Source organism: Ipomoea nil, unplaced genomic scaffold, assembly GCF_001879475.1.
Source record: "Ipomoea nil cultivar Tokyo-kokei standard unplaced genomic scaffold, Asagao_1.1 scaffold0418, whole genome shotgun sequence".
Taxonomy (NCBI): Eukaryota; Viridiplantae; Streptophyta; class Magnoliopsida; order Solanales; family Convolvulaceae; genus Ipomoea; species Ipomoea nil.
The window spans coordinates 261,883-333,971 of record NW_017616846.1 but is presented as its reverse complement, the minus strand read 5'-3'; the positions used below and the strand labels follow the sequence as shown (position 1 = coordinate 333,971).

The 72,089-nt window shown below is 33.7% G+C and overlaps 8 protein-coding genes across 8 annotated transcripts; 4 read left to right on the top strand and 4 right to left on the bottom strand.

Annotated features, from left to right (window-relative positions):
• The first annotated feature begins 7,755 nt into the window (after positions 1–7,755).
• Positions 7,756–8,636, top strand: LOC109172455 (RING-H2 finger protein ATL78-like). The gene has a single exon (XM_019321612.1). It carries the CDS (start codon positions 7,850–7,852, stop codon positions 8,519–8,521), a length of 672 nt encoding a protein of 223 aa, XP_019177157.1. The 5' UTR covers positions 7,756–7,849; the 3' UTR covers positions 8,522–8,636.
• Positions 8,637–30,414: 21,778 nt separating this feature from the next.
• Positions 30,415–32,591, top strand: LOC109172511 (nodulation-signaling pathway 2 protein-like). Its single transcript, XM_019321666.1, has one exon. It carries the CDS (start codon positions 30,629–30,631, stop codon positions 32,306–32,308), a length of 1,680 nt encoding a protein of 559 aa, XP_019177211.1. The 5' UTR covers positions 30,415–30,628; the 3' UTR covers positions 32,309–32,591.
• Positions 32,592–34,993: 2,402 nt separating this feature from the next.
• LOC109172544 (acetylglutamate kinase, chloroplastic-like) lies at positions 34,994–37,597 on the top strand. Its single transcript, XM_019321712.1, has 2 exons — positions 34,994–35,243; positions 36,193–37,597. Exon 2 carries the CDS (start codon positions 36,276–36,278, stop codon positions 37,317–37,319), a length of 1,044 nt encoding a protein of 347 aa, XP_019177257.1. The 5' UTR covers positions 34,994–35,243; positions 36,193–36,275; the 3' UTR covers positions 37,320–37,597.
• Positions 37,598–39,292: 1,695 nt separating this feature from the next.
• On the bottom strand, positions 39,293–41,910 carry LOC109172543 (G-type lectin S-receptor-like serine/threonine-protein kinase LECRK2). Its single transcript, XM_019321711.1, has one exon. The coding sequence runs from the start codon at positions 41,805–41,807 to the stop codon at positions 39,447–39,449; it is 2,361 nt and encodes a 786-aa protein (XP_019177256.1). The 5' UTR covers positions 41,808–41,910; the 3' UTR covers positions 39,293–39,446.
• A 588-nt stretch (positions 41,911–42,498) lies between these two features.
• LOC109172541 (G-type lectin S-receptor-like serine/threonine-protein kinase LECRK1) lies at positions 42,499–45,414 on the bottom strand. The gene has a single exon (XM_019321709.1). It carries the CDS (start codon positions 45,064–45,066, stop codon positions 42,676–42,678), a length of 2,391 nt encoding a protein of 796 aa, XP_019177254.1. The 5' UTR covers positions 45,067–45,414; the 3' UTR covers positions 42,499–42,675.
• Positions 45,415–46,986: 1,572 nt separating this feature from the next.
• LOC109172542 (G-type lectin S-receptor-like serine/threonine-protein kinase LECRK2) lies at positions 46,987–49,592 on the bottom strand. Its single transcript, XM_019321710.1, has one exon. The coding sequence runs from the start codon at positions 49,516–49,518 to the stop codon at positions 47,155–47,157; it is 2,364 nt and encodes a 787-aa protein (XP_019177255.1). The 5' UTR covers positions 49,519–49,592; the 3' UTR covers positions 46,987–47,154.
• Positions 49,593–50,649: 1,057 nt separating this feature from the next.
• LOC109172540 (G-type lectin S-receptor-like serine/threonine-protein kinase LECRK2) lies at positions 50,650–53,577 on the bottom strand. Its single transcript, XM_019321707.1, has one exon. The coding sequence runs from the start codon at positions 53,322–53,324 to the stop codon at positions 50,808–50,810; it is 2,517 nt and encodes an 838-aa protein (XP_019177252.1). The 5' UTR covers positions 53,325–53,577; the 3' UTR covers positions 50,650–50,807.
• Positions 53,578–55,722: 2,145 nt separating this feature from the next.
• Positions 55,723–58,271, top strand: LOC109172546 (UPF0235 protein C15orf40 homolog). The gene is made up of 3 exons (XM_019321714.1): positions 55,723–56,120; positions 56,217–56,305; positions 57,859–58,271. Exons 1-3 carry the CDS (start codon positions 55,952–55,954, stop codon positions 57,988–57,990), a joined length of 390 nt encoding a protein of 129 aa, XP_019177259.1. The 5' UTR covers positions 55,723–55,951; the 3' UTR covers positions 57,991–58,271.
• The last annotated feature ends 13,818 nt before the right edge of the window (positions 58,272–72,089 follow it).

The following is a 72,089-nucleotide window of genomic DNA, read 5'->3' as shown; positions in this document are numbered from 1 at the left end:
GGTACGACCAACTGTGACACTAAAATGGAATATGTTATAAAGGATATGCTTCTTATAACTTTCATAATGTTGCATTGAAAAATAAAACTCCTAAATTTGAGAGTTTGAAAGAATTGGTTAGAATACTTTTAATGTAACTGAGAGATCAGAGATTTGAATATTGTAAAGGTATGTAAATATAATAATGTATCTAATATTAAGGTCACTCCCACACTTATTAGTGTGGCATTTGCAATTTAGAACCATTATGGCCTGAACATATTGACAATTTTGGCTAGAAAATGTATAGCTACATTTTTTTTTACTAAATCATGCTAGAGACCCCTACGTACAATTAGATACGAGTATTCATTATTAACTTATGGTGTAGTCAATTAATTTATCAATAATCCATGAATGTAAATAATCTTCTATATCTTCTATGTTGGATAATTCAATAACATTGAGATTTGAACTTGAGACTTCTCATCTAAGAGGTCACAATTATATCACCCAACCGCAAGGCTTTTGACATGTATTTATGAATATTATTCTTAAAAGAATGTAAAAAGGATGTTAACCACGGAGTATATATTTTAAGCAATGTTGTGGTGATGTGGCAACCTCAACTTGTGGTAATTAGCTGTCTAAGGAAAAATTAAGTGCTAAATGATGGATAGTGTTGAAAGTTGTCTTGCAAAACGGATAAGCTTTGAGAAGTTGTACCAATCTCTTTGCAAGGCTAAAAAAGGGAGGATATGAGGAATATCAGCCGACAATAGATTGTGTTGAACTAATGGTGATGCCAAACAAAGTGAAATTCCGTTTTTAGCCCCCATCCCACCAACCGTTTTATATACTAGGGGTTCGTTTGGTTCGCGGAAAATATTTTAAGGGAAGTAGAATTGAAATTTCATGAAAAAATAATTACTAAGCAGATGAATTTCATTGTTTGGTTGGTGGAAAAAGAATTACTAGGAATATAATATTAATTATATTGTTTGGTTAAATTTGGAATTGTAAGGAATAACGAGTATAAAGACCTATATACCCTACAAATTAATAAGAATAATATAATTAAAAAAGAAAACAAGGGTAAAATAGGCAATTCATATCATTTTTTCTTCTCATCTTCCATGGAAAACAAAATCCTTGATCCAAACAAAACAAGGATTTTGTTTTCCTCAAATTTGAGAAATTCATTTTCCATTGGAAAATGAATTCTATGAACCAAACACCAAAAAACAACATTTTCCATGAACCAAACATCCCTAAACTAGTGTAACTAAGCAAATTCTTAAATACAATATTTTCCCAATTCTAATAAGATTTGGAAACTCCCATTACAAATAGGAGGCAAAACCATAAGGGTGAGGGTGTACAACAAGATGTGCTATATTTCAACTACTTAGTTCAAATTTTCAGTCACTTAATTTAGCCGGATAGATTAAAATTGAAAAAAATTGAATAATTATGAATTCAAATTGACAGTTTTAAAACCTGTGGACTCTAATTAATAATACCTCGATAGTTATAAGATCTAAATGAAATTTTCTTTGATTCATTATTAGTTTATTTATTTTCCTTGTACTAAAAAATAAATCTAAAATTGTTATTAAAAAAAAAAAAAGTGAAATGCGGAGAATATCATGCGCAAATTAAGATGTGGTACGAACCCAATCCAATCTACTGTGTTTGTATATGCAGGTGATGAATGGAAGAGATGAACTTTTAATTTGTTGGGGATAATGGAATTGGGGCACAAACCATAAAGCTATATTCAAAAAAAAAAAAAAAAAAAAAAAAAAAAAAAAAAAAAAAACCATAAAGCTATAGCTTTATTTCAATCAGATTTGTTGCTACTGGTAGGGTGGTAGTAGGTGGTATTTATATATGGTTATTGATTGCCCTTATCAAATTCTTGATTTTCCTTTTTGCCATCTGTTAACCTACTATTAATATTGGGGATATATACATTTAAGCTATAATATAGTTCATTAATTAATATTTATGATATTTTCAAGTGCAATTTAAAGATGAACTGAAAAAGATTGACACGTGGTGTTTACTTTAAGGAATAAGGGTCAAATAGGCCATCGAATTGCACACAATAATGCATTTAGGCCACTGAACTTAAAAAAACAACAATTGGGTCCCTAAACTAACTATTTTCATACAATTAAGCCAATTTACAGGTTTTACAAGTTAGTAACATGTCACCCAAGTTTTAAAATATATTTTGTAAATTATTATTTAAAAATAATATAAAAAAAAAAAAGTTTAACCGTCTCCGACAGAGCGAGGAAACATTTTTTTTAATTTATTATTTTTTAAAATAATAATTTTTTTAAAAAATTTTAAATTTTTTGGGTGACCTGTTACTAACCTATAAAACCTGTAAATTAGACTAATTGAATGAAATTTGTTAGTTTAGTGGTCTAATTGTTGTTTTTTAAGATTCAGTGGCCTAATTGCATTATTGTGTGCAGTTCAATGGCCTATTTGACCCTTATTCCTTACTTTAATTATGTAGTTTGTAATTCTTAGATTTTTTTTTTTTTTAAATAAAGTTTCTAATTCTTCATTCATGTATCCAATTAAATTGTTGAAATGTACCAAAAATGTACTTTTCTTTATCTAAAAAATGAAAAAAAATTTCACCATCCACCTCCACCCCAAACCCATACGTATTAAGTGAATTTTTTAAAATTCATCAGGTGCAGATATCCACTGAAAGTACGTACCGACCATTTATTATTATTATTATTATTATTATTATTATTATTATTATTAAAAATAAATTTAAATTTATTAGTTTAGAGCTAAAAATAGTAAAAAGTTAATAAAATTATATAAACTTTTTTTAACTAACTATATACTTATTTTACTATTATATATATATATATATGATTCGGCTCCCATGATAATCATGTTCTAGGTGAGAACCTCTGAATGAATCCAATTAAATCATTACTTTAGTAGATCTAATAATTGAAAAAAAAAAAGTCGAATACATTGTGCTCAGATGGCATGTAGTGACATTTTTCATGTGGAAGGTCATGAGATAGAGGCATTGTTGACCCTTTGTGTTTCATACTACAATGTAATAGAGTCAGTAGTATTAAAAAAATGATGTGGTCATTTACATAAATATTACAAATTTAATTTTTTTTAATGTTTATGAAAATGACCTTGCTCTTTTTTTTTTTCTTTTTTTTTTTGATTTTTTATTCATTAGATGTTACATATCAATGGTTTACATTTGTCCACATGTTTTTACTTGAGAGTGTTTCTCATATTAACCAAATTATATATATAGACACACACACTGGCACACATAGTAGGTCGAGTGAAGTTCTAGATTGGTGTTGTACATAAAACTCAAATCCAACTCGACTCACTGCGAGTTCAATTTTCAGGACCCACCCCGACTGACCACAGACTATCACCCTAAAAACATGACACATGCGTGGTGAATTCGGTGGATATCTAGGGGCAGATCGAAATTGTCATCCCTATTTATATCTAAATGTCATGAGTTCAATTTTTATCGAACACATTCTCAGTCGAGTCAGCCACACATAATTTTTCTAGTGCGATTTATATCTCCTATACAATTTGTGATATATTATACAGGAATAGAGTTTACTCAATACACATTCTTAATTAGATAATAAGATACAATTTTCTATCGTCCCCCAAATATTCATCAATTAGAATTAAATTATATTAAATTTTTAAAAGTTTTCAAAAAAAATATTAAATTTTTAAAAGTTTCAATAATGCAAGTTTGACTAAACACAAACTAGGAGTGGCTAGCTAGATAGCTTCACTACAGTTTTTATTTTAATGGTGTGAGCATTATGTTTATTCCTGACCATATTATATAATGATAATAATAAGCCAATTATCAAGCATGCTTTATATATCTTGTTTTTGGCATAATATATAATTACAATTGTTGAATTCCCACCTTATCCAAATTCTTTGGTTAGCTGTTTTATTGGAACCGTCTCATCTGTGTGCCTCACCTGACCTCCCTCCCAAAACCGACCTGCAGTCCACAGATTAAAAAAAAAATAAAAATTAATTAATAGATAAGTAAATAACAAATTGAGGGTGGATGGCGTGGATCTTTATCCCATCCCCTACCAACGCATTAGCTCTTTCCACTTCAACTAATAAGAGCACTTCAACTAATAAGAGATAGGCGCGTGCAATGCACCATACTGTTTTGTTTGGGAAAAATGACTGAAATGTGTAAGTAACTCGGCACATGCATTTCTTAAAATATGACGTTGCTAGGGATTGGATGAAAATATGAAAAACACATTTGGGAAATGCATTTGATCACATCTCTCTTCTTTTTTTTTTCTTTTTTTTTTTTCTTGTCTTATCCGGCGAAGGAGAAGGCAACCAATGTCAGAAGGGCGCCAAAACTGGAGCTTAGAACGGCGGGGAAAGACTGGGTGGCCGGAAGCGCGGTGGAAGATTTAGATTGGGTTTGGGAGAAGCAACGCTGGGTATTGATTGCGAGGAGTGAACGGTCGCTTTCAGGGTCATTGAATTCGGATCTTTTGCCTGTGAACGCTGTCGTTGTAGGCGTAATTGACGCTGCTGCGGTTGTGGCAGTGGCAGCGGGTGGTGGGGGTGGGGGAGAACTGGTACTATTAGGCGGTGACGTTTTTGTAGTATTATTATTTCCACAGTTGGGACTGCCCTGAATTTTATCTCCATCTTCTTCTTGTGCTTCTTGCTGGTCCTTCGCCAAAGAAGACAAGGGAAAAAAAAAAACGTAAGTGAGATTTGCGTTTCTCGAGAAACACAAGTCTTACTTGCCTTTCATGTTTGATCGGAAATGTGATAAAACGCATTTTCCAAACGTGTTTTTCATATTTTTGTCCAATCTCAGCAGCGTCATATTTTTAGAAATACATGTGTCTACTTGTGCATTTCAGTCATTTTTCCTTTTGTTCGAAATCGGGTTCCATTGTTTGACAAGGGGAATAGTGTTATCCTTATTCATTTCATGTTTTGGGATTTGTTACTCGCCCATTTTATATGTCAGGATATGCATGTTTTAGAGTTTAACTCTTTAATTTGTATAAAGAATATAATGCTATATACATTCCTCCTAAAAACTTTTATGGTAATTATGTGAGTCAACTAATTCATAATATTCAATGAATATAAGACACATCATGTGAAAAGATATTAAGAAAAATTTATGAGCGATAAATAACATTTTTCTTGTAGTTTAAATTGTTTATTGATTTTCTTGATTTAAGTAAGTCAGTTAGTTAAAATTTCTTGTGCCCTCCATCTAGATGGAAATAATTTAAATTGGTTCTTTGAAATTAACTAATCCAAAATAACAAACATCCTTTTAGTACAAAGATTAAGCGTTTTAAAGGAAGGATAATGTCGTGTTTTCAACTAAATCATAGATCATATAACACCCGAGTGCACAAAGGCAAAAGGGGCCATGCATGAAAGTTCAGAACCACTTGAATATTGAGAAGGGAGATCTTCATATATATATATATATATATATATATATATATATATATAAAATCTTGATATCATATATAAATGACTCTTGTTCATACCATATATATATATATATATATACACACACACACACACAAGCTTCCTCCATCAACTTATCCACAGCCTGACAACTTTATATTTAAAAAAAAAAAAAAAAATTACTTTACATATAAGCTAGCTAGCTGTCTGCAACATAACTGAAAGCAACCTTTTATGTCTATTAGCCTATTAGGTTAATAATTTGTATCATTATGTGGTGTTTTTAACACTTTACTGGTGTTTAAATATAAGTTTCAGTAGCAGAAAAGCTTCTTAAAAGATCTTAAAAGCAGATCAGATCATGAAGCTTTAGTTAACAAATTGCCAAAAGATCGAGGTGTTAATCACAGTCATTATATTTGGGTTAGATTAGATTGTAATCAGGCTACTTGCACCCTGTGGGGCCGCCAAGTAGTACGATGTTAAGTTAATAAAGACAAGGATTAAGGATCTTAAAGGGGACAATTTTCTCACAGAATCTTGTTCCTCAGAGGTGGATTATCAAGGAGATCTAGTAACACCTCAGCAAATAGATTCGGTTGTGCACCACCTAGGACGGACTATTAATAACAAAATAATGAGTTCCTAAGTTCGACTCTCAACTGGAGTGACATATTAACATTCTTGGTATGAGCTGATCAGCTATAGACAATTTAGACTGATTTGTCTCATTGAGATCCTTTACCTGCTAGGGCCACAAGGTTAGGTTTACCCAGTTCATACTTTCACATAGTAATTACGGGTTCCTTTCATCATCCAAAAAATAATGAGTTTTCCAGTGCATATATAGTACACAGAGGCTAATGTAAATTAATGCAAATGGGTGCTTAACTGTAGTGTTTATATATATATATATTAGTAAAACATGCAAATTGCAATATATGGATAAGATGCTTTAGATTTCATAGACATGTATCGAGGTTTCCTGGCCGCAGGTTGTTTAAATTAGTATGGCATTATATACATATGGCATTATTAGCCTATGTTTGATAACCCACTCCTCGTACTAGTTACTCATTTCATTTCTTTTTCGTATTGCATTAGTATCTGCATCCCGTACAGATAATAAAAATAAATTCGTCAAATATTCAATCCGAAGCAATCCTTTTAAGAACGTTACTTTTACATTCATATAAATTCGAACTTTTGACATTATACTTAATCACATTTTACTTCTTAAGAAATTAGTATAAGTGAATGCAATTAGTTTAACCAAAGCTAGATTAAGAAAAAACACAATATAAAAATAGACGATGAACTTCATGCATTGTATTAGGGTCAAACTAACTAAGCGCTTACTATATATTACACCAAAAGTTATAAATAACAGCGAAAACGTGATTTTATTTCCTTATATCATCATCATATTTTCAAATAGTAGAGTGTTGAACTTGACCTTTCAGACCACTATCCAATCATCACATAATCATCAATCCTTCATGGGTGTTCACCAAACATATAGACTAAGGGGTGAGGATCGGAGTTTTCTCCACTAATCCCACTACAGACCCTGGGGGTTGATTGGGCTCAACCTTTTTAAAAGTAGATTAAAAAACCTGGACGCCGCAGAACGGGAAACTTCGTTCTGGGTTCCTAGGTCCTGGGACCCAAGTCGCAATTGGTTTTGAGGATGTCGTGGTTCTGTCCAATCAAGACATCCCAACTCCAAGTGGACCCCACCCATTATATTTGATAAGATAAACACCAATTAACAACGTGTGCCGAAAGCGGAAAGCCTCAGTGGAGGAAGGAACCTGTGCATTTTGTTGCCTCACAAATTATTATGAATTATAATAAAAAGTACATTTTTAATATATTAAAAATATGTTATTTGTGTATTAATTGTATACTATATTTTTTATTAAATAATATATTTTTAGTATTTGAATAATATATATTTTATAAATACAATGTACATTTTTAATATATTAAAAGTATATTATTTATATATTGAATGCATATTATTTGATAATATAGTCCACATAATTATATAGACTATGGTTTATATAATAATAATAATTGATTTTGCCTAGATCCAATTTTTCTTTTTAAAATTTGGGGTTTAAGAAAATTATTTGTCGCAATACCTATTTACTGTAACAATGTAAAAAAACATTTTTTTTTCTAATTGCCTGGCCCACACTTTATTGCTTTTCCCTTGTTATAAATTCTCCCTCTATTCCCTAGTTCTATTCATCTTCCAACAGAGAATTGAACAAGCTTTTGTATACTAACGAACGGAGATTAAAAAAAAAACAAAACAAAAAACCCAGTATTAATCATGGCTTCTGATCTTCTTGGTCAAGATTTCTTGGAAACTTTCCGGTCTCGGAAGTTGCTGTTATCGGCCCCGGCGCCGGCAAACAGCAGCTTCGACACGGTGGCGGCCAGCAGTACGACGACATTTGACGCGAACGTTGTGATGGTCCTGTCGGTGTTGCTGTGCGCTTTGATCTGCTCGCTGGGGGTGAACTCCATCATAAAGTGCGCGTTGCGGTGTTCGAGCATTGCCGCCGGGAGGACGGCGGCGGCGGAGAGATCAAGTTCCGGCGGCAGCTCGGCTGCGGCGAGGCAGGCGAATACGGGGATCAAGAAGAAGGCGCTCAAGACGTTCCCGGTGATCAGCTACGCCGCCGACGCCAAGATGCCGGGGCTGGACACCGACTGCGCCATTTGCCTGTCGGAGTTCGCCGCCGGCGACCGCGTCAGGCTGCTGCCGAAATGCAACCACGGCTTCCACGTCCGCTGCATAGACAAGTGGCTCAGCTCTCACTCCTCCTGCCCCACTTGCCGCCACTGCCTCATCCAAACCTGCCAGAAAATTGTCGGCTGCACCGCCGCCGCCGCCACCCAACCGCCTACTCCCGCCACGCCCCCGCCGGTTCCGGCCACCGTCGTCCTCCAGATCGAACCCCTCCACCGGGAAGGTCTCATACCAAACTATCATAATTAGGTTAACTTTTTCTTTAATTTAGTTAATTGAGCGAAAAATTTGTAACCCCCAAGATTTCCAATTGTACATTTATTTAACTTCTATTTTGTTTAAAGGAAAAAAGAGTTTAATTTCATGCCACAATCTACAAACCAACTGAATTTGCGTACTTATTTCTTACTAGTACGAATGTCACAAAGTAATTTTAACTCAAGAACAAGCTAAGTATCAAATAATTAGATCAACTTATCGTTTTTGTGTAATTGGGTCACTGACCATATAAAATACGCAATTGAATTATCAAACAAACAAAATATGGCCATGCTTGATAAATGACTGTTAGCTGATAGCTGATTGGGTTGATTATAAGGTATAATTAGTTGATAATATTAGTTGATTGTAGAAAAGTATTTGGTAAATTAATTGTTAGCTGATAGTTGTCTGGTATAATTTGTTTTCTCGAAAAAACTAATTGGAAAAATTGTTTTGAACAGTTTTTTTTTGAATTTTAACATTTTGGAGTTACAAAAAGCTAATTAATTAACCACTTATATTAATTTTTTAACCAAGTCAAACAATTAATAGTGGTCAAATAAGTTACAATAGGATTTTTTATTATTTATTATTATTATTATTTTTTTTTTTTGGAGATATAAGTTACAATTGGTTGATAAACTAACTATTTTACCAAACAGGGCCTATGTGTATTTTTCAAATAAGATATTTTATGATTTATTTTAACACAATTTAAGTTGAAAACATTTCAATCTTTCCTCCCAACTAGTATGACAGAGGACATGACGATTATATTCTAAGTACATACCATATAAGTTATATGATTAGGTTTTATTTGAAGAAATTAGAAAAATGTTCCAATTGTACATATTTAATTTGTTTTATGGTTTAATTACATTTTTTTTTCAATTTCAATGACACAGTTGCACACAAAAGCAATAAGCTCAGTGGTCTATTTAACATTTTTTAATATATTATCAACGACAACATATGTCACAAGATGAACTAGTTTAATTTTAAATAAATACAATATATTGTATAACATTTTCCTTCTAATGATTCATTTGCACTTTAATGGAGATTATGGTACGACGATAATGCGGATTAGTAAAATAAGAATCTTGAAACACTGTCTACACGGATTTAGTTAACCAATTCAGTAGACAATATTTGGGAAGAGAAGAATCTTGAAATATTAGTCATATAGTAATTAATATGCTATGTTACCATATATAAAGTGTATAATACACAACAAAACATGTGTATGGATGAAATTATATTGATGTGTTGTAATCATGCAATCCATACAAGTGGTGCCCCAACATAACAATAATTTCAGTACAATTCATCAACACTACAACATTAGCATTGTACTAGGTATGATTGATTGATTAATTGAGTAAAAGTAATTTTCATGGGTTCGGAAATGGATGAAAGTGAAAAGACAATAGATAGTAACGTAAATACGGAAACGCCAAAAAGTATGCTTGTTGAGTCGACAAATCACGATTGCAAAACACAATTTGTCACGTTAATTAAAAGGCATAGAAACACAATTCCACTGATCTGATAGCTTAGCCAATCTTAGGGAAACAATTTTCTACTAATCTCAGCAGTTGATCAGAAAATTTTGGGTAAAAAAAATTGAGTTACTTAAATGATTCCAGATTTTTCACCGCGTGTACTTTTACGCACAAGTGGTTTCCAAACCCCACCTTGTTGACCTTGTCGCTACACTAAAGTGCGTTCTAGGTAGTCTGATCTGCTTCGTGACCTAACCAGTAAAAGACCACAAGAAGGTAAACTAGTGTCACAGACTGTTTTTTGTGACCGTATTAAGACCCAATAAGGAATGAATCGGCCAACTGGTTAACATGCTAAATGGGTAAAAGGGGTGTCAATAGGGTTAAGGGTTGTTCTGCCTTAGACGCTAAGGTTTGATCGAGTTAGGCATGCCAACCCGATTATGTTTGGAAAACTTGTCTATACTTGACTATGAATGAAGGGGACCAATGCGATTCGAGGGACACAACTGGTCAGGAGCTATTGCCGCTTCCCTAATGAGCACATGACAGGGTGAAACCAGTATGACACGTATGAGGGTAAGGCTGGTCCGCCGGGTATGAGGGGCCCAGGACGTCGGATGGACGTTGTATGCTGCGCCAGACTCTATGCCCCTGACACTAGTCTTGGTTGTCTATAGTTGACCGACTAGATTCAATAAAGTCAATAGACGATTTTTACATGAGTCAAACTTAAAATCTTGTGGTTATCAAGTTAATTGCGTCAGACCATGTAATTTGAGCTACCTAGCAAGACATTTTTTGCATTTTTATATGATCGAATTGGCGTAAATGACAAAGCTAAGCAAAAACGTGCAGGTTCCAGGTGATGGAGGATGAAGATTAAAGGGATTGAAAAGAAATAAAAGGGCGTATAGTAATGAATGGGCCACCAAATTAAATGTGTATGGAAGCTGAAGAGGACTGCACAAACTCTGATCTTTCATATATCAATCACGTTTTATACTTAGTATGTGCAGTCCCACAAAATCAAATCTGGTTTAATACTTTATTTTTTTCCTGTGAGTTATCCGAGGAAGGTATGTATATATGGTGACAAATTATATTGTGGAATATTGATAAATGTTATTTTTATGATATTGAAAGTTTATCTTTAATGTACAATACATTAAAGCTCTGTTTACAAACTTAGCTGAAAAGTTATAAGCTAAGAGTTGAAAGCTGAAAAATTATAAGCTCAGAGCTGAGAATTGAAGAGCTGTTAAGCTAGCTGTTATGATTGAAAGTGTTTGATAAAATTAGCTTTTTGATAAGCTGATAAATGTAAAAAGATTAAAAAGGACATCTTCATAAAATTTAAATTAGTTTGTTTACATATTAAAATTTAACATTTTTCTTTAAAAAAATTAACATTTTGAAATAAAATTATTAGCATAATCATGATTTAGCATCTCATAATGAAGTAGCAATATTGTTGCAAATAATAATAATAATAATAATAATAATAATAATAATAATAATAATAATAATAATAATAAGAAGGGAAAATTATAAAAAATGTCCCTCTATAATATGCCAATTCAATGTCACCCCTGAATTATGAGTGGTGTAAATGTTGCCCCTCAATTATCAAAATGGTGCACATATAGCCCCTCCCGTAACGGACATGTGGTTCCCCACCGCTGTCCATCGCTGGTACTTCGAATCGAGGGAGGGAAAAAACAACTAAATTACATGTTTACTCCGACTTAACGGTGTCGTACACTAATGGGGAATCACATGTCCGTTACGGGAGGGGCTATATGTGCACCGTTTTGATAATTGAGGGGCAACATTTTCACCACTCATAGTTCAGGGGTGATATTGATAATTGGCATATTATAGAGGGTCATTTTTTACAATTTTCCCTAATAATAATAATAATAATAATAATAATAATAATAATAATAATAATAATAATAATAATAATAATAATAATAATAATATTATTATTATTATTATTATTATTATTATTATTATTATTATTATTATTATTATTATTTGCAGTGAAAGTTGCGGATAAAGGAGAAGAGAAATGAGTTTTAATTGGGAAGGGTAATTATGTAATTTCTTTAAAATAATAAGGATAAAGATGGAAAAAAAAAGTTAGGAAGCTAGGAGCTTATTTTGAAACGCAACCTAAAGTAGCGTTCCAAAATAAGCTCTTATTTTAAGCTAGGAGCTTATTTTGGGAACATTACCAAACAGAGCTTATAGCTTATTAGTAGCTTAAAATAAGCTATAAGCTCCTAAATAAACTTTGTCAAACAGCGCATAAGAATGAACATGTAATACATTAAAACTATATCTCTAATACGTAAATTAAAAATGATTTTTTTTTTAAATACTACTGAATCTATTACAATGTAGTATCTGTACACAAATAGTCAACATCGCCTCCACTGAGGCTCAAACCCACAATTTCCCATATAAGGAAGCAACTTGATGCCATTGGACCACAAAGTCACAATATAATGACTGATATATGCTTTTCTTATGGTCAGGCTACTAGGCCTAAGACCACGACCTTGATTGGCCTACAAGCCTCCAAACGCTTGTACATAGGCTATTAGGCCCGAGACTATGGCCTCAACTAGTCGTCAGTCCTCTAAATGCTTGTAAACTAGTGATGCAATTGCTAGGCCTAAGACTAAGATTTCAATTGGCTTAGAGCATCCTCAATAGTGAGGTTTTGGGGGTAATTTTTGATGTGCAAAGTACGAGAGAGAAGAGGGAAAGAGAAGAAGAAGAAGAAGAAGAAAAAGAAAAAACAGGTTTTGACGCAAAATAAAAAAGAAAACCAAACACAATGACACGCAAGATGTGCAACCCTGCGCGTTCTCCTTCTCTTGGTCTGTGCCGTGGGACTTGCAAAAAACCCACTCCTTGCAGGAGGAGCTCACATTTTTTCTTTCTTCCACTTCTCTCCCCCACATCACATTTGTTAATCTCAAAAACTGTGCAAAATGCACTAAGAGCATTCAGTTATTTTTTCCACAATTTTTAGAAGCCATTTAGGAGAGAGGGGAAGGAAAGAGAAAAAAAAAAATTTAAAAAAAAGCTGAAGTCTGACGTCAAAGGAAAAAAGGCGCCCAGCAATTTACGCGTCAGGCTAGCCGCGGTCAATGCACACAACACGCTCCTCTGCACATTTTCTGAAATTTTTCTCTCTCTTTGGGTCCATAAAAAACCCTTCACTTGCATGAAGATAAAATCCATTCTCTTTCACTATTCTCTTTCATCCACATCATCTTGCACTGTTCTAAAAATCACAAAAAAAAATGGATTAATGTGGTTGCTCTAATGGGGATGGCCTTACAAGACTCCAAATGCATGTACATTAGTGTTCACAACAAAGTCAAATCTATACCTCCCATTTTTAATCATTGGTAGGATTCGAACCTTACATCCTGTATGGTTGCTAGCAAAACAAAACTTATAATAAATTTATTTTGAATTGATTGATTAGTTAAGCTGTGGCTTGAAGACATATTATTATATAGATTTAATGAGTGTAAAAATTACTCAATTGTTATACCATGGACAAAGGTCCACCTTGCATTATTGTGAATCTTGATACAAAAATTATGTGTCTTCGTTTAATAAATTATGTTGCTATAAATAAATTGAACGCATTTAATATGTTAATTATAAGCACATAACATGTTAATTGCATATTATGTGCCTTCAATTTGTTTATAAATAAATAATCGATTAACTATAGTTACAAAATATATTAATTATAGACATATAATCTGAATCTTATTTTGGATAAGGCTCCACAATACAAGGTGGCCTGATCCATGGTATAATTTGCCAATTGCTATATACCATGTAAGGTGGACCTTAGTCCTAAATTGTGTACTTTTAGTATTGGAATTGTGAACATCTAGAATATAAATTGTGTTTTTAAAATTTGAGAATTTGTGAATACAATACAAGATTATTACAAATTGTGAATTTTTAAAGGTAAAATGTAAATATTTAGTAATGAATGGGCCACCAAACGTATATGGAAGTTGAAGAGGACTGCACAAACTCTTTCATATATCAATCACGTTAAAAGCTGGTCCCCATCGCGTAATTGCCTTGCATGATAGATTTCAATTTCACATAATCACATCTTAATGACAGATTTAATTAGTATGTGCAGTCCCACAAATTAAAAGGTGGTTTATTTTTTTCTTATGAGTTATCCGAGCAAGGTATGTATGCTTCCAAATTATATTTGTGGAAAATTGATAAATGTTACAGTATTTTTTAAGATATTGAAAGTTTATTTGTAATGTATTATAAAGTTTAGTACATTAAAAATAACATATCGAATACACTAAAAATAAATATGTAATAATTAAAAATGAATTTTTACTATACTAAATACAAATATATATATGTCAGTGATTCACCTTACAATGTAAACCTTGATCAACAATATAATGATTGATATATGTTTTTTTCATATGGTGCGGCTGCTACGTCAAAGACCGCAACCTCAATTGGCTTACAGGCCTCCATATGTTCGTACATAGATTGCTGGGGCTGCCACTGTGACCTCAACTAGTCTGCAGGCCTCCAAATGCTTGTATACTAGTGACGCGGTTGCGAGGCCTAAGACCAAGGCCTCAACTGACTTACATGGCTTCAAATACTTGTACACTAGTACCTACAACAAAGTCAATTTATACCTCTCAATTAAAATATAATAATTTGTTAGTAGGGTTCGAACCTTGCACACTGTGCGCTTGCTAACAAACAAAATTTATAAATTTATTTTAGATTGATTGATTAGTTAATTAAGCTGTGGCCCGAAGACATTATTATATCGATTTAGTGAGTGTAAAAATTGCTCAATTGTTATACCCTGGATTAGTGTTTACTTTGCATTGTGGATTTTGGTAAAAAAATCATGTGTTTACAGTTATCATATTATGTGCCTTCAATTAATAAATTTTGTACTTGTAAATAAACTGAAAGCATATAATATATGTTAACAACATACATAAAATATATTAATTGGATATTATGTAGTTCAGTGGTTGTAGTTAACATATTATGTGCTTTTAATTTATTAACAAGAACATAATCTATTAATTATATATACAAAATATATTAATTATAGACATATAATATAAATGTTATTTTAAATTTTAAATTAGATTCCACAATGCAAAGTGGGACAAATCTTGTGGTCCATGGTATTATTTGCCAAAATTGCTTAGTGAATGTCATAGTGTCACACTAGGCATCATAGTATTTCGTTAATATGGGCTTTGGACAAAGCCCATACACTTAGACTGACTTGATTCATGATCTTCTTCCAATTCATATACTGTGGACTAGGGTTCACAATATATTATGCATTTTGATGCATGTGTATGTGTTTTATGTTATGTATTTTTGTATCTTGTGTTATAAAATTTTGTATTTTAGAAATATGAATTATGTACTTGGAACAAATTAATTATTGTGTTTTATGTTATGAATTTTTGTGTCTTGTGTTGTGAAATTCTGTATCTATAAACACAAACTTTGTACTTAAATGATTTGAAAATAAGTAAATATATAACATCTTTATATGTCTTATGTTGCGATTTTTTTTTTTTTTTTTTTTTTTTGTCTTTTGTGTTATGAAATTCTATACTTTACGAATATGAATTTTATATCACGTGTAAATATATAACATGATTTTTTTTACGTAGACACTTGTATTGACACCCACACAAAAAAGTAGTTTATTAGTGCTTGCCACATTATGCTCCAAAATTCTTAATGATGGCGGACTATCTGTTCGAACTATGACTAATCCTCTATGTTTAAGCTGAAAGAGACCCGTACCAGTATATCCCACTGAGATCGAGTCTCAGTGGATGCGTTGTTGACTCTTTCTGCTTCATTATGTTGAAAAAGTATGTTTGAACAGATACTACAATGTAATAGAGTTAGTAGTATTTTTTTTTTTAAAAAAAAAGATTAAAATTTTTATATGCTTTAAAATTAAAATTTTCATTGACTCTTTGGGCTGAAAAAATTGAGCAAGTATATCTTCGGTAATATGTAATATTTTGTAAAGAATCATGATTGATTTAATTTTTAAATACTATATTTGAGGGCTAGATATAAAATTAATTCATTTAATATATATTTTCAACTTAGTGTGCATGCAAAATTATGTTTTTACCCTTAGTATTAATTACCTTTACATAGAAATTGCAATAGATGACTAAATGTAAAAAATGACATGATAGCTCCGTGTATAGTTTGATCAAATTGATAACATATATATGGTTAATTAAGGGTAAAAAATATCATATATAATAGTTGAGAACTTAAAACTAAAATTAATTCTTTTGAAAAACAAAAAAAAAAAAAGTTAATGTTGGTGCTCACAAATCACAATGCCCAACCCATACCACAAAAATAAAATGAAATGAGTGGGGGTGGGGGATTCTTAAACACACACACACACAAATAAATAAATAAATACATAAATAAATAAATAAATACATAAATAAATATATATATATATATATATATATATATATATATATATATATATATATATATATATATATATATATATTGTATTCTTGATTTTAATTCTTTCGTCAAGACTACATTTGACAACTAAAAAAATGGTAGGATTATATTGAATTTTGTAATTTTTTTAAAAAAAATTAAGAATATAATGTGATCAAATTAAAATCATAAAATTAAACATGAAAGTACCACCATAATTTGAAGATTAAAATTGGTATTAACCCATATCTTAAAATATTACTAACAATATTTTGCAATGTAATAGCATCTTCTTCCCGGGTGAAATTATTTAAGCAAATTTTTTTTTTTTTGAAAAAGTGAATAGTAATGAGAACTCAACTTTAGAAGGGGCAAAAGAAATACTTGCAATTAAAAGGAAAATTCAGAGAGTGGATCTTAGTACTATACCCTACTGAATAATGGAAAGAAGCAACTCAAGAGACTATGACTTTGCGGTTTCACTTAACATGAATATAATTAGTTTCGGTGTGACGGGAATAACAGAATACACTGACTAAGAAAATCTGTGATCAGACAAAAAAAAAAAAAAAAAGAAGCAACTCATACGAGTGTGAATGAGGCGGCATATATGTGTCTCTCCCAACTTTGCGGTCTTACTCACCTTGAATGAAATTAGTTTCGGTGTGTGGAGCGTCTGAGGATACCCTGATTAAGAAAACTTTTGATTAGACAAAAAAAAAGAAAAGAAGAGAAGGAGTAGAGTGAAGTTTTTGCAGAAATGATGATAATGTGGGAGAATGCAAAGCTTGAGGAAAGTGGGTATGTATCCCTACTACACTTCTCTTCTTCTCCACCATAATTTGATGACACTACAATGATGTCTTAAAGGATTAAGACAAATTAACATAATTCAAATATTTAACTAGTGAGAAAAAAGACTTGTGGACAACCTAAGAAGTTGAAGATTCCAAAAAGGCACTTGTTGTCTTATTAGAACATCACTGATAACAATTGAAAGTGAAATAGAAGTATTACTTATAATTTTGAAGTATATATTCTATCTCGTAACACAGTTTCTATAAATTAAGCAAGAAAAAAAATTGTTATTTAAAATAAATAAATAAATAAATAGAATTTTATTAATTAAGAGTTCCATCATCCACGTAATTGTACGCCAACAATTTGACTTTTTGTTTGTCCGCAAATTAACGAGTTTAGGAATCAATCATTAACATGATGTCTTACGTATGTACTTGATGCATACAGTGCACTAAATGAAACCTACAATTTTTATTGGATTTTTAAATGTTTATTCAATAAAAAGAAAAGTTAAAATATTACTAAATATTATAATCAAAATTTAAAAATTAATAATTTGGTATCAAAATTATAAATATTGGTCCAATTTTAGCCAATATTTTAATTAGCTTAATTCGAAAACGTCTGATCAAAGCTTGTCTTAACTTGTAATTTTGTAAAAGAATTAATCATATTTATAAAAGGCTTCGTTTGACTTTCAATGAAATTAATACTATTTTATATTTGTTGCAATAATTTTGTTATGGAAATTTTAATATAATTTGCAGGCATTAATATTTCAGTGTTATTATATTCTTGACTTTGAGAAATAATATCAACCGTTCTCTCTAATGATGAAAAATCAAAGGGAATTTTATTGAGAAAATAGATCTTGTATGTAACTTCAATTTGAATGTCAATCCTAATTCATTATGTCTTGAACACAATAAATAAATATAAATAAATATATATATATATATATATATATATATATATATATATATATATATATAATATAAATGTATAATTTGTTAAATAATTAGCTCAGAATAGCATACTAATCGGTCATTTTGAAACAATATTTTGAGAGCAGGTCCATGCACTTCTGATCTTGCTCCAGTCAAAATGAATTCGAGTTCTTCTAAGTGAGAGGTCTAATTTGATGAATTATATTATACACTCAAAAAGATAATCGATATATAAATGAGAACTTGATTCACAAAGTACACCTATTGAATAGGGAAAAATGTAGTTTAGAAAATATTTTAAGTAACCTAGCTTTGCCCCTTGTTAGAAAGGGATGTGACCGTTTTGGCTAATTTGTATAGCATATAAATTCGGGGTTTTTTTTTTTTAATCTTTTATTTACATACCTTGGTATGGCGAAAACCAGCTAAATTATGAATTTATATATAAATTAAAATGTTATATCATACTAGCACATTGGAAAGACACTACGTCATAAATTCGTCAATAATCCATTCAAAATTTTGCTACATAATAGAGTACGTCGAAAATTGACTATATATATATATATATATATATATATATATATATATATATATATATATATATATATATATATATATATTTATTGTAATAAGTTTTATTATCAGTTTAATTTTGAGATGAAATACACAATTTTTCAATTTTAAGTGAATGGAAAACCAATTAATTGTTAATAGGGGCTCCATTGATCACTGCTGCAGGGAAGAAACTCGTAATTAAAACATGAGATTTCACAGATTTGATCATTAAATTAAAGTTGATTAAGAAACATAATTCAAGTATGAATGAATTTTATTTGTGTTTTAGTGAGAAGCTAAAAGGACAATTCAAGTGGACAACCTAAGAGCTATAGATTCCAAAAAGGCAGTTTTTGTCTTTTTATGACATCATATATATACATAAATTATTACAAATTGTACTTTGAATGAAGTTTGAGTTTTGTTTTTCTAAATACATATTAATCAAAGTTTCTTTTTTTTAATTGAAGGAAGGAAATGACCAAATTATCAAATTGACTTGAGAACCCACAATCTTACGCTTGCCCATATTGTTTGAAAGCATCTTGTATATAGTTGTATTTATATATAGTTAATCAATTGAATTTTTCTAATCATTTATTTAATTTAGTCAAAACTCTTATATGATGTAACAATCTAGTTGACATTTCGTCAATTAGGGGTCGTTTACTTCATTTTTCTGTTTTTCCATTTCCAGTTTTCTATTTCTCCATTTCTCCAGTTTTCCTTCTCCATTCTTCCAGTTTTCATTTCTCCAATTTTCTAATTTTCATTCCCTATTCCTCCATTTTTTTATTTCTCTAATTTTTTAATTTCATTAAATTAAATACAATCATTACATATAACATTTGTACATTTCTACAACAAAGATAATAATAATAATAATAATAATAATAATAATAATAATAATAATAATAACACAACAACAACAACAACAACAACAACAATAATAATAATAATAATAGAAATAAAAAAAGATTGAAAAGGAAGCACCAATGATCGAGGAAGAGAAATAATAATAATAATAATAATAATAATAATAATAATAATAATAATAATAATAATAATAATAATAATAATAATAAGTTGAAGAGGAAGCACCAACGAGGAATAATAATAATAATAATAATAATAATAATAATTTTTTGAGTAATAATAATAATAATAAATAAATAAATAAATAAACTGAAGAGGAGGAATTAAAAACGGAAGAATAAAAAGAAGAAGAGGAATAAGGAATTGAAGAGGGAAAGAAAGAAAAATAAACAGGAGGAATTAAAAACGGAAGAGGAAGAAAAGAAAAATACACAGGCAGCACCCAACTAAGAGCCAGATTCGAACACTGGACTTCAAGGTCACTGCAGCACTGTTCACCCGCATCTTTTCCAATTCTCCAAATGGAGAAGTCTAATAAACCTTTCTCCAAAATCATATAGAAACGGAAAAATGGAGATGGAAAATGTATTTGGAAGAAGAAATTTAGTAAACAATTTCTCCATTTTCTATTTTTTCATTTCTCAATTTCTCCATTTTTCCAGAAAATCCTCCATTTTTCCAAGTTGGTAAACGACCCCTTAGTTTTTTCAAAAAGAATAAACCTGGCATTATGCTTAGCTTTGTTAGAAAATCAAAGAAAGACACACAATTAGGTTTAGGTTTAGAGAGGAGAGAAAAGATGGAGAAGAAAGGGTTCGGATCGAAAGAACTTGATTTTCATTTTACAGTTAAAGAAAATCTTAAATATGTAAAAGTAGAATTTACGAGTGATGAATAATGCTTTGATATTTGGTCTTGTTTGGTAAAATAGTTAGCTTATCAGTCAATTTTGGCTTATTTGACCACTATTAGCTGTTTGACGTGGTTAAAAAATCAATATAAGTGTTTAGTTAATTAGCTTTTTGTAACTCCAAAATGTTAAAATTCAAAAAGTTGTTCAAACCAACTTTTCAATTAGCTTCTTGAAAAAATAAATTATACCAAATAACTATTAGCTAACAATTAATTTACCAAACACCTTTCTATAATCAGCCAATTTTATCAATTAGTCATACCCTCTGACCCAATCAACTAACAGCTATCAACTAACAATCATTTAACGGAAATTTGGCAGTACATATCCTTTTTGAAATTTGGTTTTAAGGACATAAGATTGTCAAAAAATAGCTTCGAAAGGAGTGACTAGGTGAGTTAGACGTATTTCTTGTATGATTACATCTCCTATGTAGTTTGTAGGGTTTATCATCTTGTGTGCAAATTGAATCGCGGTAAATACTAATAACTTTGGCTAATTTAATTTATGAAGTTCAAGAAAATTAATTGTAATGTGAATGGAATCGTTGTATGCATGTACAAATAAATTATTTATGAGAAGAGAGTAACGATTTCAATTAAATTAACTTATTTATGAGAAGAGAGGATTTCAATTAAATTAACTTTTGAATCTTATGTCAAGAAGGTATCAAATTTTTTTAAAACACCACTTTTTATGGAAAGCAATGGGAGAGTGATTTTATATATTGTGATATCGCCGGCCACCTTTCTATGCCTTCTCTCACCCAACTTTCCATCCAATAAATTTTCTCTAAAATTGATTAAAAATATAAATGACCTAATGTTGTTGTTGTTATATTTTTATTTGAGTTGAATTTCTAGATTCAAATTAATCTAATCTCATTATTATATAGACATAAGATATTATCATTTTTACTTGTTTGAGGCTATGAGATAGCTTTTGAGCTTTTCACCACATGTTGGACATGTAATATCATACACATCTATAGAAAAGTTAATTCTTATATAGATTTTATAACAACTTATCATAATAATTCTCATAAAGGTTTACAAATTTTGGACCCTCCCCCGAAGGACTTAGCCATGATGCTATTTGATGTTGGGGTTAAAAATGATTTATTCATAACGTTGATTCATATAATAAAGGTGTCACGCTTATATGGATTAATTGGGAGATTAACATTGATTCATATAATAAAGGTTGCAATCTCATAAAATACTCACCGTGATGATTAGTGATGTATAGAGATGAAATTACTGGGTGAATTTCACTCTCTCATTTTGTTAAAATTTAAGTTTATAAGGGTTTAAAATGTATGTTGGAAAAAGTTATGGATTTCCTAAAAGAAATTTATTACATTACTAAAAGGATTTCTATTTTCAAAAGGAAGTTTCCAATTTCTCTTGAGTGTTTCTCATGACATCTATAAATACTAGGAAAAGTCTAGGGATCATTTATTCCTAAGAGATCGAACTTAACTTAATAATTTCACACAAAATTTATAATTTATAATTATTAATGACGATTTCTATGATAAGAGGCTAATGATTTTAGTGAAATTAACTTTTGAATCTTATGTCAATGTATTAAAAATTTAAAAAACAACACTTTTTATGGAAAGCAATAGAAGAGTGATTTATATATTTACAGATATCGCCGGCCACCTTCCTAGCTAATTGCATGTACTTTTAACTCTCTATGCATATGCCTAATGCCTTCTCTTTAACCCAACTCTTCTACCAATAATATCTCTCTAAAATTGATTAAAAATGTCATCAAACGTTGTTGTTGTTTTTATTGTTTTTTAAATTTGAGTTGAATTTTTAGATTCAAATTAATATTACCTCAATATAATAATATGTTATATATATGACTATTAATATTATTATATTTTAAATTTTAAATAGTTTAGCGAGCATCAATGCATAATAAGGATTTCAACTAGAATTAAGGAAATTTATACTTTTAATTAATCACTTTGCAATTATAACTATGGTATAACTTTAGTTTTTCAATTATTGTGATGTAGATTGAATTCTTAAAGTTCTAATCAGGTGATGAATTTAATTGATTCTTGATGTAAGATGTTGTTAAAAACTCTGCGGGCTAAAAAGTTTATTTTTGTCCCGTTATAACATCATAACTAGTTTGATTATAAATGAAAATGATAAGTGATGATGTTTGATTTTTTTTTAAAAAAATTCTATAAAGATCAAGTTTTCTTTAATATAACGATGGATGGAAATGACCTAATTGTCAATTTGACAATCAGTTGAGTACTTAAAAATGAACAAATTGCCATATTGTTTTAGAGTATTTAATTTTTAATGGTCAACAAGGTGATGTTTACATCAAACATAAAATATTCTTATTTTCATCTTCTAGAGACTATAAGAGAGCATTTGGTTACAAGTTGGATGCATAATATTCTACATATCCATAGAGAAGTTAATTTCTTAACAGATTGAATGATAGCTCATCATGATTATTTTCAGCCAGACCGATTTAGAAATTTTAGAGCATTTCCTAGAGGACTTAGGCCTGATACACGAGAAATTTCTACAAATTTCTCATGGATCCCACAACAAAATGCTTACTTTAATTTACTTTTTAAAATGGGAAATGAAAGAAAACAAATATTGCAACTCATTTTATTCAATGAGTTAACACAATATATATCATTACATGGTCAACAGAAAATTAAATAAAATAAGGAGAAGTGGTTTTCAGCTCTTCATTTGACGTCATATTCTTCATACTAAACTGGAAAGCGATGGGAGAGTGATTTTATATTCGGAGGTTTCGCCGGCCACCTTCCTACCTTAGCTTGCATGCGCACTTACTCCATCCTACGCTCACACCACCAATCAAATCTCTCTAAAAATTCATTTTATAGAGTCATATATATATATATATATATATATATATATATATATATATATATATATATATATATATATATATATATATATATATGGAAAGGTTCAGGTACGGGAATGGCTTCCCGTGCGGTGGGACGCACCTTAAGCATTAACATGATGTACATTAAGTATTAACTTCGCGCATTTTAGTTTATAACATTGACGCACCATAAGCATATGAATCACGCACCTTAAGCACACAACACATGTACCTTAAGTGCAAAACTCACGCACATTAAGCACAAAACTCACACACCTTAAGTTTCAACAACTATTCACATTAAGAACTAATCACACGCACCTTAAGCACAAACCCCACGCACCTTAAGTACAAACTCCATACACCTTAAGCACAAACCTCACGCACCTTAAGTTTCAACAACTATTCACATTAAGCACTAATCACACGCACCTTAAGCACAAACCCCACACACCTTAAGCACAAACCTCACGCACCTTAAGTTTCAACAACTACTCACATTAAGCACACAACCCACACACTTTATGCACAAACCTCACGCACTTTAAGCACAAACCACGCGCACCTTAAGCACAAATCACATGCACATTATGGACACAAAACTCACGCACATAAGCCCAAACCCAAGCACCTTAAATTTACCTAGATGCAAAAATTACCAAATTGTCACCGCGTTTTTTTTTTTTTTTTTTTTTTTTTTTTTTTTTTTTTTTTTTTTTTAATTTTGGTAATCTTGGACGTTGATTTAAGCAAGATCAATGGCTCAAATTGAATCGCACAACCGCACTTGAGGCGCCCGCCCGCACCAGAACCGATTTTTATATATATATATATATATATATATATATATATATATATATATATATATATATATATATATATATATATATATATATATATATATATATATATATATGGGAAATGGTTCACGTGTGAAGAGTCTCCCACTCTCCCATGTAAAAAATGAGGTGGGATATGAGCCGTTGATCTAGATTAGATCCAGGGCCGTTCCTAAGAAAATTGGGGTCCTGTGCAAAAATTTAACATTTGCCCCCTTTTTGTATAATTGTAAATATATAAAAGATATATTATATTGTACCAAAATATATAATAGTCTATAAAAAAAATTATCATTCAAATTTTCACTTGAAAAATGACATTCTTCTTTTTTTTTTTTTTTTTTTCAAGCATATTTAGATGTAAAATCAATCACCAATCCATTGAGTCTTTCTTACAATATACTTGATCATAAGTAAGATTTTAACGACTTCAACTTTAAAAAACTTCTTTATGCATAAACAATCGTAATGGAAATATTCAAGACTAATTGATATTGCAATTGTAGTATCAAAATACAAGAAATTAAATTGATATTCACCTATCAAAAAAATTCCTAGCTAGGGTTAGTTATTGTATTAATAATTTTAAAATTTTGAATAAAATTAAAGAATTAAAATATTTAATTGCTTACATACTTTCATCCTTTTATCGTGAAGAATAAAACAATTTCTTATATATATGTCGCCATGTCGGCAAAGGGAAACCAATTGTACTGTCACTATTCGAGTATGCACTATAACAAGAGAGGTAAAATTGAACTCATGAGTCGTGACGTTTGTTACAACTTACAAAAATCATGTCCCACCCATTTAATCACCATTCTTGATACCATAGGATAAAATTTACAATGTTAACATTCTAAAAACTAATGTACTAAGTTTGTCCCGTTATGCTTGCGATGTGTATAAACATGAAATATTTTTAAAAAAAATTGTACATTTTTTTCTCTTTATATTGTAGAGTAGGAGTGTCGTCTAACTATCTAGCAAGGATGACTAGAAGCCCTATAACAAACCCTGCTTCTCCTTTACCTTCATTTAATTTGTAGGGTTATAAAAGACTCAAGCATTCATTAATCTATAGCAAATGATCTAAGCTTGATTTAAGTTTGCCAACCATTTTTAATTAATAATCAAACAATCCTTAACATTATTTTAATAAATAAGATGATGGGTTTAGGTATAGTAACAAGTTTTCAAGAATATATAAAATATTACGGATTAAATATTTGTTTATAAGTGAGGAAGTAATAGAGTAACAATATGATGGTGGAAGTCATTGTAGGCATAGGAATTTTAACATAATTAAGTTGGCTGATAATATTAGATCGCATTTAAATTAAGTTATTTAAATTTGTGCATCAATTAAAATTTGGGATATTTTTATCAATTTACTGAAACATAAATAGTCAATACTATCCCCACTAGGGATCAAACCCATGACCTCTTATTTGGTAGAGTCCCTTTGTATCAGTGTACCACTAGACCATTAGCAATATTATAGTTTTATTATATTTGAATTTAATAATTATAAGTAAATTCAAATGTAGTTATATGATCTTGAACATAGACATGATTATGGCAAGATTCATTTTGGATAAACTCTTAGTATTTATTTTAAATAATTATTTATTTATTGGATAAGTACTAAAGGAATTTATTACACACCATATATAACAAAATGCACTTGTAATTTGTGTGATGTACTTTTACAGGGCGTTTGGTTGGAAGGGGGAATTATGTGGGAAAGGAATTGCAATTCCGTGGGAGATGAATTACTGGGAATAAGGTAGGAATTTAAATTTCAGTGTTTGGTTTACAGGAATAGAATTACTGAAAATTTCAATTCCAATGTTTGGTATACATGGGAATGGAAAGGGAATAAGTAGTATAAAGTCCAAAATGCCTATTGTTGTTGTGGTATTAATTTTAAGTTAAAAAAATGAAGGGGTAATTTCGTCTCATCACTAGCTTTTTTTCTTTCTAAAATCCCAGAGGGGACATGAGATTTTAATTCCATGAAAATAGGGTTGCAATTCCTTCCAACCAAACTAAGAAATTTTATGGCTTTTGAAATTAGGTGGGAATTGTGGGAAGGGAATTTAAATTCCCTCCATCCAAACACCCTGTTAAAGGCGTAAATCTTGTGTGTACTTGGTAATGTTCAGACTTAATCCCCAATTGAGGAACCTCAAGAAGCATTTTCGGCACTGCTTAAAGACTGTAAATTTCTTGCAAAGGCCTTTAACAGGATCATTTTCCAAATACGCGAAGAGAGGGCAACAAGTGTGCTGATCATCTTGCCAACGTCGGGCAAATTGGCGAATGGGGTACCACCTTACTGGAGGACCCCCCTGACTCTCTAGTTCACCTGCTCGCAGCTGATGCGGTTGGGGCCAGTTCGATTAGAGCTTGGTAGTTTATTTTGTTGTTCTTTCCCGTCTTAGACGGGTCAAATCCACCAAAAAAAAAACTTAATCCCCAATTTTACCGAGGACATGTTCAATTTTTACACTCTCACTCCCTTTACGTTACTTTTTTTTTTTAAGCCCATTTCGCACCTATAGAGTCATTATTGCTTGAATCATAAATAAAAAGTACATTATTTAAGTACTGAAAGTATATTATCAAATAATATACTTTCAGTATATTAAAAATATACTTTGTATTTAGAAAAAATACATTATTTGATCACGTGCTAAAAATATATTATTTTATATAATGTACACTCTAATAGGAGTGACTTATTAGTATTTTTATTTGAGATGATCAACTATAAATAATTTAAGTTATTTACCTCATTGTGATCTTTTACTATTTAAAATCTCAATATACATTTTCATATAGTGACCACGAATTTTCTTCGTGAATCACAACAATTAAAGGGGGGTTTGAACGGATTTGGATGGATTAAGTCCTAGTGTCCTACCCACTTGCATGGACCGGTAATCCATCACGTTCACTTATAGTCTTTCATTAATGAAAATTAAAATATTCCATTGAATAATAACACTATAAATTCTTTTTAAAAACTATATTATATTATATTATTTGCATATGCGTTTCCTGAATTTAAAGTACAATTGGGAGCTTATTAAATCCAGAAAATGCCGTCATAACTTTTTGATTGATTCCATCCACTTTTAAGACCTGCAAAATCTGAATTAAAATAATATGTATAATTCCTGTCCAATTATCATCGTCCTCGTCACCCCACAACATATGCTCAGTATATCCTGTTAACACATTAAACCAATCCACTTTTAATACTACTTTGTTTGTTGGAATTGTTGCATGCTTTGTCTTAACCTCAATTTTTTAAATTCTGATTCGTTCCTTTTATTTTTTTAAATTTTATAATAATTTTTTAATTCAGTATTTTCTATTTGTGCTCACCTAAAGTGTACAAGTGCAGAGTTTTATACGAATATTCGGTTTTGATCCATTATGTTTTTCCCATTTGAGCAAAAAAATATTTGTAACTAAAGAGGGCATATATTTTTATTTTTGTACAAGTTGATAGAATGTTTATCTTAAAAAATAAAAAATAATATAAGCAACAAAATTCTTCTATGAATGTTTTTAATATACTAATTTTGTGTACTAAATATAAATTGATAGTATAAAAAGTAATATATTTTTAGTACTTAAATAATATACTTTTAAATAATGTACCTTTGATATATTAAAAATATACCTTTTATTCATGGTGACCATGATTTACGGAATAATGATTACTTCTCCTTTAGCAAGTGTTTTACTCAACAAAACTGAACTAACAAATAATGCAAAGTAATTAAGTAACCCAAAATTAAATTATTTGGGTCAATTAAGTCCAAATTAATTATCTTCCAAATGATTCCAGTATAGCACTCCATTAAATTTTTTAATATCTACACCTTTCAATAGATGCATGTGTTAAACGGAGAGGTTAGTTCATATCTCAATCCAAACTCAACCCATTTGCTACCGTACCCAGACTCGCAAACCGGTTGCAAAAACGACGTCGTTTTGACTAAAAACGTGCGTCCTATTTTAACCAAAAAAAAAAAAATCAGGTTCGATTTTCGGTAATAACATTTTTTGTGCATAATTTGAATTATATATCCACAAATTCATAACTATATATCCATAGTGAATGAATAACACAAAACTCAGAATGAATGAACTAAATATCCACAATGAATGAACTAAATATCCATAAATTCATAACTATATATCCACAAATTCATAACTATATATCCACAAATTTATAACTATATATCCACAATAATGTTGTTGAGGATAATCGAAACTAAATTTTTTTTTTTAAATGGAACATGCGTTTTTAGTCAAAACGACATCGCTTTGCAACCGTGTGAACCACAACATAAGTATTGACCCAGACGTAGGCTAGCCTAATCCATACTATGGGTCAGACCATACCATCATTCTAGAGTCGTGACTTTTTTAAAAAAATTATATATGATTTTCTAAAAAAAAAAACATAAATGGTGTAAAGTTTAAAACTTTAAATCGAAGAAATTGAAGAAAAAAGACACACTTAAATACAAATTAAATGGTAAACTTCTAAGTAGCTAATTATAATTTGTAAAATAATTTAGTCATTACTATTTCAATAAAGATTGATTTCTAAGTGTACTAGCTTGTAGTCTTGTACTAATGTTTTAAGTGTACTTGTAGTCTTGTACTAAGTGTACTTGTAGTCTTGTACTAATGTTTCAACTACTTACTTGCAGCTTCTAGCAAATCAAAACTTATAAACTTATTTTTGATTAATTGATCAATTAAATTGTACTTCACTGCATATATAACTAATCACATATTCACCTATAATGAATGATTAATTAGAATTGGCTTTATTTTGCTTTAGTTTTTTTTTTTTTTTTAAATAGCAATTATTACATATAATGGGAGTTTGAAATAGGCTGTTGTTAGGTTGGAGCTGATTAAGAGGTGTGTAATTGACAAGAATCAATACTTCATTCTCATTAGTTTAGCTAGAAACTAGACTTAAAGTATGTGGTATAAAATAATGTTAATTTTTCTTTGGTTGTTAAGCTTGGAGTCTTATGAGACATGGACAATAGTTTGAGAGTAATGAGGAAGAACAAAATTATTAAGATAATAACAAGAATAATGATGGTGTAAGAACATTTTGATTAGGCTTAAAATGCTATTTTTTTCATCAATTATATTAGTATTTTCACTTTTAATCTCCCACTACCAATTTAATTAAATTTAATTTTATCAATATTTTTAATAAACTCAAAAGCTTTGTTTTAGTAGTAACCATAGGGTATATAGTTCGAATCTTACTAAGGACAAAAAAAGGAGGTATAGATTTGACCTTGTTGTCGGTACTAGTATACAAGCATTTGGTGGCTTGCAGGTCAGACATATTCGCAGATCCCTTAAATTACCTTTCCTACTAGTTTCAGTAGTTTGCAGGACATGAATAGTACAAAGTCTTTAAGTTTGGGTTCAAACTTAAAATGTTCAAAATAGTGATATACATAACTATATAAACATTTAATCAAACTTCCCCCATCTATACTTGAAAAAATGTTGGACTGAATTTGGTTGCTTAGAAAAGTTGATATAATTAAATTTAGTAAAAACAAGTTAAAGTACAATTAAAAAATGTTCTATATCTCAACAAATTAAATTTTTAGCTGAGATAGAACACATCTTTCAATTTAATACTAAACTCGACAAAAGATTTTGAATTTGAATCTCAAACTTGTAATGGATACAAATTTAAAACCTATCTCTCAACTAATACACTCTTTTTTTCTTTTCTTTTTTTTTTTTTTCATTTCAAAATTTCCAAAAATATGGAAAAAATTTCTCAAACTTATTATTATGTACAGTGACCAACCAGGACAAAGGGAAGTGCTAACATCAAAGTACAATTGCAAGACAAGCACTCATGTAAATATATACATAAACCAACAAAATAGAGCCAATAAAATTTAATTTCTTTGTACTTAGCTTCAAAGCCCCCCATCGACACGTCATGTTAGGCAAAAGATTCTCCTATTTTTGGCATTACCCAATATTTTATTCTTGTCCCTGTTGAGGTTTTACCAGGCAAAACTATACCAACTTTGCAACTCTCCCCTATATAACTCTGGTCCCCTGCCCTCAAACGTGGGAAAACCCAAATTCAGTACAACAAATACATATAAAATAAAATGGAGTTTGAGAGTTTTGAGGTTATTAGCTTTTCTCCAACCTACATTCATGAGTTTCAAGAACATGGCTCGGAAGTCTGCACAGACAGCTCAGTTAGTTCTTGGGTGGTAGATTATGAACAAAAATATGGGTTATTAGAAGCCTGTATGGGTAGTTCTGGTTTTTGGGTGGCAGATTGTGGACAAGAATATGGGTTGAAAGTCCACACGGGTAGTTCGGTTGGTTCACCGGTGACAGAATGTGGACAAGAATATGAGTTAGAAGTCTGCGCGGATAACTCAGTTGGTTATTGGGCGACAGATCGTTGGAAAGACCAGTCCCACGACTACTCCAACGATGTGGACATTCAAGAATGTCTCCAACTAGAGACAGACATCATGGACCTCGATTTCATCGATGAAGATGCTGTCTTTTCCCAGAACAGCAGGGAGCAAGAAACGGCAGTAACTCCAACGGGAGAGGCCGGCGCCTGTGGCTTCTTAACCCCAGAAAATTGCAGCTCCCATCTCAGAACCATCCAGGAAGAAGGGCTCATGGAGGAAACCAAAACCAGCCTGATTGATCTTCTTCTCATGGGAGCCCAGGCGGTCCAGGCCGGGAACAGAGATCTAGCGTCAATCATAGTCCTCAAGCTCAATAATCTACACCTTTCTGGCGAAGAAGAAGAATCTGGGCATCTTGAAAGACTATCACTTTACTTCACTCAAGGATTGGTCTTCAAAACCATGAATTATGGGGAGCAGAAATGGCAGGAGGGATCAATGTCGGCTTTCCAGATGCTTCAAGAAATCTCCCCCTACATAAAATTCGCGCATTTCACCGCGAACCAGGCCATTCTCGAAGCCACCCAGAACCAGAAAGAGGTTCATATAATCGATTTCGACATCATGGAAGGGATCCAATGGCCGCCATTAATGGCGGAGTTAGCAGACAGGGAAAACGCGTCTCTCAGAATCACCGCCATGGTTGCAGAGACCCAAAGCTGGGCTCATACTCAACAAACAGGGAAGAGGCTACACGAATTCGCAAACTCCATTAATCTTTCCTTCGCATTTGACCAGATTCTTCTAACCAAAGAACAAGATCTTGAGCAAATTCAGAGCCTGGGTAATCACCCAATAGCCAATTTAATGATCCACCAGCTTCACATGCCACACAGAGAGAACCCACTAATCAAGATTTTCCTAAACGGGCTCAGAAACCCGCAGATGATAATCATGGTGGAGGAAGAGCTCTTTAAAATCTCCAGAACCCCATCCATGTCGTTCGTGGAGTTCTTCAGGGAAGCCATCCACCATTACACCTCCCTATCCGATTCTCTGCAGGGAGGGTTCTGCGGGGGGTATAAATTGGCGCAAAGGGTCATAGAAAAAGAGTTCCTAGGGCCCAGAATCATGGACAGTGTAAGCAAATTCCCATCTGGGAAAAGAGAGAGACAAACATGGAGTCAAGGGGTGTACTCCCTGAAAGGATTCAAGCCAGTTCCTATGAGTTCTTGCAATGTCAGCCAGGCTAAGTATCTCGTGAGCCTCTTCAATGGAGGTTTTTGGGTCCAGCATGAACACTGCAGGCTTGCCCTGTGCTGGAAATCTCGGCCGTTGATCACTGCCTCCATTTGGGTTCCCACCACATCATCAATTAGTCACAGTAGTCTTTCAAGGTCAACTTCTTTTGATTGATTTTTCATGTCAGCATTTAGCATTTACCAGTTATCATTACGTCAAAAGTTATAGTTAGTAAATTTGAAGGTCATGTTTCTATAGTATGATGCTGGAGTTGGTTCTTTGAGTTACTGTCCAACATTATGGTATTGGGTATTTGGGTTTAGGTTAGCAGGGGTTATGTGTAAATATGGGGATTTCTTTGTAGGGTTGATGAAATTTTGGGGAGTCTTGAAAGTGATTGTATTTGTAAAATAGCATTTACTATATACATATATTTTTATTTATCTTGGGAATGCAAGTGGGCTATTTATTTTACACTTTACAGCTCTGTCTTTCTTCATTTCTTTTGCCATGGTAATCCTTTCAATGAGAATCCATAATTAATATAGATCTTGAACTGGTTCATGATGTTATTGAAATATTGAGTAAGGTCGGAAAGACTTATGCAAATAATGTCCAAAGTTTAAACTTCAAATTGAGCCCAATTTAATTTGATGAGCTACCACAAAATAATAGTCATGGGAAATGGATTGCATAGGCCTACGAGTGCAACTAAGCCTCAAATGGAGCTGTCTAAATAAATTAAGAATCTCCTATTACCCTATTAGCAAATTATATCATCTTTCTGTTTTTTTTTTGGTTCTTTTGTTTTTGTTTTTGTTTGCACTCATAAGCTTGTTAAATAAATGGATGGTACACATGACTAATTGAGCAAGGTTTACTTCACCTAATACCTATTGATGACCCCGAGGTCCATTTTATTGGGAGTGGTGAAGGAATGAGGTTGACCCAAATCATCTTGTTGGATTAGGAATGCATGATGGCCCAAACAGGTGCTGCCAACAAGGATCAAACTCTTGTTGAGTTAGAAAGGCATGGTGGCCCAAATGGGTGCTGCCAACAAACTAATGATCAAACTCAAGACCTTCTGCTTATCAAACGGGTGCTATAACCAACTGAGTCATGATCAATCTTTGCTAGCAACATGCTTTAATATTTTACTCTAAGCCTATTGCGTGCTACCTCCTTCACCTAGCCTGCTAGTGGGGTGTCACCGGTCTGATGTGACTTACACCGCCACCGCCGGCCACGCCCCGTCGTGAGGATTTCGGCGTGCCACCCCGTCGGCGGGCCGCTGGTGGTTTTCCTCTGACGAACTCATTCTCTCTCTCCTTTTGTGCCTGACCATCATGCCTTCTTAGTTCAATAAGATTTGTGCTAACCTTCTTCCACTCTCAATAAATATGTCCTGAAGTAACATAGCCTCATCACCTATTATGATACTATAAATTATTCATCAATTCAAATATATTAATTACAAATCTTCCATCCCCCAAAGTCTTGAAACTATAAATTCAAGATTTTGTGAATCTTTATTTTCACCAAAATATATTAAGCAAATTTGTTGTCTTCCAACCACGTGCATCTCATTTCTCCTTTTTCTATTCCTTTCACTTCCTCCCGTGCATCTCATTGTCTTCCAACAACGTGCGAAACTCTATATGGTAACATTTTAAACTCATGACCCACAAGCCCTACAGCCCGCCACATGACAATTCCATTAGTCCAAGCAAATTAAAGATAAGGCCAATTTCACTTCACTTTGGAAATGAAGTAGTCTTAAATCTTCAGACCAGCTATCCCACTCAAAAGAGGTGCCTACAATTCAACAAGGGGATTAGTCACTGTGTTTGACAGACGACAGTAGAAATTTTGGATATATCCAAAAAAAAGACCTTTCAAGATAACCAACTTAGTTTGCATCAGTGATTGTACACTCTCAATAGGTTAGAAATTCAAAACTCCCTCTTGCATAGAAAAATCAATATGACTAGCACTTAGCTTGAGTATGGTACGCGCTTAAAAATACTTTCTATAATTATGGTCTATTCAAGACATCTTGTTGTCTAACTTTTTTTTTTTTTTTTTAAAAAAGAACTTTTAAGACAGCTTACCTTTTTTAGAATAAGGTTAAAATATAGGTCATAAATGACATGTTATCACGTAAAAATACTGATAAACACTTATTTGACATGTGGTAGGATATATCCCGATTGACCTTACCGGCCGTTGCCCTGGTGGGCCCGAAATGAGCTCCTCGGTGGCCTCAAACGCTTTGGCCCAGGCGCTTCTTTAAGTCACTCTTCTTTTCCGACCGCGTCTGTTGACCGATCGCCCTCTCGACCGCCCGTAGTGACCGACTGCCATTACATGGCCTTGCAAGCGTGGTTGACTTAGGAGAGGCTACGTGTCGGCTTTGGGTGCTGACAGAGGAGCAAGGGGAGCTTTTGACACGTATAGGCCGCGTGGACAGCATGCCGGTGGCCCGGGCTGGGTTTTCTCCGCCGAAAGTCTTATAAATACCCGAATTGTCAATGTTGAAGGGGACTTTTGGAGAATTGAAAGGCTAGCTTCATAGCTCCCCGGTCGCAGTCGATCGGTCCTCGAGTGTAGCCATTTAGTCTGTAATAGGTCCACGTGTATTAACTATCAACATATTTTATAAGTCCTTTTTAAGCATTTCTAGGTGACAATAACTTGTTAGTACTTCGGTATTAATTTTAGGTAATAATCAGTCATTTGTAAAATATTTAAAATGTTCGAAATATATTTTTTGATTTTAGTTACATAATTATATTTTCATGTCTAATACTCTAATTCAATATCTAACTTGACACTTATTCCAAACTTGTTGGGTAGTGTTTATATATGTACCACTATACCAATGGAATAGGAATTTTAGATCCGCAGAAACCGAACATTTCACGTTGCAGTTATAAATCCAATTATTTTTTTGAACTTAATGAAAATGACGAATAAACATAGTGGATCAACATTCCAAGCTTATTATTGATTCCACGAGGAAATGTAGGTATTGCGAATTTTGTATGTATAGACACGGAGGCTTCTTCATCGAATCAGCGCTTAGTCTTTGATGATCTTCATTCTGGTAATCTTTCTCCTCCATTGTTTTCTTTAGCCAATCCTGCTAAACTCTCTGTTTTTGTTCAAGTCTGCCTTGTTCTGTTCATGGGTTCTCTCGTGCTAGCGGCTACTAGTGCAAGAAATGTTTTGGTGTTTGTGGGAAATTAGTCTTGGTTGATTTGTTTGTTGAATTGGAAATTTATGTGTTTGTGTATGGGAGTGGATTGTGAATTGAGGTTGCTTAATTGTTTGTGCATGACATGTGTTTGATGCAATGCGGATGAAGTATCTCAAGCTTGAATCTTCTTTCCTTCTTTCTTTCTCAAGTGTCAGCTGAATTTTGTTGAGTAGCATCTGAATTGAATAGTTCAGGTACTTAGTGGTAATGATAATTTGATTTAAGTCAAGTTATTGGACTGTGTCAAATTTATGCAAATTTTTCTGTTATGTTGCCATTAATGGCATGTGCATTTCTTACACTGTTTTGTACATTGAGAGTTGAAATTGAAAAAGAAATGATAGAACAAGAAAGTTTTGGATTTGTGGTGGTGGGCTGGAGGGGGGAGGTTTATAAGTTTATTGAACCCTGTAAACACAAAACAAGACTGAATATCAGATTTTTGAACAGCCTTAATATGAGAGAGCCAAAGAGGGTTGCCATAGAATTCCTTGGGCAGTTGTAATATCCAAGTCCTTAACCATCTTCATGACGGATTTCTCAAAACTATGTTGCTCTTGTGATTTTTCAATTGTGCTTGTTGCCTTGTTGATGCTAGTAAACCACAATGTGACTCTTATAGGTTGATGGCTAAATTAGGAAATTTTTACTCAATGACCAAATTCAACAGAGTGGAAATTTAGTATAACCGTTGTAAAGACAAGTGCGTAGAATATTAGTGTATCTAATTAACACACTAAGTTCATTCTTTTGATTTTGCACATCTAATTATAACTTTGAGTGATTGGTTTTGCAGATTGTGTACTTCGTTGCTGCAATTTTTAATTTTTAGCAATCTCCTTTGATTTACTCAAGGGAGAGAGAGTAGAAGTAGAAACAATGCTGGCCGCTAAAACCCTTCCTCTTCCTTCCCCGCGCTTCAAAGACTTAACATATCGGGATTCTAATCTTCACTTCCCAGTATCTCTCCCAACCATAAAAGCCAATGGGAAAATCAACAGCAATCCTTTCCTAAACTCATGCCTCAAAACATCCTTGGAGTCAATTGTAGCACCTGAGCCCTTTTCCACTCCTGCACCAGCCCGAGTCAAAATCCTTTCAGAAGCACTACCTTTCATTCAGGAATTTCGTGGTAAGACAGTCATAGTAAAATATGGAGGAGCAGCAATGAAATCTGAGGCCCTTCAGGCATCTGTTATCGCTGATCTTGTCCTCCTCTCTTGTGTTGGCCTCCGTATTGTCTTTGTCCATGGTGGGGGTCCTGAAATCAACCAGTGGCTTGGGCGGTTGGGGATCAAACCCAACTTTTTGAATGGCCTTCGTGTAACTGATGCTTCTACAATGGAAATTGTCTCAATGGTATTGATCGGTAAAGTCAATAAACACCTTGTATCCTTGATCAACAAGGCAGGGGGAACTGCAGTAGGGCTATCAGGTATTGACGGCCACCTCCTAACTGCACAGCCCTCTCCCAATTCTGCACAGCTTGGCTTCGTTGGCGAGATTGAAAGAGTAGACCCTGCTGTGCTGAGGCCTCTCATTGACAATTATCATATCCCAGTGATTGCATCTGTTGCAGCTGACAAGACTGGGCAATCTTACAATATTAATGCAGACACAGCAGCAGGTGAGCTAGCTGCAACATTGGGAGCAGAAAAGCTGATACTCTTGACAGATGTGGCTGGTATCTTGGAGGACCGAGATGATCCAGGAAGCTTGGTGAAAGAGATCGATATTAAAGGGGTGAAGAAGATGATTGATGATGGGAAGATTTCTGGTGGTATGATCCCGAAAGTGAATTGCTGCTTGAGGTCTCTGGCTAATGGGGTACGGACTGCAAGTATTATTGATGGACGACTTGAGCACTCCTTACTACTCGAGATCCTCACTGATCAAGGAGCTGGAACTATGATTACTGGGTAAAATCACTGTGGGAGAGTTGCACAATAGTTACAATGGAAGTACCCAAGAATTCAGTGAAATTGACTTCTCAAAGCAACTAATCTTTGGTTATCCTTTCACAAGTGAACTGTATTGCTAATTTGCTAGCTTTTTCTTTGATTGGAATTGCATTGCAGGAGCAGTGGTGCATTCTGGGTTTGAATTCATATTGTTGTATTCTTGTATAAATAAGTGGTCATGCCTTGAAGTGTGATCCAGAATTCTTTGAGTAACTAATGATTGCTCTACTAGTTTTTTTTTTTTTTTTTTTTTTTTTTTTGTGGGAGGGGTTGGAATGAGTATAACTGATTGTCTACTTATTTATAGTGATGGTAAGTGGGTTGTGTGGTGTCGACTCTACTAATATGAGTCATGTCATTCTTGCCTACATTAGAATGTGGTTGTGGGGGTTGGAATGAGTATAACTGATTGACTACTTATTTATAGTGATGGCAAGTGGGTCGTGTCGTATTGACTCTACTAATATGAGTCATGTCATGCTTGCATACATTAGAATGTGGACCATGTGGGGGTTGGAATGAGTATAACTGATTGGCTACTTATTTATAGTTATGGCAAGTGGGTCGTGTTGTGTCGACTGTACTAATATAAGTCATGTCATGCTTGCCCACATTAGAATGTGGACCGCGTGGGGGTTAGAATGAGTATAACTGATTGACTACTTATAGTGATGGCAAGTGGGCCGTGTCGTGTTGACTCTACTAATATGAATCATGTCATGCTTGTCCACATTGAAATGTGGACCGTGTCGTCCATCTCACATTTTTATGCTTTTAAATCTATAAATTATATTATAATTTATTCTCTTTACAATTTTAATAATAATTATAAAATTTTAAATTTATTACATTTTTGTATAATTGTTAAACTATATAGATACTTTATGTTAGACAATATGGAGTGACATGTCACTCTGCCATTATTTTCAACAAAAATTTTGTATACATATTTTACTTGTATTGAAAAATTAACTTTGATAATACAAAAATTACTTAAAAAACATAATACCTCATATTAATTGTTAATTTTGAAAAAAAAAAAACATATAAACAAAATGGGAGGGAGTTTAAATTTTAAAATACTAATATCACAGTTTTATATCACATTATTGAAGTCTATATTGAGTGTGAATGCATATGAATGATATTTTTTTTTAAGAAGATAAAATTAAAACAAGGCAGTTCATATTGATTGCAAGTGAAGTATATACGTGGCAACTGGCTGGAATGTGACGATGGCCATGTATGCATATTTCTCTTGGAGATGGGATTAAACGGGAGCTAATGAAGTTGCAGACGAAAATAAGAAGAGGAGCTCAAAGAAGAAGGTATGGAAGAATTTGTGGAAGGCTTGACCCAAATGCCTCTGTTTCCCTCTCTACCGTAGTGGCGAATTGCAGAGAGAAAAGTGAGCGATCGATCGAAGAAAGAGAAGCTCCGCTGCTACTGAAGTTGATGATCTGAATCAAGAGTTCATCCGGCTGCAGAAGGAGAGAAAAGGTAGCATACTAGCATTATTCTGTTTCTAACCGATTCATTTCTGTCTGCGATTTTCTTTAGTTTATATTTCATTTCAATGCTGAAAATTCTATATCCTCCTCTCTCAATTGCTGGTGCGGTGGCGGCTTTCGTTTTACGGTGATTAGGGGTGGTTGCCATTAGGTATTCAAGTTTAATGGAGATTTGTTATTGGAGGAGGTTGGGGGGATTGGGTGAATAGTTCAGTTCACTCTCTTTCAGTTCAAATCTCGCCGTCGTTCCGTATGAAATTGAATATATTTGATTGGTTAATCTTCTTCCTTCAGGAGACTGGATAACCATGAATTACTCCTAGAAACAATGCCTTTCATTATAATAACTCAGTAAATAATTAACCACTATTTAATATTTAAATTGCTAATGTAGCCAACTGATCAAACATCTAATATGAAATAGTTAAAAATAGATAGTTACAATGTACATTAATCTCACACACATAGACTCCATATCTTATTGGCATTACAAAGTAATGTCCTTAAACCTAACATACAGCTTCATGCTACAAGGAAAGTTCTTGACAGAAGGACAAGATGGCAACAATTCTTTGTATTTAGGAGTTGCAAGCTGAGGGACATGGAGGAATTGGGACTTCTTTCAGCCCCTCCAACATCTGTAAGACCTGCTTCATGGAAGGGCGAAGAGGGGGCTCATCTTGGATGCACCAGATGGCTACTGCAACCATTCTTTGCAAGGCGTCCCTGTCTACTTCTTCACCCTTAACGAGTGTATCCAACTCCATATTGACGAGGCATTTGTAAGCCCATACACACAGCTGAATCTCTTCTATTTTTGATACATAAACTTCTATGTTTCTTCTACAGCATATGATTTCTAGCAGGACAATTCCATAGCTGTAGACATCAACTTTTACAGAAATAGGGGCATTCGTTTGCCATTCTGGAGCTAAATATCCTCTAGTCCCTCTCACACCAGTGAAGGTTCTTGTTTGGTCTGGCATCAGAAGTTTTGCCAGCCCAAAATCAGAGATCTTAGCTGTCCCGGAATCGTCTAGCAATATGTTCTGTGGCTTTATATCGCAGTGAATAATGGGAGCTTCACATTCTTCGTGGAGATAGTGAATCCCTCTGGCCACATTCAGTGCAATTCTCAATCTTTCAGTCCAATCAGGGTGTTGTTTTGCTTTGAAAAGAAGATTTGCCAGGCAACCATTGCTCATGTATTCATATACCAGAAGCCTTTTAGATCCTTCAGCACAGTATCCAATCAGACGCACCAGATTCTTGTGACGAGTTCTGCCAATGGCCCTCATTTCAGCCCGGAATTCCCTCTCTCCTTCTTCTACCACCTTTTCCAGTCTCTTCACTGCCACAAGTGTTTTACCCTTATCAAAGCTTCCTCTGTACACTGCTCCAAAAGAACCCTTTCCCAACTCCTCCTTGAAGCCATTTGTTGCCCTTTTTAGCTCTCTGTAAGTACATGTCCGAAGGATGAATTCTTTGGTTAAGCCTTTATTTCCTGTCTGCAATTGCTTTCTGTACTGCAAAATGCGAAACTTGAAGATGAAAAAGCTTGAAAATGCAATAGCAGCACCATAATATGCAACAGAACCCAGACTAATAACCAGGATTAGCAACCAAGGTAGTTTCGCATGATCCTTCTCAATGCTTCTTGTTATTGCATTACTCACTTTGAAGAAAGCAGTGTCTGAACCTTCTGTGTCACTTTTGACATACCTCAGTGGCAGCTTATGCTTTGTACAACGGCTGGATCCATCATAGAGAGCTGCATCACAATCACAGTCTTGTGAACAAGACTTGCTGCAATCTTCTTTTCCAAGAATTGATGTCACAAAGTAGGGAGGATCCTGCCAAGTCAAATTCGTAGCAGCAGTTATTCTGAAAACACTGGCATCTTCTTTCCCAGCAATGCACTTCCCACGGGTAAAATCCCTTTCACAACCACCAAAGCTTTGGTCTTTATCTATGTAAGTTGTTCCAGGTAGACAAATGCAATAGGGTGCATTATCCTTCATACCGCAGTAGCTGTTCAGGCCACAAAACCCCTTTATATCACACACATTATCTATTGCTTGCCACTCTATTTTCATGTTGAAATTCCCATCAGAACTAAAGCTGTGAGAATATAGTCGAAAGTTCCCGTCATAATCAATTGTTGCTCGGTATATAGTATCATTGTTTGGCACAGAGGATTTATGTAATTCTCTAGTTAGTGAAGCACCAGAGTCATGAACCACTAGCATGCTGCCATCAGTATTAAGAACGAGATGCATTTTACCGTTGCAGCAAGTTTGAGAAGCCCAGTATGCGTCTACTGCTTGGCCTAGGTTCATAGGATATGCCACAAGATTCCCATCAATCTGCATCTCAAGGCGAAAACGGCCAGAAGAGTGATTAGTGGAAGAGATACCAGGAACCAGTTCCCCCCCAATAGAGAGATTCTGCCCACCCAAAATTGTATCAGTTGGTACTCTGAAACTCTCCCAGATGATGTCAGAATCTTGATTGTAAACCACAAAGTTTCCTGAGTCAAGCATGGAGGCAGAATAAGCAGATTCTGGATCGATGATTTTCTCCTTTGTTTGCCCTGTTTTTAACAGAATTTTACCATCAACAAATTCCAGAGTGGCATCAGAAGATATTCCTGGATCGTCTCTATGGGCACACCACACAACAGTGTTGTTGTTGGGACCGTTCACCAGCCAAATTCCTACCTTGAAACCCATTCCCTCTGGGAAAAATCCGAATGCAAATCTACGAGAAGGAGAGTACCATGCAGTGGGTTCAGAAGTGGGATGAAGATAAGTGCCTAATGGTATTGAAATAGGTTGTTTTGGCTGAGCTATGGCAGTTTCACGCAGTAGAAATATAAGCACAAGAATTGCTGCTAGAGTGGCCATGATATCAAGAGAGGGGATGATTCTGTGAAACATGATAGAAGCTGAAAGTCTCAACTATATAATAAATTAGAGGGAGACCAGGATTAAACGGTTGAACTGTTCTTAGTCTTTTTGTCAAGAAAAATCTATCAAGAAAGGTGAGATGAGAAATCAAGACAATTGTTTAATATCTCAGGGAATCGGAAGACCCCAACAGAAGAAAATTTATTGTATGTGTGGAAACAATTCTCCCAAGTCATCCCTAGGAGGAGGCTTCCATTTAGGTGAGGGAGAAAATGACATTAATACAAAATGAAAACGCTATGCAGGTCATCATTATTGACTTACTCTGCAGGCTGGAATTTTCTTGCTTATATTAGCTATACAACAATGACTTTAATGACATGACAACATATGCATAATGATAATCAATCTGTTTTCTGATTTGCCTATTTTATAACATTATTATGACTAATTCTCCAGAGTCATTGCATCTAACCAGTATGTAACTGATGTAAATGCTACAGAGTATTAAATAGGAAAGCAATCATGCATACGCATCTTTTTTTAAGTCACTGAGTAGGACATTAATGGTATCTCCTCGAGTTTGAGTAGAAATGCTCACAAGACTAGCTTTAGAGGAGATGAGTTTGAAGTTATGACATTGAAGGCGTAAGATTTTATTTAGATTCTTGTCTATGGTTGAGCCAGCTTGCCTTGATGAGAGCTATGGAAACCAAGAAAAATTGGAACACCTAATACTACATTGCATTACATGAAAAAATGTATGCGGTTTAGATTTTTTACACTGATAACAGAAATATGCATTGTTTATTACATACAGGATATATCTCAGTACAACAGTCGACTATGATACCATTGATACATATGCTGCAATGTAGAAATCCTCAAACCATGGGAACTAAGGAGTACTTGCAGGAAGACAAAGTGGGATGTCCATTGTCCCATCTAACATCAAAACAACGCCCTTCATTGAAGGGCGCAGGGCAGGGTTATCTTGAATGCATAGCAGTCCAACTTTCACCATTCTTTCCAAGGACATCATATCTATTTCTTCCTCCCCAACCAGCTGTTGCAGATTGTTCTCCACGAAGCATTTGGAAACCCAAGTAGAAAGCAACATTTCATCTGCAGTTGTGACGTTGACCTCAAGGTAACTTCTGCAGCATATAATCTCCAAAAGCATAATGCCATAGCTGTAAACATCTACCTTTTCTGTAATCAAAGCATTGCTCTGTAATTCTGGTGCCAAATACCCATTTGTCCAATTAATCACAGTTGGGCTTCCAGTTTCAGATTGTGTTAAAAGCTTTGCTAAACCAAATTCGGAGATTTTTGCTGTCCAAGAATCATCCACTAGAATATTTTGGGGCCGTATGTTGCAGTGAATTATGCAAGTCTCACATTCTTCATGCAGATAACAAATTCCTCGGGCTATATCCCGTGCAAGTTTCACTCTTTGCTTCCAGAAAGGCCTCATTGTAGTGTTGAAGATGATATCTGCTAGTGTTCCATTGCTCATGAATTCATATACCAGAAGCTTTCTGCTTCCCTCTAAGCAAAACCCAAGCAACATAACTAAATTCCGGTGGTAAGTTTGCCCAATTGCTGTTATTTCTGCTCTGAATTCATTTTCTCCTTCATCTCCACCTTTTTCTAGTCTTTTCACAGCCACTGTTTTATCCCCTTCAGATATTTTTCCTTTGTACACCTTCCCAAAGTTACTATGTCTAAGTTCTTCCTTGAAACCATCAGTGGCTCTATCAAGCTCACTATAAGAAAATGATCGGAGAGTGAACTCTTCATTAAGGCCTAAATTTGCCTTTTCTGACAGCTTTTGATACTGAATGGCTCTATTTCTGTAGAAAATGAAACTGAAGATTGCAATGAGTGAGAACAGGAATGCTAGGAAACCAAGAACCACTGATAGAATCAAGATTACTCTTTTTCGGGTTCCATCCTTGTCCCCAGTTTCCCCTGAAATGGTAACCAACTGGGAAGCATTGTGGAGCTGCTTGATTATGGCCATGACAGGCTTATTGTTCTCATTTAATGTTGAATAAATGAGTGGAAGCTTAAATTTGCTGCAGGTGCCATCTACATACTGTGCTGCCCAACATGTACAATCTTCCTGGCAAGATTTCTGACAATCTCCTTCAACCATTGAAAGGTAAGAGAATGGATATCCCCCAAGTGTCAAGTTCTTGATCAGAGTAATATTGTAGGACAGATTAGGGTCTTCTTTCCTACAGAGTTCTTCATAGATGAATCCTCTGTAACACCCCTGGTATTTCACTTTTGGATTGAAATACTGGAAGCCTGGAAAGCAGGAACAGTCACCTTCGCCACCATTGATAGCTGTGCAGTAGCTATTAACACCACAAAAGCCTTTCACTTGGCATTGATTTTGTTTTGCAGACCACTCAATCACGGTTGAATTATCAGTCCCACCAAATCTGTGAGAATACAGCCTGAGAATCCCATCAGGGTCAAGAGTAGCACGGTAAATTACTGTCCTGTTGCGTGCGTCTTCATTGGAACTGTTTGCTATACTCTTCACCTCAAAATGCTTATCATTTGAAACATTCATAAACAGTTGGCCACTCAGGTCAATGCTTACAAATGCCCCATTTACCTTACCAAATTCACCCCTGGTTTGTATGGGATTTGCCCAGTAAGAATCTTCAGGCCTGGATAGGCTATTGAGAGGATATGCAACGAGGTTTCCATCACCTTGCATACCGAGATAAAACCTTCCACTTGAGGTATCAGATGTTGAAACACTAGAGACGAGTCTATTGTTTAATACCAGATGCTGACCAACTAATATGGTGTCTGTGGGTAAATCAAAACTTTGCCAGATGACACCGGTTTTGTCATAGATGACAAAGTTACCAGAATCAAGCATGGCGGCTGCTGGAGTTGCTGCAGTCTCCGGGGGATCTACAATCTCTTTCCTGCTCCCCTTGGTCCAAAGAATTAGCTTGCCCGTTGCAAACTCCAGATAGGAGTCTGAAGGGACCGGAGGGGCATCCCTATCAGCCGTCCAAACAACAGTTCTTTGAGCCATCATCGTACCTTGCAGCCATATCCCAACTTGAAAACCATCCCCTTGCTGGTAGAAACCGAATGCAAATAGGCCTGAAGGCGATGACCATGAAGTGGGATGCCGGTCAGGGTAAAGCATGGAACCAGAGGTTATATTGGTGGCTGGCTGCATTTGAGCTGCAACTCCAGTAGTTACACCAAATATAACTGGAATTAACAGAAACTTGAAAAGTAAGTTAGCCATGATCTGAGGGAGTATGCAGTTGGGAAGGAGAAGTAATTTGCAGTTTACTATCACAGGAACTGGAAGACATCAGCAGAAGAAAATTAATTTAAGTTTACTTGTGGAAACAATTCTCCCTGGAGGGATCCATGGAGGCCGGTGAGGGAGAAAACGACATTAATACAAATGAAAATATTACAGGTGTGATGTTTGATCTGAAAAAGGGTATTATTACTACAAAGTGAAAATGATATATGGATCAAATGAGAACAATGAAAAATAGACTACGGACAACATAAGTTATTTACTAACTGTGTGTGTATTAGGTATACAACAATGACTTGATCACATGACAACATATGCATAATGGTAATGGAACTATTTTCTTATTTGCCTATTTTATAGTATTGTTATGCACCAAGAGTCGTTGCATGTCCCCATCCCCAAGCGCATGAGAAGATTGTGGGTATATTATGAATTTTTGACAAGACACGTATATAGTGTCATGCTTTAATTCAAGTGTGTTGCGCTCCTGAAGAGTCATAAGATTATTATACAACATATTCATTCCATTGATACTTGAACATGTGTTCACAAAATTCATTTCTACATTTTGAAAATATATTTTTTATGTGAGGGATTTGAAAATTGTCATCTTCAGGGGAGTATCATTTTATTTTAATAAGATGAACCAATCATGAATATAATGCCTAAGGTTTATGTTGGGGTTATGGTTGTACTATTTTTTCTTTAGCTAAGTTTTTTTCCCAATGAGTTTTTTAGTCTAAGGTTTTAATAAGGCAGCCGATGCAACACATAATTTGACATATATCATGTACTCGTTTTCTCTCTAAGTTTTTCTCACATGATTTTTTATTTTTCTAGTGAGGTTTTTAATGAGATATAAATATGATAAGATAATAGTCCATGAGGGAGTGTTATGAATATTTTATTAATGTGTAACCATTATATCAGTTATTGTACTTTGGACAAATGAAGGGTCAAGTGTCCTATTTCATTTGGAAATTTAACCAAAGATATCAATAAGAAGTTCCTACCTTCTCTCTCATTTTCTCTCCATTTTCTTGCAATTTTTGTTTTTGTTGTTCTCTCTATTTTCTCTAGTTTCATAACACACTATAATATCTAAAAATTCAACTCCAAAACTCTGGTTGTTCTCTCTATTTTCTCTAGTTTCATTACACACTATAATTACACACTATAATATCTAAAATTTCAACTCAAAAACTACTTTCAATTTTTTCAATGAACTTTTTCAAAAAAATTATTTTTATATATAATAAGCTATTAGGCAATCAATTAATGTTATCAAAACTAACTAAGAGCTAACAACTATTCACCGCACCCCCCCTATGTCTGTTGGAGATGGGATTAAACGGGAGCTGATGAAGTTACAGACGAAAAGAAGAAGAGGAGCTTGAGTGTTTCTGTATACCCTCATCTCACTGTTGCAGAAGAAGAAGGTATCCAAGAGCTTGCCCCAATTTGCCTCCGTTCCTCCCTTTACCGTGGTTGCGAGTCAGATGGAATTGCAGAGAGAAAAGCCAGGGATCGAAGAAGGAGAAGAAGCTATGCTGCTACTGGAGTTGATGATCTGAACCAAAGAACAAAAGTGCATCCGCTGATCGATTCAGAAGCGGCGGGAGAGAGAGAGCACAGTACGTACATTGGCTCCGGAGAGTAAGTAACGTACTAGCTTTGTTCTGTTTCTAATCGATTCATTTCTATCTGCTGCTTTATTTATTTTCTATTTCCTTTCAATGTTGAAAATTCTATATCCTCCTCTCTCAATCGGTGGTGCGCCGGTGCGGTGGCGGCTTTCATTTTACGGTAATTAGCGGTGGTTGCCATTAAGTATCCGATCTGAGTTAATTAGCCACTGTTATAATTGCTAATATACCTAACCTAACTGCTCAAACATTTAATACGAAATAGTTAAAAATAGATAGTTAAAACGTGTACAGGACAGACAGACAGACTCCACATCTTATTGGCATTACAAAGTAATGTCCTTAAGCCTCACATACAACATAGTGCTACTAGGAAAATTCTTGACAAAAAGGACAAGATGGAAACAATTCTTTGTATTTAGGAGTTGCAAGCTGAGGGACATGGAGGAATTGGGACTTCTTTCAGCCCCTCCAACATCTGTAATACTCGCTTCATGGAAGGGCGAAGAGCGGGCTCGTCTTGGATGCACCAGATGGCTACTGCAACCATTCTTTGCAAGGCATTCTTGTCTACTTCTTCACCCTTAACAAGTTTAGCCAACTCCATTTTGACGAGGCATTTGTAAGCCCATACACACAGCTGAATCTCTTCTAGTTCTGATACATCAACTTCTATGTTTCTTCTGCAGCATATGATTTCTAGGAGGACAATCCCATAGCTGTAGACATCAACCTTTACAGAAATAGGGGCATTCGTTTGCCATTCTGGAGCTAAATATCCTCTAGTCCCTCTCACACCGGTGAAGGTTCTTGTTTGGTCTGGCATCAGAAGTTTTGCAAGTCCAAAATCAGAGATCTTAGCTGTCCAGGAATTGTCTAGCAAGATGTTCTGTGGCTTTATATCACAGTGAATAATGGGAGCTTCACATTCTTCGTGGAGATAGTGAATCCCTCTGGCCACATTCAGTGCAATTCTCAATCTTTCTGTCCAATCAGGGTGTTGTTTTGCTTTGAAAAGAAGATTTGCCAGGCAACCATTGCTCATGTATTCATATACCAGAAGCCTTTTAGATCCTTCAGCACAGTATCCAATCAGACGCACCAGATTCTTGTGACGAGTTCTGCCAATGGCCCTCATTTCAGCCCGGAATTCCCTCTCTCCTTCTTCTACCACCTTTTCCAGTCTCTTCACTGCCACAAGTGTTTTACCCTTATCAAAGCTTCCTCTGTACACTGCTCCAAAAGAACCCTTTCCCAACTCCTCCTTGAAGCCATTTGTTGCCCTTTTTAGCTCTCTGTAAGTACATGTCCGAAGGATGAATTCTTTGGTTAAGCCTTTATTTCCTGTCTGCAATTGCTTTCTGTACTGCAAAATGCGAAACTTGAAAATGAAAAAGCTTGAAAATGCAATAGCAGCACCATAATATGCAACAGAACCCAGACTAATAACCAGGATTAGCAACCAAGGTAGTTTCGCATGATCCTTCTCAATGCTTCTTGTTATTGCATTACTCACTTTGAAGAAAGCAGTTTTTGAACCTTCTATGTCACTTTTAACATACCTCAGTGGCAGCTTATGCTTTGTACAACGGCCGGATGGCCCGGATCCCTCATACAGAGCTGCATCACAATCACAGTCCTCTGAGCAAGATTTGCTACATTCTTCTTTCCCAAGAGTTGATGACACAAAGTAGGGAGGATCATCCCAAGTCAAATTCGTAGCAGCAGTTATTTTGAAAACAGTGGCATCTTCTTTCCCTCCAATACAGTTCCCGCGTGTGAAATCCCTTTCACAATCACCAAAGGGTTGGTCTTTATCTCTGATAGTTGCTCCGGGTAGACAAATGCAATAGGATGCATTATCCCTCATACCACAGTAGCTGTTCAGGCCACAAAACCCCTTTATATCACACACATTATCTATTGCTTGCCACTCTATTTTCATGCTGGAATTCCCATTAGAATTAAAGCTGTGAGAATATAGTCGAAAGTTCCCATCATAATCAAATGTTGCTCGGTATATAGTATCATTGTTTGGCACAGAGGAAGTGTGTAATTCTCTAGTTATTGAAGCACCAGAGTCATGAACTACTAGCATGCTGCCATCAGAATTAAGAACGAGATGCATTTTACCGTTGCAGCAAGTTTGAGAAGCCCAGTATGCGTCTACTGCTTGGCCTAGGTTCATAGGATATGCCACAAGATTCCCATCAATCTGCATCTCAAGGCGAAAACGGCCAGAAGAGTGATTAGTGGAAGAGATACCAGGAATCAGTTTCCCCCCAATAGAGAGATTCTGCCCACCTAAAATTGTATCAGTTGGCAGTCCGAAACTCTCCCAGATGATGTCAGAATCTTGATTGTAAACCACAAAGTTTCCAGAGTCAAGCATGGAGGCAGAATAAGCAGATTCTAGATCAATGATTTTCTCCTGTGATTGCCCTGTTTTTAACAGAACTTTGCCACCAACAAAATCCAGAGTGGCATCAGAAGATACTCCTGGATCATCTCGATGGGCACACCACACAACAGTGTTGTTGGGACTGTTCACCAGCCAAATTCCTACCTTGAAACCCATTCCCTCTGAGAAAAATCCAAATGCAAATCTACGAGAAGGAGAGTACCATGCGGGCTTAGAAGTGGGATTAAGGGAATCACCTAAATTTATTGAATTAGTTTGTTCTGGCTGAGCTGTAGCAGCTTTAGGAAATAGAAATATAAGCATGAGAAATGCTGCTAGAATGGCCATGATATCAAGAGAGAGGATGGTTCTGTGGAACATGATAGAAACTGAAAGTCTCTACTATATAATAAATTAGAGGAGACCAGGATTAAACAGTTGAACTATTCTGAGTCTTTTTGTCAAGAAAAATCTATCAAGAAAGGTGAGATGAGAAGTCAAGTCAATGTTATTATTATCACAGGAATTGGAAGGCCCCAACTGAAGACAATTAAGTGTATGTGTGGAAACAATTCTTCCAAGTCATCCCTAGGAGTTATCCATGATGGTGAGGGAGAAAATGACATTAATACAAAATGAAAATGCTACGCTGGACATCATTACTGACTTGCTCTGCAATCTGGAATTTTCTTGCTTATATTAGCTAAACAACTCTGACTTTGATGACATGACACCACATGCATAAATGCATAATGATAATCAATTGTTTTCTAATTTGCTTATTTTATAGCATTGTTATGCTCCATAGTCATTGCACCTAACCAATATATAACTGACATAAATGCTACGGAGTGTAAGCAGGAAAGCATTTCGTACACACAGACACCTTAGGTGAGAACGTGAGAACCAACATGAATGCACACAAACTACTCCAGGGTAGATTATGTGCATTGTGTGCCCGGAATATTAGATTGTGTGCATTCATGTACAAGTTTGCAGGTTCTCACAGGGAGATGGGTTCTCATTGGAACATCACCCTATATGTATGTATGTATGTGTGTATATATATATATATATATATATATATATATATATATATATATATATATATATATATATATATATGTGTGTGTGTGTGTGTGTGTGTGTGTGTGTGTGTGTGTGTGTGTGTGTGTGTGTGTGTGTGTGTGCTCTGAGTAGGATGTTTATGGTATGTTTAGTTATCAGAAAAATTTACTTAAAAGTTACTAATCCAATAAAAATACAAATAAGTACATTCCACTCAAACTCAGAAGGGACAAGTTCACCCCCACATAGGCATAGAGGGGACAAGTTCACCCAACCCACCCTAAAACATACAGTCAACTCATTCAGATCTCCATGGGTAGGGATGCTCACAGGACTTGCTTTGCGGAGTTGAGTATGCATCTATGACATTCAAGTAAGATTTAGTTAGATTCTCATCTCTAGTTGAACTAAGCTGCCTTAATGACAGCTATGGAAACCAATGAATATTGGAACACCTAATACTACATTGTATTATATGACAAAACATGTGTTTACACAGAAAACAGAAATATACCTTGTTTATTACATTACAGGATAAAATTTCAGTACAACAGTCGACTATGATAAATTTGCTGCAACATAGAAATCCTCAAACCTGGAAACTAAGGAGTACTTGCAGGAAGACAAAGTGGGATGTCCATGGTCCCTTCTAACATCAAAACAATGCCCTTCATTGAAGGGCGCAGGTCGGGATTATCTTGAATGCATAGCAGTCCAACTTTCACCATTCTTTCCAAGGACTTCATATCTATTTCTTCCTCCCCAACCAACTTTTGCAGATTGTCCTCCATGAAGCATTTGGAAACCCAAGTAGAAAGCAACATTTCATCTGCAGTTGTGACATTGACCTCAAGGTAACTTCTGCAGCATATAATCTCCAAAAGCACAACACCATAGCTGTAAACATCTACCTTTTCTGTAATCAAAGCATTGCTCTGTAATTCTGGTGCCAAATACCCATTTGTCCAGTTAACCACAGTTGCGCTTCCAGTTTCAGATTGTGTTAGAAGCTTTGCTAACCCAAATTCGGAGATCTTTGCTGTCCAAGAATCATCCACTAGAATATTTTGGGGCCGTATGTTGCAGTGAATTATGCAAGTCTCACATTCTTCATGCAGATAACAAATTCCTCGGGCTATATCCCGTGCAAGTTTCACTCTTTGCTTCCAGAAAGGCCTCATTGTAGTGTTGAAGATGATATCTGCTAGTGTTCCATTGCTCATGAATTCATATACCAGAAGCTTTCTGCTTCCCTCTAAGCAAAACCCAAGCAACATAACTAAATTCCGGTGGTAAGTTTGCCCAATTGCTGTTATTTCTGCTCTGAATTCATTTTCTCCTTCATCTCCACCTTTTTCTAGTCTTTTCACAGCCACTGTTTTATCCCCTTCAGATATTTTCCCTTTGTACACCTTCCCAAAATTACTATGCCTAAGTTCTTCCTTGAAACCATCAGTGGCTCTATCAAGCTCACTATAAGAAAATGATCGGAGAGTGAACTCTTCATTGAGGCCTAAATTTGCCTTTTCTGACAGCTTTTGATACTGAATGGCTCTATTTCTGTAGAAAACGAAACTGAAGATTGCAATGAGTGAAAACAGGAATGCTAGGAAACCAAGAACCACTGATAGAATCAAGATTATTCTTTTTCGGGTTCCATCCTTGTCCCCAGTTTCCCCTGAAATGGTAACGCCTTGGCCTGGCAACTGGGAAGTATTGTAGAGTTGCTTGATTATGGCCTTGTCAGGCTTATTATTCTCATTTAATGTTGAATAAATGAGTGGAAGCTTAAATTTGCTGCAGGTGCCATCTACATACTGTGCTGCCCAACATGTACAGTCTTCCTGGCAAGATTTCTGACAATCTCTCTCAACCATTGAAATGGAAGAGAATGGATATCCCCCAAGTGTTAAGTTCTTGATTACAGTAACATTGTAGGACAGATTAGGGTCTTCTTTCCTACAGAGTTCTTCATAGATGAATCCTCTGTAACACCCCTGGTATTTCACTTTTGGATTGAAATACTGAAAGCCTTGAAAGCAGGAACAGTCACCTTCGCCACCTTCAATTGCTGTGCAGTAGCTATTAACACCACAAAAGCCTTTGACTTGGCATTGATTTTGTTTTGCAGACCACTCAATCACGGTTGAATTATCAGTCCCGCCAAATCTGTGCGAATACAGCCTGAGAATCCCATCAGGGTCAAGAGTAGCACGGTAAATTACTGTCCTGTTGCTTGAGTTGTCATTGGAACTGTTTGCTATACTCTTTACCTCAAACTGCATATCGTTTGAAACATTCATAAACAGTTGGCCACTTGGGTCAACGCTTACAAATGCCCCATTTACCTCACCAAATTCACCCCTGGTTTGTATGGGATTTGCCCAGTAAGAATCCTCAGGCCTGGATTGGCTATTGAGCGGATATGCAACGAGGTTTCCATCACCTTGCATACCGAGATAAAACCTTCCACTTGAGGTATCAGATGTTGAAACACTAGAGACCAGTCTATTGTTTAATACCAGATGCTGACCAACTAATATGGTGTCTGTGGGAAGATCAAAACTTTGCCAGATGACACCAGTTTTGTCGTAGATGACAAAGTTACCAGAATCAAGCATGCGGGCTGTTGGAGTAGCAGTCTCTGGGGGATCTGCAATCTCTTTCCTGCTCCCCTTAGTCCAAAGAATTAGCTTGCCTGTTGCAAACTGCAGATAGGAATCCGAAGGGACCGGAGGGGCATCCCTATCAGCAGTCCAAACAACAGTTCTTTGAGGCGTTCCTTGCAGCCATATCCCAACTTGAAAACCACCCCCTTGCTGGTAGAAACCAAATGCAAATAGGCCTGAAGGCGACAACCATGAAGTGGGATGCCGGTCAGGATAAAGCATGGAACCGGAGGTTATATTGGTGGCAGGCTGCGGTTGAGCAGCAACTCCAGTAGCTACAGCAAATATAATTGGGATGAACAGAAACTTGAAAAGTAAATTAGCCATGATCTGAGGGAGTAAGAAATTGGGAAGGAGATCAGAGGTAATTTGCATGAGTAAACAACTGATGACATGAAGATGCAGATGGCCATTGGATACTAGTTTTCCAGTGGTGGTCATGTTACTCATGTTGACGGTTAAATATTCCAAGTTTTTTCTCTGAAGAAGAGATAAGAAATCATTTAATATCACAGGAATTGGTAGAAGAAAATTAAATGTACGTGTGGAAATAATTCCCCCATGTCATCTCCAGGAAAGTGAGTGGGAAAACGACATTACAACAAAATGAAAGATCAAATTTAATTCTTTCAACATTTTCTAATGTACAAATAGACTATGGACGACTTCCTTCGATATTATTGACTTACCTTGCATACTGAAATTTGCCTATTTTATAGCATTGTTATGTATCCACAGTCAATGCATTTAATCAGAGTTTTTCGTACTTTTGGTACCATGAATACTATAGCACTAACAATATAGATCCACAATTTTTCAAAACTTGTATAATTGGCCACGAGTATCAAATTCTTAACGCAAATGGTCTGATCCTTCCGGTGAAATTTTTGTCAATTTTTCACGGAAACATTATTTTCCTTTTATAGTAGAGGTATAATGGTCTTTTCCTTTTGTGGAAATTTCACCGGAAGGACTATTTACGCTAAAAGTTTGATACTCGTGGGATCAAAAGTGTGAAAAACTCCATCTAACCAATATACAACTGAAGTAAATGCTACAGAGTATCAAGTAAGAAAGCATTTCATATACTCCGTATAATTTTATTATTATTTTTTTTAACATCTCATCAATTAGGATGTTAATAGTATATTATACCTAAAAAGAAGTGATGTGTCAAGTTATCATTAGTTGGGACATATGATGATGACATGGTATCTTCGAGATATCTAATCCTATCCCTATTTGAATGATGGTATATCCTATCTCTGATAGTACAAATGTTAGGATCTACGTTCAGAAGGTTGTTCCGTAGTCAAGTATGTATGAGGAAAAATGAAAAAGATGTTCTTCCTTTCGATTCTATGGTCGGGGAATGAATTGGGGGTGTTCGGGAGTGTGTAATAAGTGAGAAAAAGGTCTAAAAGTCTCACCTAGTAATATGTGTCTTTTATAGGCGAGGTTGGGTGAGCATGCTGAGCCTTCGACATGTCCTACACGTGTTAAGCGTGGGTTTAGTGATCACAATTTACAATTATCATGCTAGTGTCTAGAAAGGATTGAAAAGGTGATTGGACGTGATATGATCACTCGTTCTATCTGGAAAGCGCTTTTGAGTTAATCGTGAGACATAAGGCTAAGTGAATGGTCACATTAATGAGCTTCCTGGTTAAGTCCGATCGGGAACGAGCGGCGAGACTTGCCCTAAACAAAGTCTACATGGCACTTATTTGGATCGGGAAACGCAGTTATAATTTAAGGTCAATACCAGTCGAATACATTCGGTTTATACTGGTCTTACTTAGATACGTTTGGTTTTGCCCATATATTCCCGATCAATCTTCGTTAGTCAGTTATATGTTGCACTTGAGAGTTCACCATTGAAGAATATATATATATATATATATATATATATATATATATATATATATATATATATATATATATATATATATATAATTTTTGAATTTACTATTTTCTATTGAAAATTAAGTCTTTTGAATCCGAATGCCCTTCAACGAAAAATAAGTCATATATAAACCTTTTTTAAAGATCAATTCACTTAAGTTCTATTCACTAATCAAGACTATGTGGTCTAATGGTACCCGGGTTGGACTTTCATTTGGAAGGTTGTAAGTTCAAGCCTCTCTATATGAATAGATACTACATTGTAATAGAGCCACATTTTATATTATACTAATAGTAACCGATACTTATCTTAATATATAAAATTCACCTTTTGATTTTACAATTTTAATGGATGTTGTACCAAAAAAAAAAAAAAACAAACAAAAAACAAAAAACAAAAAAAACTGATGTATCAAGTTATTATTAGTTGGGACATATAAAAATAATATGATACTATGAAATACCTAATCTTATCTCTGATATAGTCTACATATACAATATGGTGAAGTACCCATACTTTACATATACCTAATTTGTTTCTGCAAGTTTACAAAATACAACGAAGTGAAATTCTACGAGGCGAATAAATCATCATAAAATTGAATTAATACTCAATTTAATTATCGACCATAGTAATTTTTTTCGATTTAGTCATTAATTCTAATAAGCGAGCATTCAATTATATAAAATCATTAAAATTGAAGATATAATTAAGTATAAAAAGTAATTTAGAACTAAAAAAAAAAAAAAATAGTATAATCAAAGATTAAATTAGGTATTATCGAGTAATTTTTTTTTTTTTTTTTTTTTTTTTTGTGTGTGTGTGTGGAGAATAATCGAGTAAAATTCTTTTTTTTTTTTTTTTGAAAAGAAACAGCAAAATATATTAAGCATCAAAGTTCAAAACAGGAACAAGAGAAGGAAACGGGACTAAAGAGCAGTTCACACGATCAGTCTTAGACAAGGCATCCCTAGCTAAGAAATGGGCGACCTTGTTCGCGGACCGTTTAACAAACAAAAAGCTGAGATTAGCAAAATCCCTAGCTAGTAAAATTCTAAGAATCAGATTTGGACTACTAAACAGCAAAACGACAGCCGCGACTGAAACTCGACGCCGGTAGTTTCGGCTCTGAAAACTCACAAATACAAATCCAGCGAAGATTAACAGAAAGATGGCTCCATCGAAGAAAGGCAAAAACAAAGGCAACTCAGCCACCGAGTCAACTCAGTCTACCCAATCTCCGACCTCCAAATACCCGGCTTGCCTCCGCGTCGTCGCTCCGTCCTCCGTCGCAATAACCATCCACGCCAAGCCCGGCTCCAAAATCGCCACCATCACTGGTCCCTTTTCCCAGCCCTCGCTGTCGCTCCCTAATCATAAATTGTTTGCAATAGTAATGGATTTTCATGTGAATTTTCCATGTGTATTGTATGCAGATTTGAGCGACGAAGCTGTTGGAGTCCAAATTGATGCGCCTGCAAAAGATGGCGAAGCGAATGCCGCGCTTCTCGACTACATTAGCTCCGTGAGTACTAATTTATTCATAAAAATATAGGAATATGTATTTATATGCGAATGCGTATATCCGTGTAGCTAGATACAGAGTTTAAGAATACATGCTTGCGCATATGAGAATCTGAGCTTAGTTTTAGGGCGGGGTTGATAATCCAGGAAAATTATTACTTTGTTTATATCTGTTTTTAGTTTACACTTCAGATATGGATGCTTTGATTAAGGAAAACAGATTTTTTTTTTTTTTTAAATTGATTCATTTTCTGCTAGATTGAGGTTATCATCCATATTTTTAAGGGAAAAATTTGCTGATCAATTTCCTGCAAAAACTATTTCAATGGATGATTATCACCTACTGGTAATCGAGCAATAGTTAGCCACTGAACTTTGCCTCCCTTCATCCAACCCTCAGAGACAAAGTTTATGCATCAACAAAGTTTCTCAAGACTGTTAGTGATCTACGAATAGCCTTTTGAAAAAATTCCATTACCAGAAAGAAGTTTGAAAAACTACTTTTTCCCATATTAGATGTGATACTAAGCATCAATGAAGGTATTGCATTTCTTTCTTACTTAACAGACCAAATTCATGCCTTGGTGTCTGATCTTCGCAATCTTTCCTTTTTGCATTTCCAAATGTTTGTTGTGTTCCGTTGTTTTCTGGTCTGCAAATCTCTCCTTTCTCTGTCTTCTTGCATTTCAAGAACTTTAATTACATCCTACAAGAAACTGCTGGTGGGTAAGCTGTGTAAATCTTATTAACTACAAAAAGAAGAGTACAACCTAGTTGTCTACTATTTGTATAAAGAAATATTCCCTTTTGACAAGAGGAGCTGGCCAAGTTTGGTGAGCACTTCCTTACAACAGAGGTGAAGTTTTAAGATCAAATCACAAGCTTCACATTATGAGTTCCCTTTAGACACACGCACACACATCAAAGTTTGGTCATATCTTGGGGAAGGATTTGATATCAATCACAAGCTTCACATTATTTGATATACTTCGAGATGTTCATTATATTTATATATGTAACTATATGTACAGTGTGCACATAGAAAAGTGTTGGTAAAACAGAATCTGCAGCATGAGATTCATATTAGGAAGTGGCTAGGCAAACTGGCTATGTGAATAATATTTACCATTAGAGTTTAGACTATGCTCTTTTGTAATAAAGTAACTTTTCTTTATTGTCTTCTCATTACATTGTCTCTAGTTCTGGAGTAAGGGTGTAAAACTTAGTTGAGTTCCCTCCTCCTATGCTCTTTTGTAATCTGGCTGACTGGTTTCTACATTTTTTTGGCAATATCATTGAATTAAAATGTTGAAGTATACAATTCTGTTCATTTTCCTGCTCATTTTCCGGAAAATGAACCAAACACAAAAAAGAAAGTTTTCCGTTGTGCAGCCAAACACCGGAAAGGAAAATGTTTTCTGGAAAATGAGTTATTTTCCAGAAGCCATTTTACTGCTTTCCTAACGGAGCCTTAGTTGAGTTTCTTCCTCCTAGGCTTTTTAGTAAAGGGGTTTTGATCCCTTGTGAAAATCTCACGAGTTTACAGTTGGACAGGTTATTGGTGTAAAACGAAGGCAAGTTTCCATAGGTTCAGGGTCAAAGTCTAGAGATAAGGTTGTGATTGTGGAGGAAGTAAATGTACAGACCGTCTTTGATGCTCTGGACAAAGCTTCGAAGAGCCCTTGAAGTACAGCGCGCCAGAGAGGTTTTGAAGGAATGCTCAAAACCTGTTAACCTATGGAAACATCTGCAGGTTGTTTGGAATATTGTGGTTGTAAGGTTATGCTTATATCTAGACTAGATTTTGAGGACATCATCGCCTGCTCATAATATCACCAGATTTGTATCTTGTTTTGTTTCCTACTAACTTCAATATTTATTCTGATAGTAATCAGTTGTTATCACGGATCAAAAAGAGCCAGAATCATGTGTATTTGTCTATTCTAATAAGGAAAATGATAACTGAATTATCGGAGAATCGTCTGTTACATGTCTTGATTTTATTTTTCCAGAATAAATTAAAGTGTATCATGTTAATTATGATAATCAATGTTCATTTATTGAATATCGAATTTCGGTTGTAATAATAATAGGGAAATGAATCTTTTTTGTGATTGAGTTGTACCCTGATTAATGTGTATTAATAACTCGGGTTCAAATATTTGTACATTCACTTTCATTCTGATGCGATGTTTTGTTATATTAGAGAGTGACAATTGTAGAAGTAGTTTGACACTTTCCTTATATATAACGCCGCCTCCCCCCCCCCCCCAAAAAAAAAAAAAAAAAAAAAAAACAATATACAAACTGATAGATATACAATAAAGCAATACATTAATGTAATGTAAACTTTGTCTTGAAAGAAGGGACATGTTGAGCTTTCAAAGTGTGGTAGGGTTTGTTTCGGAATAGTCAAAGAAATATTCAATCCTTAAAGAAAAAGGGAAATTAAAGGAAACAAGAGAATATAACAACACCAGCACATGTGACATTGGTACTACTTAGTACTTACAATTGGAAATTGAGAAATTAATACAAATTAATTATTAATTATGTTATAGATAATCTCGAATGTTATAATATGTAAATATGCCTGTTTATTAATCCAAACAAATTATACACATTAAGTTTTTTTTTTTAAATAAAAAAATCAGGAAAAATTAATTCCTTGAATTTATAATACTAAGCGGTCAGCACCTAGGCACCGAATCCTAGACAGTATTTTTGCAACACTGCTCATGCTACATCATTTAAATTCTTTAACATATAGTAGTTATTTAAAAATATCTTCTCAAACTTCATTCTCTCAACTTTAATAGGTACATTTTAAGAATCAATTTGCCATTAACCTATTATTTATTTTGAGTGTATAATATCAAATTAAACCTCTCATTTTGATTTAGAAAAACTTGAATCTATTTTGACCTAACTCAAATCTGGAGTGGATCTCACTCAAAATATTATCTTAAAATAATCACTTTAAATGTTATTTTTTACTAGTCTTTCTAACATGGGACTCTAAAAGTAAACCAAAAGGAGAACTATGATCCATATGCATAACATTAAGTCTTCTAGGCTACGAGACACTAGTGTTTATCATCCCACAAAAGTTGTTGAGCCCTTCTGGGAGGAGAAATCATCACTCAGTCTCACAAATGTAACTTGGGAGTGGAGTTGAGTGAAAGAAACTCATTTATCCTTAACTAAAAGTTAAGGATTCGATTCTTGGATTTGGGTATAGAACAGTCTTAAATCTCCAGGCCAACTGTTTGACTCAATAGATACCAATAGAAATAGAGGTGGCTACAATCCAGCGAGGGAATTAGTCACTGTGTTCAACGATGGAAACCATGGGCCACACCCAAATACTCACAAATGTTGCATGAAAATATTTGCCAACAAATCAACTACTCTATTCTATTCTTGGAACACATGACAAAACTCCCAATCCCTAGCAATTTCTCTCTTGCATTCTTCTACCAAATTCAAAATATGAGCCTAGCTATATATGGCACATGCATCACCACTTTTCAACCATTGTACAGTTGATTGTGAACCACTCTTAACTACTACCACTTTGGTTACAAGCAATCATGATTCTTAACCTATATAACTCTTATTATTACACCAGCCAGTAACATGGAACTGTTGGTAATCAAAATGATAAGCACAAAAGTAAAGTAAAGTAAAATGAAATGATAATAATGGTAAAAACAATAATGAGAAACATGCGAAAAAGCTAAAAATAAGAAATTAAACGACAAGAAAAGCACAATGATGACGCATGGTTTGGAGCTCTAATAAAATGATTTGAGAAAAAGTTATAAGTATATATAGTAGCTGCTACTGCTAGCTAGCTAGCTACCTAGCTAGGTTAATTGGTAACACCAAGCTGCTGCAGGTTTTATTAAGGTTATCATTATCCCTTTTCTTCTTGATTTGATACCAACTAGGTCAAATAATAATTATGTTATTTTGGCTCGAATGTTCTACCTTAGCTTCCACATTTCACACCTTTTCTTTTTTAAATGTTGGGTATATCCTGTCTTGTGACTCTAACCGTTAAATAATGATTATAAACAGATAAATTAGTTTAGATTGTTTGTAGATGACCAATTCAAATTGAGAACAATAACTAGCCGATTCAAATAAAAAATGACAACTAACTGAATCAAATTAAGAAGGTCAATAGATCATTCTCATTGAAAGTTGAATTTGAAACCCTGTAAATACTAAATCAATAGCACAACCAGTTTGACTAGAGTCGCCACTTAATGTTCTAACCTTGTACTAATATGCATGTGTGGATTAGTGATAAGATTGTTATTAAGTAGATTGTCAATTCAGTTCTTCTAGTAACAAAACTGATAAATATTAAACATATAATATATAAAATATAAATGTGTAGTCCAACTATTAACTTAATTAGTATAATTGAGATGTTACACATTCTTCAATTTATTATTACAGACAAGCTTTGCGAAAGGTCATGAATTCAAATCCTTTGACTATGGATTATATCGTATAATATATAAAATATAAATGATTGTATTTAATGCTTTAATCGAGTCCATTCACGTTAATCACTGCAGAATTGAGGATTGAAAGGAGAAATTACCACCCAAATTTTTTTCAAAAAAACCCTAAACTAACACGAATGCAATCTATTAGCTTCGTCACCGGAGATTAAATTGAAAGTGAAGTTATATATTATTCTTAACACTTAAGATACTAGAAATATGATATTTCATTACTATTACAATTATTATTAGTTCTCTACTATTTTTATAATAATTAAAGAAAGAATATGACCAAAAAGGAAAATGCAGATAGGACGAATAATGCGTTATATATGACTGATAAAATTACGTAGAAGAGTTAATAATGATGGCACATTATTGGCATTATGTACACGTACAAATTACAGCGATCATTGCAATTTGTAACCAAGAATATATATATATATATATATATATATATATATATATATATATATATACACACACACACATACATACATACGTGTGTGTGTTCATTGCAATTTGCTCTCTAATGTGACTCTGCTCTCTCGTGTGGTCATACAAATATATTAGAACCGTATGATGAACTGAGATCAAACGAATAGAAATCAATGAAGAATACAAAATACGTGGTAGCAATTTCATAATTTATCGCACCATATGTATATTTCAGTGGTGCATTACGTGCTAGTGTGTGGTGTATTTTTTAAGTGCTTTGTGGTCCATTTTTAAGTGATACATGGTGCATTGTTCTGTAATGCACTTAGTAGGGTACCGTGTCAAACTCGTCGACGGTTCAATAGACCTGTTAGTTAGGTGCATTACGTGTTAGTGTGTGGTGCATTTATAAATGCTCTATGGTGCATTTTCCACTTTGATTGATTTTCGGCCACTTGGTGGTGCATCACAGCATCACTAATGCACAACATACCTCTCATAAATGTACCATAAGCCAGCACTTAATGCACCGCAGAATGAAATGAGAATAAGTATACATTCATTATGCATGAAAAATTTTAACACAAAAATAAAGAAAAAAAAGAAAAGGAAATATCTGCTTACAATTAAATTTTTGAAGAAAATTTTATCATGCATGTCTATATCATAGGTTGACATAAGAACACTCATCATGTGATACTAAAAAACAATGATGGAATGGGAGAAGCAAACGTAAGAGCTGATTATATGACCAAAAATTTCCAGACTGTTAGATCGATTGAAATTTGGAATAATTTATTTATTTATTTTTTAAAGAAGGGAGCAATTAATTAATAGAAATGAAAATAATTATTCAAAGTTTAGTCAAAGTTGGAGGGTAGAATGGACAATAATTTGCAGCAGACAGATGACAGCCCCTAACTTTTATAGTTTTGATTAAATGTAATTAGTTGAGAATTAAATAAAGGAAGTACAATTAATTAAGAGGTATATTATCCCTAGCCTCCATGGCCCCTACACTCACTTTGACCAAAATAGCAAAAGCAAATGCCTTTTCGAAATGGCATCATTAAGTTGGAGCTTCTTAGGCCTCGTTTGGTCAGCTCCAATTGAAAGGGATCATACCAACTTCAATTATTTTCAAATTCATTTCTTTATATCTTCTTTTAAAACACTTGGTTAAATATTATATTATTTACTTTATATAATATATTAGATTGGATTAGATGACTTTGGATACCATGATGCATGTCAATGAGAATGAATAAGTATAGACGTATCACCATTCTCATTTTGTAAATATCGTAACATTTTTAGATATAGTTCTCAACTAATAATTTGATCACATTTTATCCTTAACTTTGACGATTTAGTCTTTTATTATCAGTTTTGTTTCATCTGTCTTCGTAATGTCTATAAGCAAATAAATTAAAAAGTATATTACTATCTCCTGATTCAATTCACTTCATTTTCAATTATATACACATTCTTGCTTTGATTCTATTATGGCTCTTTTTAATGCAATTAGAAAATTCACTGAGAGTTTAGATGTTAAACGTTGTCATGTCCAAATGTGTGTGGCCTTCAAAGTAAAATTGGTTAGTGATATATTGTATGTTAATTTTGATGATTCCAGTAAAAGATATAAAAATAGTAACTAATGACTAAATTTAAAATTATTATAAAAATTTAGGACAAAATATGATGAAATTATTAATAGTGGATAATGACAAATTAAATCAAGGGAAAATTTAATTTAAATTTTTTTTTTTTTTCACTTTAGATAACTTTGGATACCATGCATGGCAATGAGAAAAAGAGTGTAAAGGGGAAAACTATAAATAGGTTATTCATTGCTTGCATATATTTATTGATTAGTCTGTAGTTCTGTACACCACAGTTGACGTAACAACAAAATTGTTTACCACAAAATATGTAGTGTTTGACATTCATGCATCTCCTCATTGTTTGGTCCACAAAATATATATGAAACAAAAACATGTATATATATTTATAAGTGTTCATATATATAGTATACAAATAAATATATTTTAAATTTGTTGTTTTGCATACAGGCATTCAAGATCTTCATCATTAATTATGAGACTAATTCAACGCACACATACAAATTAAACCACCGTCCTTATGTTTGTAATATTGTCACCAACCGCACAAATACAGGGTGAGAAACTCTAACTTTATAATTTCATTAGTAATTTTTTACAAGCTGGTTCAAACTGTTAAGTTTTTTGTATTTTTATCACTACGGTAAGACTAATCTGATGCATACATACAAGGGTTGAACTTCCAACTTTACAATTGTATTAAGAATTTACTTATCAATTACCTTAAGTTGCAAAGCTTACCGATTTTCTTACCATTTTGTGTTGTACTACTACTATGCAATTGATTTACAAGAAAATGCGCAACTGCTACCTAAATATGCACTCTAAGGGTGAAAATTGGAAGTCATCAAAGGGGAAAATAGCTTAGTTTTCGAGAAAATGACTTCTTTTTTTTTTGAAAAAGTCATTTTCCGGATTTAAGTGTTTCTTCTTCCTTGCTTCTTCCGAGAATATGCTTCATCGGCTTTCTTCCGTCATTCTGCGCTTTCTACATTGACTGGTTTCTGACGAAAATCAATCTAGTTTGTACTGGTTGTCTGGTTTCTGTCAAAAACCAATACTCTCTCTCCTTTTTTTTTTTTTAATATTTTGTTTGTTATTTGGGAAAAAATAGTTGGGCAAAACATAGCTGTTGTCAAATCTTTTTTAGTTAACAACAATTTAAATTTTAATTATACAATACTGTTTATTTCTCAAAAAATGAACCAAACACACAAAAATAATTTTCTAGAATGCAACCAAGCACAATAAATGAAAATATTTTCTGACTCATTTTAAAAAATATATATATATTTTCTAGAAGTCATTTTTCTATTTTTAAAAACATCCTAAGTATAACCCTCATTGTAACTAACCTTTGTCAGTAAAAGATCACAGTGAAATAACTAGCAAAGATGGTCCATCGTGGATCAGTTCAAATCAAGAAAGTAAAAAAAAAAAAAAAAAAAAATCAAACTTATTGCGTTTACCAAATCACTTATCCGACTACAACTATGCATGTCTATTGTCTAGTCTAACATATTATTGTTGACAGTTGACACTCTTCAATTATAAAACATAGTATAATAATTATTATTATTAAAAATAAAATTAAAAAAAAAAACATTACTGAGGAAAGTGTATGTATGTATGTATGTATAGTACGTGGAGACAGAGAAAGAAAAAGAGAGTGAGGAAATCAGAGTGATAGAGTACAGTAGATACAGTCGCACAACAGCTTTTGTTAGACACAACAATTATTAATTTTAGCTAACAGGATTACGTGGGCAGATGCATCATACGACCGAAAGTGATAGACCCCTGGGCCCCACTCTCTTATATTCAATATTCAATATTCATTATGTATGACGTACACTTTTCTTTTCTCTTTTTCTTTTTTTTTCTTTTTCTTTTTTTTTCTTCTTCAGAAACTATTTTTTTTTTTGAGTGCTACTGACTCTATTAGAATATAATATCTGTACATAATTATTTTCTCAGTTTATTGTGAAGTACAAAAAATTAATATCACCTCCACTAAAACTTGAATCCATAATTTCTGTAAGCGTCACTAGATCACAAGATATTTTAACTTTGAAACTATAATTAGTTAACCAATATTTTTAATATAATCAAGAAATTAAATATAGTATTCCCAATCTCCCATCATTTTCAACATAAAATTCAGAGCCTATTTTTAAAAATTTCCTTTTATTTCTACGTTCAGTAAATAACATAGTGCACGAAATAATAATAATAATAATAATAATAATAAATTGAAATTATTGGATGAGTAAAGGTAAGTAATTAAACCAGAAGCCTCTCTTCTCCATGAATATGAAAAGATATACAATAGTAAGAATTTTCAAAAAAAAAAAATCAAAAAAAAAAAAAAACAAAATAGAATAAACACAAACCTTGTTAATTTGAGTCAGAAGAGAAAAACATAGCTGGTTAATTACTACTACTACGACTACGTAGTACTCGTCGATGTAAGCCACCATGTACAGTGTCAGCCGCCGCCGGCCGGCAACAGCTCCGATCCGCCGCATCCGTCGCCGTGTATATGTTCATGAAAGGTTGATATATCGGGAAGATCTATCGATCTTTCCATGCTGGGCAGGCAAACCTTAATTTCCACAAAAAACAAAACAAATAAAGCTACAAACATCCTGGATGGATGGATGGAAAGCTTAGTTACGGCGTTTTCAACGTTCGTAGGCCGATGTCGTTATGCCTCCTGGACGGCGTCGACGTCGGCAACGGTAATCTCTTCGGCAACAAGTTGAAGAAATGGCCGGCGACGACGGAGTTCTGAGTTGCAGGGGGGCTGAGCTTCACTTCGTTGCTTCTTATGCCGTCAGCCAAACACGACACAGATGAAACCAATAACAAACCAAACCATAAAACCAGAAACACATAATCACAACACCTTCGTCTCATCATTATTTTTAATATAATTTCTCTCAGAACCAGAGAGAGAGAGAGAGTGGGTTGTGGCCTGTTTGGGAGATGTTTTTATGGAGGAGCAGGAGCAGAAAACATGGGATTAATGTCTGCTGCGAGGAGAGATGTGGGCGTGTACATGATACGCGATAAAGATGTTTGAGATTATTATACTATTTTTCATTTCCCTTTTTTTAAGGAATGAAAATCAGATAATTATTGTAAGACTGGTCGACATCGTATGGTGATGAGAGGAAAGCGCAGAAAAGTTGGAAAGAGGGTTTTGTCTAAAAGGGGTGTTGCCTTTGTTATGAGTTGCGAGTGAATAGTAGAACAAAAAAGAAGTGAATGACAGAAGATAAATAGACTAAGGGCAGCTCCTCTTTGTCAAGTTCCCATCACAACAAGAAAAAATTGGTATGAGTGGTCGTGCACTTTCAACCCGATCTTAAGATAAGTTGGGAGTTCGGACCTCGTAGCCTCGTATAGAAAAATCAATCTGACCAGCACGTTGTCTTTTAATTGAGCATGCCTGGTGTAAATGAGAATTAGTCTGAGTATGGTACAGACTTAAATGTGTCTCCTACAATTAAGGTCAGGATACATCATGGTCTAACAAAAAAAAAATAAAAATGAAATGCATGTAAATCCAGTTAAGTAGATTAGGTTAATGACTTGGTAACCACAAAATTCCGATTAACTATAACAACTTATACCGATTTACCTCCTTAAATTGTACTCCTTTACCAGGTTACAATGTGAGTTTACTCAATACATCACACCCCCGAAAAAGAAAAATGAAATAGTATATGATATGGGAGATAAAGTCAAGTAGATGGTAGACAAATTTTACACTGCAACTTGCATCCTACACAACTCTATGTATATATAATTATCCCATGTCCAAATATGTCTAACCAGTATGGTTAATATTTCCTTTGTGGTCCATCATATAAGTGTTGATCTATGCCTATACTATTTCATTTTGGGGTAATTTGAAAAGGTTTCTTCAAATTTTAAAGGTAAGAAAATTATTACTCTATAAAAGTTTAGATAGAAATTTAGTTTAATGAAATTAAAAATTCACGGAAAAGTTATATATCTAAGTTAGGGTGGTCGATCGGCCTAACACATTTTAGTATGTAGCGATAAAATTTGAAGATTAAAGAAATTTTCTTTAAAAGTTTAAACAAGCCTAATAGTGTAAAAAAGTATAGGAGTTATGCGTCGTTATTGTGAAGTATTGGAGTGTGTAATAGAGAAATAAGGGAGTAAAGAGATGATATTATTGATTACATTAATTTACTTAAGTACAATTCAAAGTTATAAATGAGTTTGAAAAACTTTGTTTAGGTCGGAAAGTGTTCTAAAACCTTCAAAATCATATCATTTTAAGCTGGTGGAGCGAAGTACTTATAGAATTAGAGTAAGGGATCGGAAGATATTATTTATAGAGTTGGGGTAAGAAATGCATGTCGAAAATCCTTTTACAAAGTTGAAATGTATTAAGAAATGATGTGACATTTACGGCAATAATTGCTTATGTGATGCTTCTACAATTGAAAACAGACTCCCGATGCCAGCTTCCTAGTCTACCTAGGAGGTTTGGAATGCTTCCAGACTGGTTCAACTGACCATTCGTAAAATATTCGCTCTAAATATTTCATCAAAGTCGAAACTTTGAAATACCTGTTCATAAATTTAATTGTTACGTTATAAGAATAACATCGGAAGTTGCATATTAATTAACCAGTTATTCAATAGAAATGTTGATGCTCTTTTCCTCTATTATTCACAAATCCAAACCCCCCACAAGTCCACAACTTTAGTCACAAAGAATAAGTGGTGATGTTGTGAAGCCAGTACATCATATAGAGAGGCCAACTAAGGCAAATTTGTACTCCTCCCTTTTAGATAGGACCCCCCCTCAATACAGCAACTCTTGTCTCCCTCTCCACAGTACCCTTTTTAAATTTCTATCTACCCATAGCTTTTGATTGATTTGATTTGATGCAAATTTTCCTCTCTTTCTCTCTCTCATAAACAACTATGGTTGAATTTTCTATTGAGACAGGGATTGAAGAGGATGGAACGTTGTAGGGTTATGGGGGATGATAATAAACTAGCTAGTACTAGGTACTAGGTACTAGGTGGTAGAGCAGGAGTAATTAAGATATATATACATATGGGAAAGGAAGAAGAGATAGAGATTTGTTTGGTTTGTGTTGGTGCAGATTCTGAGGACAGATTGGGTTTTAATTTGGGAATGGGCAGAGTTTAATTGTTGGTCTGCCTTAGTTTCCATATTTGATACTTAACATGGTTTCAAGCATGGTCGCACTTATGGGCTGTTTGGTACTTTGGTTGATTGTAATTGTAATTCAATTACAACATAATTTTTCAAACGCATTATTAATTCGAAATGAATTCTTATTAATTTTACGAGACTATCATATTTTAGACATGTTTGATCTATTTAATGATTTTTTTTGGTGAAACAATGAATAATCACATTATAAAAATATTGTACGAACAATATACAATGTATATGATATATTCAATTGTATAGATTAAAAAATAAGCATATATGCAATTGTGCAGGATGTTATAAGCAACCAATACTATAAAATTTAATAATATGATATTGGCATTAAAGTTAGCCAAACCCAAAAATATGTATCACAAGGAAAAGTCCACTTTCATATCAGACATAGTAGTGAAACAGCAACTATGAAATTGTGACGTCTTGTACGGATTCGATCTACTGTAACTGCGACAATTGAATACTGTCGGCTATGCAACTGCTACATCAACCAAGTATTTATTCTTCCCAACATTTAGCACATCAACCACAAACAAAAATTTTAACAATTCCGTTCATCCTTGTATTCTTCGCAATACAACTGGAGGAAGGAAATCGTGAATGTGTTTCAATTAATTTATAAGCTCCAAACATTTGTATATTAGTATTTATAATAAGACTAGAGTTTCAATTGACATTGTAAACAAAGAAAATTGAATAAAATATATTGAATTCAAAATTCTAGAGTTACATATGGTCTTCTAATTCTTCAAGAAGGGCCTCCGGGTTCAAATGGCTTGATCTTCAATGGGGTTTGAATCAACCGGCGTCATGGAGGAGGGACTTTTACTTTCAATATCACACTATTACATGATTATTTCCTATGATCAATACATAGAAATAAGAGCTCATATTTATAGTTGTAGGATTGAAGAGTTTTGATAGGTTCAAACTTTTTTGATATTATCTAATTAACAAATTAGATAATATCAATATTATCCAAAATATTTCTTCTTTTTTTTTTTGAAAGTTACTGGCTCTATTACATTGTAGTATCTGTTCATATACTTTCTCAACCTACTGAAACACAAAGAACCAATAACTAATATTTCAAATATACTAATATTAAAAACTAATCATATATTTATCAAAATTGTCAGATCCTTGTCCAGCCACGGAGACATCTTCGTCCCGCCATGGAGATGAAGGGTTCTCCGAAGTGGTCCCCGGCCTTCGTTTCGGTTGTTTTTTTTTTTTTTTTTTAAATAAATTTTTTATTTAAAATTATTAAAATAAAAATTTAAAAATTATTTTTAAATTCAATAACCGACACAACAAGTAAACAAGTCATTTTTGGTGAAATTGCATTAATTTACATTGTTCAGGGACCTAACTATAATTTTTTTAGTTCAATGGCCTAATTACATTTTGGTGTATGATGGCCTATTTGAACATTATTCCTATTCTACATATATTAATTTTACTACTTACGAAATTTACATAATAAAACGTAGAAAATTATAATATTCTATGTATATTTATTTGTTTGTTTATGAAATTTATATAATAAAATATAAAATATTATAATATTCAATATACATATACATTTGACCATTTACAAAATTTACACAATAAAATTTGAATTAATTTCACTTTTGGTCCATGACTTTTGATGTTCTATCACTTTTGGTATACAATTTAAAAAACTTTTAATTTTGGTGCCATACTTTGTTATTTTTATCAATTTTGGTCCTTCGGGTCAAATTAACGGCGAAATGTTGCTGAATTTTATATTTTAGGGGTAAAATCATTATCTCAAGGAAACATCTTCAATATCTAAACAAAATCACTGCAAATTGATATCTATAGGTGTTTGGTCGATGAGAATAGTGGAAAAGACGAGCAAAAACTAGACACAGATCTATGAGATTTATAGCGTCGACGATTGGCGAACTCTTCTTTTTCTCTTAATATAATTTTTTTTGTTTGTTTAGATATTGAAAATCTTTCATTGGGATGACAATTTTGCCTCTAAAATATAAAATTCAACAATATTTCATAGTCAATTTGGTCGGGAAGACCAAAATTGATAAAAATAACAAAATTAGACACAAAAATTGATAAAATTTAAAGTTGTGCACCAAAAATAATAAAATCTCAAAAGTTATGGACCAAAAGTAAAATTTACTCTATCTACAACCTTAGACTTTTATTTTTTTAAAAAAATTTAATTGTAGTTAGTTAGAATAAATTCTATCTATAATATTTAAAAAGTATCTATAATATCTATATTCTCTCTATTTTCATTACATTCTTTTACCATTAAATTATCATATTATTTATTAAATATTTAATTTTTATAAATATTTTATGCTAAAATTATAATTTGACTTTACTAAATTGAAAGAATTGTTAAATTTACAAATATTAATTTAGATGTTATACCAAATTAGGGACAAAAAATTTAAATTATCGTAATAAATAAATAAATAAACACACACACACACACACACACACACACACACACACACATATATATATATATATATATATATATATATATATATATATATATGATTGTTTATGAATCTTACATAATAAAATTTATTCTATCTGAATAAATTGTAAAAGAGGATAGATTTTAAATTTCAAAATCAAGATATTTGTCTATGATCGAATTGCATGAAAAATCACTTTTGTTTTAATATATATTCATATATAGATAGATTATTATGATTTTTCTTTATTAATAGTAGTCAATAACGTGTACTCAAAAAATAATAAATAAGTCAATAACATACGTATTATCAGGGTTGCTATCTTTTTTTCGTGCGTGCTTTCTTGTTTGGCTTGTTCTTATTCGATCTTCTTCCATTCTTTGAACTAGCGTTGTTTGTCGTGCAGTTCTCTCGCATATTCAAGGTATTTTTCTTCCCTTTTTTTATTGTAGTTTTTACACCGATTGAAAACTCTAAAATTAGTGGAGTTGAAGGAGAGATTATAAAGGCATATGATTGGAGAAATGGTTGCGAGAGGCATATGATTGGAGAGATGGTTGCGAGCGTGCGACGTGTGTGCGAATTGAATTGGTTGACTTGTTGGGGTAGTGGATTAGAATTCAATTTACTTCAATCGGATTCGATTCAACTTTGTAGTTCATATTTCCTTCATATTAATAGATAAGTTTTCTATATTTTATTGATGTTTTCAATTGCTTATTGTTTGTTATGGTTTCTTCCATTAATTTCATATTGTGCCTTTACCTAACCTTTTACTCGTAATTTTGTGTAGCGAATTGAATTTTGGATTTAGTTTAATACTTGTTATCAATGCTTGAATATATTGACTTTCTTTAAGGAAGCAATGTTAGTACTCATTAGGGTTGTGATATGTGATAGTTGAATTGTTTGGTATTGTGTATGATTAAGGCATGATTATATTATTTGGAATTGTATTGTTGGTATAAGAATACGGGACAAGCAACACCACACATACTCTTATTCTTGCTATGAGATTAGAAACATATGAAAAACATGTTTACATGTTATGTTCTTGATTGTGCTCAATAGGACTTGAATTAGCATAATTATGTGATCCAAATTTAATTAATTGATCAAAGTAACTTTTGGATGATTTGATGCATCTCTCATAATCCAAGTTGAGTTTATGTTCTCCAATCTCAAGCACCTTTTAGCATTATAACAAAGATTGACTCATTTGACTGGGTCTAGATCACCACTTTACTATTGAATTACTTGTTATTTGCTTATTTGTCGACTTATTTGCTTGTTTATTACTTATTTACTTCAACCATCACTAGTTTCTTAGAGAACCTGCATATCTAGTGATTAACAATATTCTGTACATATAAACTATTATTCATCGAGAGCGCTAACTCATGAAATATTCAGTTAGCTTGTCACAGTCACACATTTGCATACATTAAGCTTTATGCACAAAATCGTTAATTATAATTAT

What these genes read in the sequence shown, in the direction of transcription:
- LOC109172511 (XM_019321666.1), top strand. Translation starts at nt 30,629, where the DNA reads ATGGAGTTTGAGAGTTTTGAGGTTATTAGCTTTTCTCCAACCTACATT.
- LOC109172546 (XM_019321714.1), top strand. Translation starts at nt 55,952, where the DNA reads ATGGCTCCATCGAAGAAAGGCAAAAACAAAGGCAACTCAGCCACCGAG. An exon ending in CAAAATCGCCACCATCACTG is followed by an intron (nt 56,121 to 56,216) that starts GTCCCTTTTCCC and finishes TATTGTATGCAG; the next exon opens with ATTTGAGCGACGAAGCTGTT. An exon ending in TTCTCGACTACATTAGCTCC is followed by an intron (nt 56,306 to 57,858) that starts GTGAGTACTAAT and finishes ACAGTTGGACAG; the next exon opens with GTTATTGGTGTAAAACGAAG.
- LOC109172544 (XM_019321712.1), top strand. Translation starts at nt 36,276, where the DNA reads ATGCTGGCCGCTAAAACCCTTCCTCTTCCTTCCCCGCGCTTCAAAGAC.
- LOC109172540 (XM_019321707.1), bottom strand. Translation starts at nt 53,324, where the DNA reads ATGAGTAACATGACCACCACTGGAAAACTAGTATCCAATGGCCATCTG.
- LOC109172542 (XM_019321710.1), bottom strand. Translation starts at nt 49,518, where the DNA reads ATGTTCCACAGAACCATCCTCTCTCTTGATATCATGGCCATTCTAGCA.
- LOC109172543 (XM_019321711.1), bottom strand. Translation starts at nt 41,807, where the DNA reads ATGTTTCACAGAATCATCCCCTCTCTTGATATCATGGCCACTCTAGCA.
- LOC109172541 (XM_019321709.1), bottom strand. Translation starts at nt 45,066, where the DNA reads ATGGCTAACTTACTTTTCAAGTTTCTGTTAATTCCAGTTATATTTGGT.
- LOC109172455 (XM_019321612.1), top strand. Translation starts at nt 7,850, where the DNA reads ATGGCTTCTGATCTTCTTGGTCAAGATTTCTTGGAAACTTTCCGGTCT.